Source organism: Enhydra lutris, unplaced genomic scaffold (genome assembly GCF_002288905.1).
Source record: "Enhydra lutris kenyoni isolate GAN:26980312 unplaced genomic scaffold, ASM228890v2 scaffoldscaffold45, whole genome shotgun sequence".
Lineage (NCBI taxonomy): Eukaryota > Metazoa > Chordata > Mammalia > Carnivora > Mustelidae > Enhydra > Enhydra lutris.
In genome coordinates, this window is record NW_019154129.1 from 3,248,565 (window position 1) to 3,309,819 (window position 61,255).

At 44.8% G+C, this 61,255-nt stretch overlaps 1 protein-coding gene across 4 annotated transcripts; it reads left to right on the forward strand.

The window, feature by feature from the left end:
* The first annotated feature begins 24,055 nt into the window (after positions 1 to 24,055).
* LOC111156231 (FGFR1OP N-terminal like) lies at positions 24,056 to 42,507 on the forward strand. Of its 4 annotated transcripts, none has more exons than XM_022516978.1 (5): positions 24,056 to 24,133; positions 27,842 to 28,039; positions 30,711 to 30,795; positions 35,246 to 35,382; positions 40,762 to 42,507. In XM_022516978.1, exons 1-5 carry the CDS (start codon positions 24,106 to 24,108, stop codon positions 40,836 to 40,838), a joined length of 525 nt encoding a protein of 174 aa, XP_022372686.1. In that variant the 5' UTR covers positions 24,056 to 24,105; the 3' UTR covers positions 40,839 to 42,507. The 4 variants fall into 4 exon arrangements, with proteins under 4 accessions (XP_022372686.1, XP_022372689.1, XP_022372687.1 ...); XM_022516979.1 differs by having other exon boundaries at positions 24,081 to 24,133; positions 35,246 to 35,413; positions 40,762 to 40,816; XM_022516981.1 differs by lacking the exon at positions 35,246 to 35,382 and having other exon boundaries at positions 24,072 to 24,133.
* The last annotated feature ends 18,748 nt before the right edge of the window (positions 42,508 to 61,255 follow it).

Genomic DNA, 61,255 nt, shown 5'->3' on the forward strand with positions numbered 1-61,255 from the left:
AGGTATGTTCAAGAGTGTGAAGTAGAAATTAGAGTCTAAAATATGAATATAATAATTGAGAAATGAGACTGCAACTATTTAAAGTTATGATAGGAACGCCAGGGCGGGGGGCGCAGTTGGTTAAGCATCTGCCTTCAGCTCAGGTTACCATCCTTGGTTCCTGGGATCGAGGACCCAGTCTGGGTCCTTGTTCAGTGGAAACCTCCCTCTGCCTGCTTCTCCCCTTGCTGGCGCGTGCTCTCTCTCTCTCTCTCTCTCAAATAAATAAATTATCTCAAAAAAATAAAATAAAATAAACTTATGATAAACAAAGTCTAGATGTTGACTTAAAAATGCTCAAGGGGCACTTAGTACTTAGAAGTTCTTTCAGGAGAAACACCAGGAAAATACTTGAAGATCGCTAAGTAAGACCTCTGTCCATCTACTGAGCAGTACCGTGTCCACCAGGCAAAAAACTCAAAATCAATACTGGCAGGGTCCCTGCTTTCATGGAGCTAACATCTAGTAAGTAACAAATAAAAACAGAGAAGAAAACAACCCAGTCTCAGGAACTGATACTTTGGGAAAGACAAGACAGGTGACCCTTGAAAAAAAACAGGAATTAGGAGTGCCAACCCCTCCCCCACCCCGCAGAGTTCAAAATCGGGGAATGACTTTCGATTCCCCCAAAACGGAACTACTAAGAACCTACTATTTTTCTTTAAAGATTTTATTTATTTACTTGAAAGAGAGAGCGTAAGAGGGGAGAGGGTCAGAGGGAGAAGCAGACACCCTGCTGAGCAGGGAGCCGGATGTGGGACTTGATCCGAGGACTCCAGGATCATGACCTGAGCTGAAGGCAGTCACTTAACCAACTGAGCCACCCAGGCACCCCAAACCTACTATTGACCAGAAGCCTTACCAATAACATGAACAGTCGATTAACATAGATTATGTATGTTATATGTATTATATACTGTATTCTTACAGCAATGTAAGCTAGAGAAAAGAAAATGTTATTAAGAAAATCATAAGGAACAGAAAATACATCTACAGTACTGTAATGCATTTAAAGAAAGAAGTCCACATATAAATGGACCTGCACAGTTCAAACCCCTGTTGTTCAAGGGTCAACTATAAAAGTAACAGAAAGTTCCTTGGGTGGGGGAGAGGTGAGTGTTGAGGGGAGAGGGGGCAGATGGGTTGGTCAAGGTAAGTCTCACGAGGGTAGTGACATTTGAGCTGAGACCTGAATGACAAAGGTGTCAGGAAACAGAAAATCCAGGGAAGAGAGCTTAGGAAACAGCAAGTACAAAGGCCCTGTGGCAGGAACAAGTCCAGTGCATTCCAGGAACAAAAAGAAGATGCCTGTGGCTGGAGTATGGTAACCCAGAGGGAGTATAGAATAGTTAGGCGGGGGACATGTAGACTGTGCACTACAGTCTGAATTTATTCCCCAGACAATAGAAGTCCTTTAGACCAGAGTTTCGCAACCTCCACCCTACCGACATTTGGTCCAGATAAGTCTCTGTTGTGGGGGACTGTCCTGAACATTGCAGAATTTTTGGCAGGATCCCTGTCCATGACTCAACTAAATGCCCATAGCAGCCCACCTCACTCCTCTTTGTGACAACCAAAAATGTCTCCAAACATTGCCAAATATCCTCTGGCGAGGGATCTCTCCTTCTAAAGGGGTCCTACATGGTCACCAGCAATGGTGATGCTCGTCTACGCCTGATCAGCTGATTAGCAGAAAAACACTCATGACCCCAGTGAGTCATGGCCAACTGAACACGTTTTATCTCTGCTCCCTCGTATAACCTCTCTGAAATGACCATCGAGGAATCAGAAAAGTTTAAATTGACGAGGACAAGGAGAGCAGGAGAGGAAACGACATTGGATGAGGAAAGCGGACAAAATTTTGGCAGATGGAAAGCCAGGGATAAGTGAGTTAGCAGAACACGGAGATGGAGGCCAGCAAGAACAAAGCTAATCCCCACCATCGAGGCCAGAGGAGTCAGAGAAACTGGTCACAGGTGGAGGCTGCGTGAGTTGCGATGGAGAGCAGAAGAGCTCTGTGGAAGTCAGTAGAAGGAAAGGCTGGTTTCCTCCCACCCCAGAGAGCAGGTGGCTGCATATTCCTCAGGCACAGCATAAGACAGGAAGCTTTAGTGGGAAGGGGCACAGCGTGGGAAGGAGTGGGTCGTGGAACCGAAGACACAAGGATTAAGGGAGAGTGTAGGAAAGGGGGGACCCCAAGCTCCCATCCCTACTCTGCTCCCAAAATGATGATGGTTAGGCTAAAACCTCTGAAAAGTCAAGATGAACTCAGTCATGCTGGAGTGACCCCAAACACCCGCATCTCAGTAGTTAAAAACCACTAAGGTCTATTCTTTGCTCAAGCTTTGTGTCCTCATGGGCTGTGTTCACTCAGTCTGTTGGAAAAGTCACGATCTCAAAGGTGGATGATGGAAAAGAGAGGTTCAGAGGGTCCCACTTTGGTCATTAAATCCTCCAGCTTGGAGCAACACAGCATTTTTTTAGATGAAATTCACATAGTATAAAATTCACCATTTGAAAATGAATAATTCTTGGGGCACCTGGCTGGCTCAGTCGGAAGAGCGTGTGACTCTTGATCTCAGGGGTGTAAGTTCGAGCCCCACATGGGATGCAGAGATTACTTAAAATTTAAAAAAAATTTTTTTTAAAGATTGTATTTATTTATTTGAAAGAGAGAGAGAGAGGGAACACAAGCAGGGAGAGTGGTAGAAGCAGAAGCAGGCTTTCTGCAGAGCAGGAAACTGGATGCAGGGCTCGGTCCCAGGGCCCTGGGCCAAAGGCAGATGCTTAATGACTGAGCCACCTTGGCACCCCAAAATTTAAAAATTTTTTTTAAAGATTTTATTTATTTATTTGACAGAGAGAGAGAGAGAGAGAGATCACAAGTAAGCAGACAGGCAGGCAGAGAGAGAGGGAGAAGCAGGCTCCTCGCTGAGCAGAGAGCCTGCTGTGGGACTTGATCCCGGGACTCTGGGATCATGACCTGAGCTAAAGGCAGAGGCTCAACCCACTGAGCCACCCAGGCATCCCTAAAAATCTTTTCAATAAATGAACAGTTCTATTTAGTACCTTTACAGTGGTCTATAACCACCACCTCCATTCAGTTTAAACATTATGATCACCCCAGGAAGAAACCTGTGCCCATAAACAATTGCTCCCCAGACCCCTCTCCCCGTGCCTCTAGCAGACATCCGTCTGCCTTATGTCCCTATGGAGTGAACTCGTCCAGATATTTCATGTATGGGAATCCTTACTATTTGAGTAAGGATTTCTGAACTTGCCTACTCTCTAAAATTTACTTGTAATCTCCCAGTTGAGGCTTGTGGCCGCTTTCAGGATTATTCGTGGAAATGCACAGAGTAGCAAAAAATTTGAGCTGCTTAGCCTGTTCCCAGCCAAGGTCAAACAAGGCAACACTCCTCTTGTTTCAACTCTCGGACTCTCAACAAGTATCCTTTTTGCGGTATATTTGGTGCCATGTATTTTGCATTTTTGTTGGTGATTTCACTTTTTTTTTTTTAAGATTTTATTTATTTATTTGACAGAGAGAGAGAGAGAGAGAAAATGAGAGAGGGAACACAAGCAGAAGGAGAAGCAGGCTTCCCTCTGAGCAGGGAGCCTGACGTGGGGCTCAATCCCAGGACCCTGGAATCATGACCTGAGCCGCAGGCAGATGCTTAACATCTGAGCCACCCAGGTGCCTCATGATTTCACTTTTAAAATGGTCCAAAGCATAGTACTTGAGGAATGAGTGCTAGGAAAGCACACGTGTTAGATAAGCTTTGTTTAAGCATGGGTTATAATGAGGTAGGTTGTGAGTTCAATGTTTATATATATGTATATGTGTATATATATATGTAATATAGTATTTTATTATATTATATTAATATATATTCAACATGGTTCTTTAAAAAGAAACACATAAATCAAGGGGTTATGTGTTTTTTTTAAGATTTTTAAATTTATTTGAGAGAGAGAGAGCGTGCATGAGCAGGGGGGAGGGGCCCAGGGAGAGGGAGAACCAGACTCCCCACTGAGCAGAGTTCTGGAAACAGGGCTCCATCCCAGGACCCCGGGATCATGACCTGAGCCAAAGGCAGACGCTTAACCGACTGAACCACCCAGATGCCCTGAGTACCCGTTTTTATTATTTTCGATATCTACCTAGGAGTGGAGTTGCTGGGTCCTATGGTGACTTCACGTTTTAACTTTGTGGGGAAGGAGTGTTTTCTACATGGGTTGCACCATTTTACATTCCCACCAGCAATGTATGAGAGTTCCAATCTCATCAACACTTGCAATTCTCTGTTTGGTTATGTGTTTTCATCATAGCTATCCTCGTGGGTGTATTTCACTTCCCCGATGACTAATGATGCGGAGCATTTTTGTTTTGTACTTGTTGACTATTTGCATATCTGCTTTGGAACAGTGTCTGTTCGAGTCTCTTGTTCATGCTTTCATCAGGTTGTTTGCTTCCTCATTGTTGAGTGGTAAGTGTTCTTCTTGTGTTCTGGATACTAGGCCTTTATCAGATACCTGATTTGCAAAATATTTTCTCCCATTCTATTGGTTGTCTTTTCACTGTCTAGATAATATCTTTTGATGCACAGGCGTTTTTAATTTATTAAAGTCTAATTTGACTATTTTTCTTTTGTTGCTTGTGGTTTTGTTATGCTAAGAACCCATTGGTGGGGTACATGGGTGGCTCAGTCAGTGGAGCATCTGCCTCTTGGATTCAGCTCAGGTCACGATCTTAGGGTCATGAGATCGAGCACAGCATTGGGCACAATGCTCAGCAAGGAATTGCTTGACATTCTCCCTCTCTGCACACATGCTCTTTTTCTCTCTCTTTCTATAATAAATAAACAAGTCTTTTTTTTTTTTTTTAAGAATCCGTTAGCAAATCCAAGATCCTAAGGATTCGCCTCAATGTTTTCTTCTAAGTTTTCTTCTAAGTGTTATAGTTGTAGCTCTTGTATTTAGGTCCCTGATCAATTTCAAATTAATTTTTGTTGGGGCACCTGGGTGGCCTCTGCCTTTGGCTCAGGTCATGATCCTGGGGTCCTGGGATCGAGCCCTCATCGGGCTCTCTGCTCAGCAGGGAGCCTGCTTCCTCCTCTCTCTCTGCCTGCCTCTCTGCCTACTTGTGATCTCTCTGTCAAATAAATAAATAAAAAATTTTTTAAAAATTAATTTTTGTTTATGGTGTGAGGTAAGGGTCCAGCTTCATTCTTTTTCATGTGTACATCTGGTTGTCCCAGAAACATTCATTGAAAAGTCTCTTCTTCTCCCCAGTGAATGATCTTAGCACCCTTGTCAAAATCACTTGGCCATTGGTTCGAACTATCCATATGGTCCAAGCCAACCTCAATGGATCAGGTATAGGTGAAAGGAAGGAGACTAAAAATACTTGGTACGTGAAATCAGTGACTACCACAGCCTTCATAGAGACACTGCAGAATTCTTCTCCAGGAAACTAAATAGCTCAAGAGGAAGATCTAAGATACTAACATTTGGAGCTCTCCAGGATAGGCGGGCGTCCCTCACATCTCCCTACAATGAAGCTTGCTAGGCCAAAAAACTCTCTTCACAGTAGAACTTCCAGAAGCTTTTAGCTCCTCATTCTAAAACATGAACAGGCAGCCAAAGACTCCAGATACCTGAGAAAAGCTTTTATTATGAATGACAAGTCCAAAACAATGAGCAAAAAGGGATTTGGAGAAACAGTGACAATGAGGGTCACAGAGTCCCTCCAAAGCTACTGTAAATACTGTGGAGAGATAATAGATGATATATCATTCCTAAAACAAGAACAAGGCATCTTTTATTTTTGCTTTTATTTATTTATTTTTAAAGATTTTATTTATTTATTTGATAGACAGAGATCACAAGTAGGCAGAGAGGCAGGCAGAGAGAGATGGAGAAGCAGGCTCCATGCTGAGCAGAGAGCCCAATGTGGGACTCGATCCCAGGACTTTGGGATCATGACCTGAGCCGAAGGCAGAGGCTTTAACCCACTGAGCCACCCAGGTGCCCTGCTTTTACTTTTTTAAGTAAGCTTGAACTCACGACCCTGAGATCAAGACCTGAGCCAAGATTAAGAGTCTGACACCTGACTGAGCCACGCTGGTGCCCCCATACTAGAGTATTTAAGGTGAATTCATGACCTCTGTAACTTTTCTTAAAATATTTCAGCAAACCACAACCAGATACCACATTGTACGTTCTAGAATGGCTGTAATAAAAAAAAAAGACAGCAATAAAAACGGATGTGGGTTTTGGTTTGTCTTCCTTCTCCCCAGCTCCATGTTTAGCCCTGTGTCCCCCCAACTGCGGACACTGCTGATGCTACGGCAACTCGAATTCCTCTATCCAATAGAGAGGTAGCCGCTGTCCACTTAATTCTTCACCAACTGCCACAACTGTGTAAGGTTTAATCTCAATAACACATCCCACTCACACTGATTCTACTCTGATTCTACTTCCCTGATCCAACCCTAATCGATGTAAGGTTGGTACTAATCAGCCGAGGAAAGGCGGCCATGTATTCGTTAATGGTACTGCACACCTAGGACATCTCAGAAAGGCCTTACCTACCACTAGAAATCATAGGATGTTTGGAGGGAGGGGCTGAGAGGGCCAGAGATAGATTGCAAGCATTTGTTTGTTTGCTTTTTTTTTTTTTTGTTCCCACATTGGGCATGTATAGATTTTTCAAACACATGTTCATGGTAAAATATAACATGCATAGAGAAGCAGCAGATAATATATAGAGACTGTGTAGTGGCATCCCGTTGTGGTTTTAATTTGCATCTCCCCGATTACAGATGAAGCTGAGGACCTCTTTCTATAGTACTGGCCCTATGGATTTCTTACTATTTGTGGGGTTTTTTTTGTTTACTTGGGTTTTTTTTTTTAAGATTTATTTATTTATTTGACACGAGAGAGAGAGAGAGAGAAAAATCACAAGTAGGCAGAGAGGCAGACAGAGAGAGAGGAAGAAGCAGATTCCCTGCTGAGCAGGGAGCCCAGTGTGGGGCTTGATCCCAGGACCCTGATATCATGACCTGAGCCAAAGGCAGAGGCTTAACCCTCTGAACCACCCAAGTGCCCCATCACATCTTTTTATTAGGTACTCGTTAAGAAGGAGACTTGCTTTTCACTCTTTTGCACTGTCAATTTTTTTTTACCATATGAATATATTTTTCAAAATAAATTATGAAGATTTTAAAATCAGTACGATAGCATCATTGTTTGAAAATCAAAAATCTAAAGAGGAACACAGTAGGAAGTCTTTCTCCCAGTCCTGTGTCCATTTACATACCCCTGACCCTCCAAGGGGTAACTGCTATTATTAGTCTCTTGTCTATCCTTCCAGAATTCTTCATACACATACCCATAAATCTGTATTTCCTCTTGGTGTGGTCCGAATGTTTGTGGTACCCTCCAAATTCATATGTTGAAATTCACACCCAATGTGACCACATTAGTAGGGAGGGCCTTTGGGAAGTCATTAGGTCATGAGAGGGGAACTCCCATAAATGAGATTGATATCCTTACAAAAGTGACCAGCAGAGAGTTCCTTTGTCCCCTTCTACCATGTAGGGACACAGAGAGAAAGCACTGCCTATGGACCATGGAAAGGGCCCTCGCTCAGCCATGCTGGCACCTTGACCTTGGACTTCCCAGGCTCCAGAACTGTGAAAAATAAATTTTTATTGCTTATAAGCCACCCAGTCTGTGGTATTTTGTTATGGCAGCTTGGGTGAACTAAGATACCTCTCTTCTCAAATCAAATGCCATAGATTATGTATCTTTCTGGAAAAATCTTGCAGCCAGGGTAAATATACAGGGGACCAGCGGCTGCGTTCCTTGCATTCAGAAGAAGCTGAGTATGCAAATCCCAAGAAGTTCTGATAAAGGGATCCCTGGAGAGGCGTTCCCCACTGTTACACTCTGTTCTCTGAACAGCCTTCTTAAATTTTTGATCATTTATTAAGTTGCAAAGAGCCAGGTCCTGTGCTCTGCTAAGCACCTTACATACACTACCTATTTTCTCTTCTTCACCAGCGACCAGAGCCCATGTACCCACCTAGTTACAGAAGGCACAGTGCCTAAGACCATGATACTTACTTTTTGGGCCCCATGAAAAATACTTTAATTCTTTTCCAATCAGAATAAAACAACAACCCTGCCTTTATTATATTTGTCTTTATAATAATGCAATCATAAAATATAGTTTTAGATTTTTTTTTATGGAGGAATGCAGCAACGCACCCTACCAGGTGGGTACTACCATTAAACAAATCATCCAAGGGAAATCATCGAAGGGAGGAAATTCAAGTCTTAGAAGTACCTTGGCCAAGATCAGGCAGCTGGAAAGTGTGGCAACAGGGACTTGAACTTAGGCCTGGAAGAACCTGCGTAGCCATCAAGCCAAAAGATCTCCAGGTCAGTCCTTTCCCATCCAGGGAACGTGTCTGGCAGGAGCTGGGGAGGTTTATGCTGGGCGGAAATGAGTTGGTAGAGATTTCTTGTAGTCTCCAAAATCCTAAGGTCTGTCACATGGTAAGAGATAAGCCCTGTTTTGAATTGTTCCTGAGAACTGAGCTAGCACGAGCAGAGTGAGGTTGCCGGAAAGTAGATTTTGATCCAGTGAGATAACGAACTTCCTGGGACTAACAGGATCCCTGGCAGTGATAATTTCTCCTGAAGACCAAAGACCCCAGCCACTGACAAGAAAAGAATTCAAAACCAGACTCTGTTGTAGAGGTTTGTTGCCTTGGGAAAGGGATTTGGATGAGAAAGAGATGAACTTTCATGTCCCTTGAACGAGAAGAGTTTACAGTTGTAAATATGAGCTGTTCATCAGGATAGGGGAAGGGGGACCCTCCCCGGTTGTACCGCAGTCTCACGAATCCTTATTGAGTCCTCTCATATACCATGGCTGGGAGCCTAAAGGGGATAGACTCTTTGGAAGAGCTGTTGACAGTATCTATTAATACTGAGACTGTGCCTTTGATGTAGCAATTCTGTAGGGAGGAATCCGTCCTACTACGATAGCAGCACACAGGTGAGCAAAGACATTCGCCCAAGGGGTCCCCCCATAGTATGCTTACAACTGCTAAAGATTGGCAACAACCTATGTGTCCATCAGGGAACAGATTAATCAGAGGATATAGGATTGATACATTGTGAGTGATGAAGATTCCCCCACCCTTAAGGATATTGCCCTGGGAGGGGGTGTGTTAGACAATTAACAAGCATGTTAAATCATGCAGCCCAGTGGGGGGTGCATTGGGAACTTGGGAACGTGGGGTGAAGGTGGGGTGCAGGGTGCTAGTTTAAGTAGGATGGCTGGGGTGGGACTCACTGAGGTGACACCTGAGAAAGACCTGAAGCTCAGTGGGACACTTGTCCCTTCCTGTCATTCTTTCTAAAAAAAAATTTTTTCAAGTTTTTGTTTTGCAGACTCCTCGCCCAACCTGGGGTTTGAACTCTCAACCCTGTGTGATCAAGGGTCGAAGCTCCAACCCTGAGGGGAAATTTGCTGAGATAACACCTAGGATGGACCCAGCCTTGGGAGTACTATTGTTCATTTTAGTCCTGAAATTAAGAAGAGCTCTTATCTCAGGAAGAGGTCTAAAAGCATTTCAGTTTGCAAACCAAGAGTGGGAGGCCTTGGGCTCTGGTGACTGTCTTATCTGCTTCCCAGAAAGGAATTGAAACATCTCACTGTGGGGGGGGGGGGGGGGGGTCCTGCCTGGGCGTCCTGTTTGCCTGCCTTCCTTTGCAGCAATCGGTCCATTGTGTTTCCATCAGTTTAACTGCTTGGGGAGGCTCCTCAGCTCCCTTTGTCCTTGATAAAGGCCCATAGGGCCTCCTCCATTAGGCAATGATGAAACCACTGGTGTGGTAAAGTCTCTCCCTAGACAGGAGGTCATTAATCAGCAGGTCCTTAAACCACAGGGGTTGGTCCCTATCAATACATTTATTCCGTGTCTTGGCAACAGACAGATGGGAGGTACCAAAGGGATCAATTGCTTGCTTACCCTGACTCCAACCAGGCCTTCTCTAGTTCCTTCTAAAAATGGCTCTGTCCCCTTTAGGGTAACGGGTATCTAACGGAGTCTGCTCTGGTTTATATGTCACCTGAAGTTGAGAAAGGGGCTCCTTCAAGGGGAGAAGAGACAAACAGGATCTTTCCGCAACACCAGAAATAAGTATCCCAGGACTGATCAATGAAGTCCCAGTGCAGGGATGAGGAAAGGCTTCACTGGCACCAACGACACCCCTGGTGGGACCAGAGAAGACACAGTTGGGGTTTTGACCCAAGGAGATGGGGGATGTTGGTATCCTAGGCAGAAGGCATAGTTAAGAAAAACGCATGGCAGCTGCTAACAATGGAGCCTTTTCAAGCTGTTCTAAGTAGTTCCTTTTGTCCAAAGCATAGCGACAAGGAAAAGAATAAATAATAGTAAAAACTAACATTCACTGTGAATTTAGATGTGCCCGGCAGCATTCAAAACACTTTCTACTACGTCTGATCCTCCCAACAATCCTGTAAGAAAGCTTATTAATATCCCAGCTCTCTCAGTGCGGAAGCAGAGGCAAAGATAGATTAATAAATTACCCATTTGTGGCACCACCAATAATAATAACCCCGATGATCAACTGCCACTGATTGATCACCATGTCCCCTGAGTTTTGGATGTATCTCTTCCTTTGATCCGACCCTCAATGTCCAGGTGAGGAAACTGAGGTCTGGGTAGGAGTAAAATTTTTGTCTATTACTGACGCTAAGTTGATATGAATTCTAACCAGCTCATTATAAATTGTTAATTGTAATTCCTGGGGCAACCACTAATATAGTAACTGGAACATATAGAGTACAAGAGATAAGGGAATCAAAAGGGTACACTAGAAAATATCTATCTAACAACAACAAAGTAGGCAGTAATGGGGGAATTAAGGAACAAAAAGATATGACACCGAGAAAACAAATAGCAAAACAGCAGAAGTAAGCCTTTACTTATCAGCAGTCACATTCAGTGTAAATGGATTAAACTCTCCAATTAAAGGGCAGGTTGACAGGATAAGCAAATAATATGTACCAATTATTACACTCACTAGAGATCCAGAGGCAGAAACAGGCTGAAGGACGAAGGATAGAGAAAAGGTATTCCAGGCATAAATAGTGGTCAAGAGAGCTGGAATGGTTGTACTGATAGCAGAAAAAGAAACTTTAAATAAGAAACTGTTACAAGAGACTGGGGCGCCTGGGCTGCTCAGTCAGTTGAGCATCAGACTCTTGGTCTCAGTTCAGGTCATGATTTCAGGGTCCTGGGATCAAGCCCCGAGTCTGGCTCTGTGCTCAGCATGACAGAAACTGCTTCAGGTTCTTGCTCTCCCTCTCCCCTCCCTGCTTAAAAAATACATAAATAAATCTTTAAAAAAGAGGAACTGTTATAGGAGTCAAAAGTCAAAGAAGGACATTACCTAATGACAAAAGGGGAAATCCATTAAGAAGATATAATGATTAATCTATATGAGCCTGAAGCAGAGCCCTATAAAACATGAAATAAGAACTACCAGAGTTGAAGGACAAATAGTTCAACAATAATAGTTGGAGGCTACGACACCCTACTTTCAACAACGGGTAGAACTACTAGATAAAAAAATCAACAAGGAAAGAGGAAACTTGAACACCATAAAGCAATTAGACCCAACAGACTTATATACAACATGCCACTCAAAAATACCACAGGCATAGAATGGAGGGGGAGAAAAACCAAATGAACATCCCAAATGAGGCAGAAAAAAAAATTTGGTAACATCCAACACCATTTCATGATCAAAATATTTCACAACCAGGACTGGAAGGGAAATATATCAACAGGATAAGGGGTATACAGGAAAAGCCCTCCCTATAAGGAGTAATGGAAGACTTAAAGCTTCCCCCTTTAAGATAGGGGATTAGACAACAATGCCTACTTTGGGGGCGCCTGGGTGGCTCAGTGGGTTAGGCCTCTGCCTTCTGCTCAGGTCATGATCTCAGGGTCCTCGGATCGAGCCCCGCATCAGGCTCTCTGCTCAGCAGGGAGCCTGTATCCTCCTCTCTCTCTCTGCCTGCTTCGTTGCCTACTTGTGATCTCTGTCTGTCAAATAAATAAGTAAAGTCTTTTTAAAAATGCCTGCTTTTGCTAATCCTATTCTATACTGTGTTTGAATATTTTACAATATAGGCTTTATAATTATTTGGGTATGGTGAGTCTGACAGATCAGGAGATGACTGCCATTGAAAAGGTATTTTATGAGGGGTGCCTGCATGGTTATGACTCCAACTCTTGGTTTTGGCTCAGGTCATGATCTCAGGGTTGTGGAATTGAGCTCCCTGTCAGGCTCCACACTCACCCGCAGAGTCTGCTTAAGACTTTGTCTGACTCTCCCTCTGCCCTTCCCCACCTCCCAACCCTGGTCTCTTCTCTCTCAAATAAATAAATAATCTTTTTTAAAAAATCCCATTGGCCTTTTTAGCAAATATGAAAAGCCAAATCTAAAATTTGTATTGTATTCTAAGGGACCCTGAAAAGCCCGATGATCTTGGGAAAGAACAAAGTTGGAAGACTCATAGTTTACGCTTTCAAACTTAACTACAAAGCTACAATACCGGAACAGTTTGATACTGGCATAAGACTAGACACAGACACATAAATGAATGGGCTAGAGCTGAGATTCTGGAAATAAGCCCACATATCCATTGTTAATGGACTTTGACAAGAGTGCCAAGACAATTCATTGGGGAAAAGAATAATCTCTTCAACAAATGGTCATGGAATGACTGGATATCCACATGCAAAAGACGGAAGTCAGACCTTGAACTCACATTGTTTAAAATTAGCTCAGTACGCATCAACAACCTATATATAAGAGTTGAAACTGTAAAACACTTAAAAGAAAACCTAGAAGCAAATCTTCATGATCTTGGATATGACAATGGTTTCTTTCTTTCTTTTTTTTTTTTAAGATTTATTTATTTATTTATTTATTTATTTATTTGACAGACAGAGATCACAAGTAGGCAGAGAGGCAGGCAGACAGAGAGAGGAGGAAGCAGGCTCCCCGCGGAGCAGAGAGCCCGATGCGGGGCTCGATCCCAGGACCCTGAGATCATGACCTGAGCCAAAGGCAGAGGCTTAACCCAATGAGCCACCCAGGAGCCCCTATAACAATGGTTTCTTTCTTTTTTTTTTTTTAAAGATTTTATTTATTTATCTGACAGAGAGAGATCACAAGTAGGCAGAGAGGCAGGCAGAGAGAGAGGAAGGGAAGCAGGCCCCCTGCTGAGCAGAGAGCCCGATGCGGGGCTCGATCCCAGGATCCTGAGATCATGACCCGAGCCGAAGGCAGCGGCTCAACCCACTGAGCCACCCAGGCGCCCCCTATAACAATGGTTTCTTAAATGTGACACCAAAAACACAAGCAGCGGCAACAACAAAAGTAGATTAATGATAAAAATAACAAATACTAATTTCCAGTTTATCAAAATTGAAAACATTTGTGCACACTGTCAGGTGAGTAAAAAGGCAACCCCCAGGATAGGAGAAAATATTTGCAAATCATACATTTGATAAGTCTCTGGTATCCAGAATATGCCAAACAAAACAAAACAAAACAAAACCCAAAAACGTTTACAACTCAAGAACAAGAAAAACAAATAACTACATTGTAGAATGGGCCGAGGTTTCAAAAAGACATTTCTTCAAAGAATATACTTAAATGGGGGCGCTTGGGTATCTCAGTCTGTTAATGTCTACCTTCAGCTCAGGTCACAGTCCTGGGGTCCTGGGATCGAGCCCCACATCGGGGGGGCTCCCTGCTCAGCGGGGAGTCTGCTTCTCCCTCTCCCTCTTTCCCTCCCTCCAGCTTGTACTCTCTCTCTCAAATAAATAAATAAAATCTTGAAAAGAAAGAACACACTCAAATGGCCAAAAAGCAGATGACAAAGGCTCAACACCATTAGTTATTGGGAAAATGCACATAAAACCATGATGGGATGTCACTTCACGGACGCTAGGATGACTACAGGGAAAAAAAAAGAAATAACATTTTTGGTGAGGATATGGAGAAACTGGAACGCTTACGCACTGCTGAGAAGAATGTAAAATAGTGCATTCTCTGTGGAAAAGAGTCTGGCAGTTCCTCAAAAAGGTAAACAGACAAAAAAAAAAAAACAAACAAAAAAACCCTGACCCAGCCCTTCCATGCGTAGGCATACGGAATGGAACGGAAAACAAGTATTCAAATATTAACTTGTACACAAACGTTCCCAGCCTCTTTAGTCATAATGGCCCGAAAGGAGAAACTACCTAAGTGTCCATCAACCATTCACTGGATAAATAACGTCTCCTCTAGTCAAACAATGGAATAGTTCTCAGCCAAGAAAGACATCGAGGTACTACTGATACGCATGACATGGTGGGCAAATCTTAAAAACAAGCTAAGTAAAAGAACCCACGCATAAAAGGCCACATATTGGATGCATCTGTTTATATGAAATATCCAGAACAGGTGAATCCAAGAGACTTAAAGTAGTTGAGTGGTTGGCAAGGTCGGGGGCGGGGAAGCAGAGAGGTGGGTGTGACTGCTTCATGGGGATGGAGTGTCCCCTTGGGGTGACATAAATGCTCTGAAGTAGATAGTGGTGGTGATTGCAACAACATGGTCAAGGTGTGAAAAGCCATTGACTTGTATCCCTTAAAATGGTGATTTTTATGCTACGTGAATTTTACCTCAGTCAGTTAAGAAATGAATAGAAATGAGACCCAGCTCAAACGGGATCTGAGGAGAGTTTTGCTAAGTGTTTCCGAGCAATTTCTGGATCTCTGGGAGATCTAGTTGTTTTCTCCTCTGCCCATTCTGGTACTTGAACGGGATCCTTGAAACCATGTGGGTCCCCTCACCAACCCTTTTAAAAAATCGGTGTCCCTCTATGGGGGAGAGTATGAGGGCATCACTGGTGTGCAGTTTTGCACTGTGCCCTGGAAAAATGCTTCCCACCGAGTAGGTAGTTGGAGATGGCAGTTTTCTGGGCTCTTCTTGGGATGTGGTTGAGTCTTCTCAAGTAAGGAGATGTTTTTTTCAAAAAGTTGCCCGGTGCTTATTATGGCCACAATCAGCTGCGGCAGCAGCCTAGAGAAATCCATGAAATTATAAAGAAAGAGGGGCAGGGACCCAGGCACAAGTCAGGTTTTAAACCTGCTAAGAATCTGTACGTCTAGCTGTGTTTAACACTAATTTTTCTTACCAATAAAGATAATTGATTTGCATAAAACAGTCTTTTTTTTTTTCTTAAAGACTTTATTTATTTATTTGACAGACAGAGATCACAAGTAGGCAGAGAGGCAGGCAGAGAGAGAGCAGGAAGCAGGCTCCCTGCTGAGCAGAGAGCCCGCTGTGGGGCTCGATCCCAGGATGCTGAGATCATGACCTGAGCCAAAGGCAGAGGCTTTAACCCACCGAGCCACCCAGGCACCCCTGCATAAAACAGTCTAATCCATTACCCTAAACCAAAATCTTTTGATTCATGTATCTAAATTGTCCAGTGGTAGAGGGCCTGGCTGGTTCAGTTGGATGAGCCTGAGACTCCTGATCTCAAGAGTTGTGAGTTTGAGCCCTACCTTGGTTGTAGAGATTATGAAAATAAACAGGGGCACCTCAGTGGCTCAGTTGGTTAAATGTCTGACTTCTGCTCGGGTCATGATCTCAGGGTCCTGGGATGGAGCCCTGCTTCCCTGCTTGGACTTCTCACTCAGCAGAGAATCTGCTTGTCCCCCTGCCCCTCCCCCTGCTCGTATGGCCCCCACCCCATAAGTAGATAAATAAAATCCTAAAAACAAAATAAAGTGTCCACTGGTAAATTTGGCTTCAACCATGGTCCAGGAGCTCAAGAGTCTCTATTTTTTTTGTTCTACTTTTCTCTTTGTTGGTGACCTTGTCAGCTGAGTTCTACTCACTCATAGAGATGAAATCCAGCCCTTCCAGCTATATTCTTCCCAGTAAGCCCCAAAGAAAGACTTCATTCCTTGTCCAATAGCTCCAGCTAATGTCTTGGGTTTGAATCTCATTGGCCCTGCTGGGGTCACATGTCCATTCCTGAGCCAGTCGCTGAGGTGGGTGTGCGTAGAGTGTCCTAAGTGGCTAGAACTGGGTCTTATGCCCACTCCTATAGCCCCACTGAAAGTAATGGGGAGCAGGGCGTCAACAGTTCTCCCATGGAACTTTAGGGTGCTGTCCTTGGAAGATGGACGATAAGGGGAGACAACAGGTGTTTAGGGGATTTTTTGGGTTTTGTTTTGTTTTAGAGAGAGGGGGGCAGAGGGAGAGAGAGAATCTTAGGCAGGCTCCTTGCCCAGCACGGAGGCCCGTCTCACAACCCTGAGATCATGACCCGAACTGAAATCAAGAGTTGATTGCTTAACCGACTGGGCCACCCAGGTGCCCCAAGAAGCAACAGATGTGTAAAGTACACGACCGACAAAGCTCTATGCAATCGGCCCTTTCAAATTCACTTTGTGCCTCTCTGTCGCCCTGATCCTGTCACTTGACCCTGCTTTCCCTTTCTCAAACGTGCTCATTGTTTGACCTCAGGGACCTTCCATGCGCTGTCCCATGTTCCTGGAATGCTCTTTTTGTCCACTGTGCCTGGCGGACACCTACTTATCCTCTGGCTCTCAGTTCAGACATCACTTCCCTAGGGGAGCCGTGGCTGTTCTATATGTAGAACCGTAGCTCCCATAACACATGCTACTGTTACAAGCTGACTTTGATACTCTGCCCATTGAGATGTGGGTCTGTGTCCCCTTGAATCCAGCTGAGCCTGAAATTCCCATCACGGTGCCACTATGTGACTCAGGGAGGAGTGGCATTGTGTGACTTTCATAAAAGGTGAAAAGCTTCTGCTATCTCTCTTGGGAGGCTCACTCTTGGAACCCAGCCACCATGCCGTACGGAAGCGCAGGTAGCCGTGGCAGGGCTCCCATGGAGAGGAGCTAGGATTCCTGGTCCATATCCCTGGGTGACAGACCACTGATAACCAGCATTGATTTGCCATCCAGCCATGTGAGGCATCATCTTAAAAGTGGTTCCTCCATGGGGCACCTGGGTGGCTCAGTTGTTAAGCATCTGCCTTCGGTTGTGTCATGATTCTAGGGTCCTGGGATTGAGCCCTGCATTGGGCTCCCTGCCCAGTGGGAAGCCTGCTTCTCCCTCTCCCACTCCCCCTGCTTGTGTTCCCTCTCTCTCTTTCTATCAAATAAATAAAATCCTTAAAAAAAAGTGGATCCTCCAGAATCTTGTCGTCAAGTGACAGAAGCCAGACATAAGAGGACACGTAGTATGTTTCTATTTATATGAAATACCCAGAATGTTAATATCTATAGGGACAGAAACTAAAGTGGTGGTTGCCAGGGGCTGGAGAGAGGGAAGCAGGGGGAGTGACTTTTAATGGGTGCAGGATTTCTTTTTAAAAGAATGAAAATATCCCGGAATTAGATCGTGAGGATCATGGCACAACTTTGTGGATCTACTTAAAACTACCGAGTTGTAGAGTTGTACCGTTTAAAATGGGGAATCTGATGGTTTGACAATTACATCTTTAAGAAAGTAGATCAGCCAGGGGCGCCTGGGTGGCTCAGTGGGTTAAGCCGCTGCCTTCAGCTCAGGTCATGATCTCAGGGTCCTGGAATCAAGCCTGCATTGGGCTCTCAGTAGGGAGCCTGCTTCCTCCTCTCTCTGCCTGCCTCTCTGCCTACTTGTGATCTCTGCCTGTCAGATAAATAAATAAAATCTTTAAAAAAAAAAAAAAAGGAAAGTAGATCAGCCAGTCCCAGCCAAGCTGCCCTGTCTCATGCCATGTGGACCACAGACTCACTGTCCAGACCCAATTCTGCCCAAATTGTAGCTTTGTGGACAAAAATAATTGTTGCTGTTTTAAGCCACGAGGTTTGAGGATAGTTTTTTTGTTTTGTTTTAGGATAGTTTTGTTACAGAAGAAATGATGTGGATGTTGATATGCAAGCTTCCCCCAGCCACCTCCTCAGTGTAGAGCATGGTCCCTGCTGCCCCTGTATTTATTAGAACTCCTATTTCAGTGCATAATTAAATATTTGACTAATTGCTATCTTGACCCATCTCGGCTTTGGTTTTAGCGTGTCTGTTCTCATAACAATTGGAAGTCGGAGCAGAAAGAGAAGTCCTACCGGCAACAAAAATTTGGAAAATTGGAGGAGATTTTGGGGAGGGCATCAGTATTATCCTACATTCTTTTCCAGCCAGAGGAAGTCCTTATTATATGGATCTGTGAGTTCACCGAAGGAACCACACGTTACAGTCTTGTCTAGTTCAGGGCGAATATCAAATCATATGTCCACTTGGAGGACAAATGAAATGGAAAACTTTGGAGCTGGCCTCAGACCTTGAAGGTGGCCAAGTCTCCTCCCAGCTGTCTGAACTTGGGCAGGTCACTTTGTCCCCCTGGGCCTTCCGTTCCTCCTCTCACCCTTAAACCAGGATAACAATAGCACCTACCTCCTGGGAATAAATTAAATGGTGCGTGCAGAATGTTTCACACAGTACCGAGGATAGGGATGACTACTTTTTCAAAAACAACAACCACTCCTGTTTTTAGGAGTGTGTTCAGCGCAATGATATTGCAAATAAAGACAAAAGCTATTTCCCCCTTCATAAATGCAAAAAGAATTTGAATTCCCCTGGGATTCCAACCCATCCCTTTGAATCAGCAGTTTGATTTTGGTTGACATAGTCTTAGGGGCTGTGCATGGCCAATGTGGAAGCCTGTCATATTTTCCAAAGTTGCCTTGACTTGTCCGACAAGAGATACTGTTTCTATAACGTAGTTGTCTCCAATTTGTAAAATTCCATCTACGGATTTTTTTTTTTCCTGCGTAATCTCTACAGCCTCTTGCTGCAGGTCTTAAGAAAATCATGCCTACCAGGAGGGAGGTGACTAAATCTTGGTCAGACACTTGACTTGTTTAAACGGAACTCGGTCCAGCTAGTTTCCTCCGATAAAATACATTTCAGCAGAGTTACCTCAAGAATTCCTTAATACCTAATCCTTTTTGTAAACAAGGCATTGAATAAATGTGGTTGCTCACCCCTCTGAAAAAGACCTTTAGTAAGTGGCATTCTCATTTTTCCCTGGCAGATCTGTTTTACTTCTTCCAAAGGGCTGACATTAATAACCACTGCCTTCAACTCCCACCCCCTCCACACAATTCCACATTAAAACCTCCCACATGTCAATGTTCCAATGTGAGAACCGTGTCTATGCCACGGTTCAGAAGCTGGAACCTGTAATCTCCATGGGCTGCATTTTCTCAGTCACTGGAGAGCAAGGCTGGGGTATGATCCCGGCTCTACCACACTGTCTACTTGCTCTGGCTGGTTACTTCTCTGAATGTCAGTTTCATCTGTGAGATGAGCTGCCTTGCGGCCCCTTCATTCATTCGGTCATCCTACAAATATGTGTACCAGAGATGATCACGAGAGGCCAGGTCTCTGTTCTGCAAACGATCAGTGTGGGCACCAGGCAGTGAAACAGAATTGCAGCCCAGCCCATGTGGGCAGCACGGCCATGGCGGTGGGGCCGGGTGGGGGAGTTCTGGAGCCATCTGAGGGTGACTTACACTCAACATTCCTGCAGCCCTCCAGGCACAATGCAGGGAACGCCCTTTGCTTCAGAATGGGTGAATGATGAGTCACCCTTGAGAACCCGGGGAAGTGGAGTAGGCTGGGGACTAAGGGCCACCAGACTCCTTACTGGTCTCTGGGGTCAAGTCACAAGTTCCTTGGGAGGCATTTGTTAGAGAGGGCCATTGGGGAGGGGAGGAGAGAAGTTAGACTGCTATGCAGTCCCCAAAACAGCCTCAACCTACCCCTTCAGGAAGTTCTGAAGTTGAGGAGATCCCAAAGAACTGTCCCCAGCTGGGATGAGGAGGCTGGAGTTTTAGACCCTAACGAGGCTCAGGCACTGGAAGTGGTCTGCTCCCCAGGGAGGGGGAATGACCCTGCGTTTCAGAGGTGGGGACATGGGTTTGGCGCATATCTACTTGGAAGCCTTCTCTTGTCTCCATACCCCTCCCTTCTTCTCTCAGCCCCTCTCACCTTCCCAAATAGATCTGAGAAAAGGAGCCTAATGTGACCAGGGAAGTTTTAGGAAGAGGCAAAGTAGAAACTTGAGACCTGACAAAGGAGCAGAAATCAATTGGGGAGGAAGAGGGAAAAATTTCTGGGCTGAGGGATGGACATGTGCCAGGGCCGAGCAGCAAGAAAGGGAGGGGAAGAAGGGTGGAGGAGGGAGAGGGAGAGGTGTTTCTCACTTCAGGATAACCGAAAATAGGGGTCACTGGACTTGGGGTCCAGTCCTGACTTTGCCAAGGGCTCAGAAGTTACTCAAACTCTCCCAACACCCAAGCTTAAAATATTGAATCTGGCATCCCGTGTGTAGGCAAACAGATACTTAGTATTTTTCCTTTCTCTAAACCATTGGTGACATACCACACACTGTCTACTGGACTGTGCTTTTAAAAATTTCTATCTATGGGACACCTGGGTGGCTCAGTTGGTTAAGCATCTGCTTTCCACTCAGGTCACGATCCCCGGGTCCTGGGATCAAGTCTTGTATCAGGCTCCCTGCTCTGTGGGGAATCTGCTTCTCTCTCTCTCTCTCTCCTGCACACTTGTGCTCTCTCTCTCCCTCACTCTCTCTCCCTAAAATAAATAAAAAATCTTTTATAAAATTTCTCTCTGTGCATATTGCTGATAATTACATATGCATATGTTTAGAACTCACTCTTCTTTTGAATGTTTGTGTCTCTTAGGACTGTATCTTAATTTACTTAACTGGTTTCTCTACTGATATTGGTATTTCTGAGAACTTTGGAAAAGTCAAGTTGATTGAGGTATCCATGCAATAAAGTTCATTCTTCCAAGTGGACAGCTCTATGAATTTTGATCAATGCATGCAATCACGTAGTCAGACCCAAGATGTAGAACAGTTCCACGACTCCAAAAATCTTCTTAGTGCATCCTTATGGACAGTCCCCCTCATTATCCCAGCCCCTGGTAGCCACTGATGAGCTTTCCATGCATTTTCCAAAGAGACTTTGCCTTTTCCAAAATATTACGTAAGTGGAATCCTACATGATGTGGCTTTTTGGGTCTTGTTTCTTTCACCAAGCACAATGCATTTGAGAGTCATCTGTGCTGTTGCCTCTATCAGTGGCTAACTCCTTTTAATTATCCCCTGGTACAGATAAAACACCACAGCTAATTTATATCCATTCACCAGTTGGAAAACATTAGGTCATTTCCAGGTGGGGCAATTATGAATAAATCTGCTCCCATTTCATCCTGGCTTTGGGTAGAGGTAAGTTCTTATTTCTCCTGGGTTAACACCTGGGAGTGGGATTACGGAGTTGTTCGTTGAGTTTTTTTTTTTTTTTTTTTTTAAAGATTTTTTTAATTTATTTATTTGACAGAGAGATCACAAGCAGGCAGAGAGGCAGGCAGAGAGAGGGGAGGAAGCAGGCTCCCCTAGAGAGCAGAGAGCCCGATGCGGGGCTCGATCCCAGGACTCTGAGATCATGACCTGAGCCGAAGGCAGCGGCTTAACCCACTGAGCCACCCAGGCGCCCCTGTTCGTTGAGTTTTTGTTTGGCTTAATCAGCACCAGCCAAACCGATTTCCAAAGTGACTCTACCAATTTGTTCTTCTACCAGCAGTGAATGTATACTCACCAGCTTCTGTTATGGTCACAGTCACTTGTTTTTGTATTTTGTTCATTCTGATGGGCACATGTAGATTTTATCTACTATAAACAGTGTTACAGTGAATATTCTTATGTACATATCCTTGGTGATTAAATGTGAGTGTATCCATAAGATACGTTCTTAGAACTGGAATTGGTGGGTCGTAGCATGTGAAAGGTTGATTAGATATTGCCAAAAACCCTTCCAAGAAGGTGGGGCCAATATACACACATACCAGGAAGGAAGGGTAATGCCTGTTTCCCCACATCCTCACCAACACAGCGTATGAGGTGATTGTTGTGTGAGCTGTTGGTGAGGACTTGAAGTAAAACATTAGAGCAATGCCTGTCATCCACAGAGTGGCAAATAATGTAATTACCAATACGAATCTATCAATCACACTATTATATGCCTCTTTCTCTGAGTTCCTCATTGGTATATCCATGAGTGCTTTTCTCTGAGGAGCTCAAACATTCTACCTATGGAATTTGGTAAATCCTTATAAATCTTTTCAGATGTTGGCCAGCAGTTCAAGCTCTGTGGGGTTTACAGAAAAGGGAAGTGTGACAGAATAGGACCTTTCTAAGTTTACAGAACAGAGCTGTGTTCCACAAGGTCAGAATTAATCTCCTTTGGAATGCAAATGGACTCCTCTAGGTTACAATGGCTTTCAAATTATTTTTTTCCACTGCTACACTTTGAGAAATACACCAAGAATCACGACGCACGGGGCGCCTGGGTGGCTCAGTGGGTTAAGCCGCTGCCTTTGGCTCAGGTCATGATCCCAGGTCCTGGGTTCAAGCCCCGCATCGGGCTTTCTGCTCAGCAGGGAGCCTGCTTCCTCCTCTCTCTCTGCCTGCCTCTCTGCCTGCTTGTGATTTCTCTCTGTCAAATAAATAAATAAAATCTTAAAAAAAAAAAAAAAGAATCACGACGCACATTCATACCCAAAACAAAAGTTTCAAAAATATCCCCAATACTTATTTGTTTTCTATTTGTTCCATTCCATTTCGCTGAAAATAGTTTCACTGGGAGCCACTGATATATAGATATCAAAACCTACTACCGGTTAAGACTAGCAGTTTAAAGGGCATGGTTCTAGGATCTAGGTCATAGATATTGGTCTTCCTGGCAATGGAAGGAATCACAGAACTGGATTCCTAAATGGAAGCACTGAACTTCACACCCCGCTTAGGGTAGATTATTCCCATTTTCTTCTTCATTCCCTTGGGCTGGTAGAGTTTACTCGTTCCTCAATTATTCACAAGTAACTTTTGGACTCCCGAGGTGCTCTACCCATCATTAAGGGCCAGTGATAGAGAACAGGTTTTGAAAGAGCAAGAGGCCTGGATTCAAATCTCACCTGCACCCTTTGCTGGTGATCTTGGTTAAGCCTCATCAGTCATTAAAGACTCCGTTTCCTCTTCTATGAACCGGAGTCAGAGAAATCAGTGAGCCAGCGTGGGTAAAGCTAATCAGCACAGCGTCGGGATCCGAGTAAGTCCCTAATACAGTGGTTCTCAAGGTGTGATCCCCAGACCAGCAGCACCAGCATCCCTGGAGAACTTGTTAGAAAAGCAGCTCTGAAGGGACACCTGGGTGGCTCAGTGGGTTAAGCTGCTGCTTTCAGCTCAGGTCATGATCCCAGATTCCTGGGATCACGTCCCGCCTCGAGCTCCTTGCTTGGCAGGGAGCCTGCTCCTCTCTCTGCCTCTGCCTGCTTGTGCGCTAGCTCTCTCCCTCTCTCTCTGACAAATAAATAAATAAAATCTTTAAAAGAAAAGCAGTTCTGGGATCTCACCCCGGATTGACTAAATCAGAAACCCCAGCGGTGGCGCCCTGCGATCTGTTTTAGCAAGTCTTCCAGGGGATACTGAGACAGCTCAAGTTTGAGAACCACAGGCTTAATACACGGTAACCATTGACAATTAGTTCCTGAGGCTGCAGAGCGAGCACCGGGCAGGAAGGATTAATAAAGTTAAGCACTAAAGTGCCTACAGCACTCACTGAAGAGGGTTCTAACCTGCCTCAATCCGGGTTCCTCCCCACTCCTCCCTGAGCACCTACAGAGCTCGCTGATTGGTCAAATCCCTCCTGACAGTCACCAGCCACCCAACCCGGGAGAGCGAAAACTGAACGGGGCGGGACCGAGTGCTGCAAGGGCGGCGCACCTATTGGCCCCCGGAGCTGCGCGTGCGCACTGATGAGGCGCGACCCTGAGGGCGGTTGAAAGATGGCGACTGTCGCCGAGCTGAAGGCCGGTGAGTGGCAGTGGAAAGCTGGCCGAGTAAGAGGCGTCTGACCTTCCGCCTGTGAAAAGGATGGAACGAGCGGAACACAGAGTCAGCCTCTTTGGGGTCGTTCTGCGGCGTCAGGGCTCGCAGAGAGTCTGGCTGGTGTAGCCGCCGATGCGTCCGGGCCTTGGTTGAGGGAAGCGGTCGCACAGGGGCCGTTCAGTTTTGGAACCAGCTTTGAGCTGGAAGAGGAGCGGCAGGACCCTTAGGTTCCCGAGAGGTCTATAGGCCTGCACTTTGGGCCTCTGGCGCATTTGTCGGACCCCGCTCGAGCCGAGGCTTTGGGCCGCAGCTTTCATTTGGGACTGAGGTTAACAATATCCGTATCCATGATTGGGTTTAGATGCAACTCCTAAGCTATTTGCTTACTTGTCTCACGGAATCCTTATAACAACCTTTGGGGTAGGACCCGATCTCCATTGGGAAAATCGGGAGGTAGAAAGTTTCCTGGCTTGGCTCTTCTCCTCTGTTTTTCACCAAATTCCACAAAGGTGCGAGTCCTCATCAAACGGGTAACGGGTTTGTGCACTGGTGGTTTTGACGCAAATATCCAGGCAAATAATAGTAATTATAGTTCTAAGTGGCTTAGCCTTTAATGTCAGACACGGCCCAGCCCCTCTGCCACCTATTAGTCTCGGGACAACCTTATGCCCGTTTCATAGATGGGGAAATTGAGGTGCATAGAGGTGACACAACTCACCCAAAGTAACTTAGCTAAAAGGAGGAGTGCGCGAGAACCTGGGTAGGCTGCACCGAACTCCAGGTCTCACTCCCTGGGTGATGCTGCTGCCTGTTTATTAAAACCAGTTCCCGTTCTCGGGGACCTTGCACTCCAAACCAGGAATCGTTAAAGATCTGGCAGAGAGGGGCTGGATCTCTTTGAGAATAGGATTCAGTAAGCATTGCTACAAAATGTGTACGTGGGGCACTGGGCTGATGAACAGTCAGGAAAAAAAAAAAAAAAAAAAAAAAACATTCCTTTCTCCACAAGAACAGATTTTTCAGGTGAATTTGAGCACCGTGCCTGCATGAACTACATAACATGTGTAATACTGCGTCAGCTTCAGAGGATTTAATGATACTTCGAGATATGAGGCCAGGTGAAGCACTTTTTTTCTGAAGAAGTGGTTACGGTACAGAGTTTTAAGCATAATCAAAGGAAAGGGCAAAATGGTATGGAACCTGAAAAGAAAATGTAACTGGGCATGAAGAATGTCCTATGTAGGGGTGCTTGGGTGGCTCAGTTGTTGAGCGACTGCCTTCAGCTCAGGTTATGATCCCAGGGTCCTGGGATTGAGCTCCACATCGGGCTCCCTGCTTGGTGGCAAGCCTTCTCCCTCCCTACTTCCCCTGCTTGTGTTTCCTCTCGCTGTCTCTCTCTCTCTGTCAAATAAATAAATTAATTAAAAAAAAAAAAAAAAAGAAGAAGGTCCTACGTAGGGGTGTCTGGGTGGTTCAGTCGCTGGATGTCTGCTTTCAGCTCACATCCTGATCCAGAGTCCTGGGATCATCGGCTCCCTGCTCCATGGGAAGCCTGCTTCTCCCTCTTCCACTCCCTCATTCCTTCTCTCCAGGTGTCTCTCTGTCAAAAAAAAAAAAAAAGAAAAAAGAAAAGAATGTCCTACGCAGGTGTATCCCTTTGTTTTGCATTCCCTGGTTCTGAATATGGTTTGTGTTCAGCAAAACTCAGCGAAAATGTATATCCCACTCAATTATCTTACTACATTGTATGGCCTTTTACTCCCCAGCCCCCTTAGGGGGAATCGGGGAGGGGCGGAGAGGGAAAGACAATCTTGAGTAGGCTCCATGGGCACTCTGGAGCCTAGTGCTTGCTCGATCTCATCACCCTGAGATCGTGTCATGAGCCAAAATCAGGAGTCCGTAACCCACTGAGCCGCCCAGGTATCCCTGGGCTCTTACCTTATTAAAACATTTCACATTTTCCACCTCACTTGGTTTTGCCTCTGAGAGGTAGAACTCATTATGTTGGAGAGGGGAGCTGAGGCATGATGAGCTGGTGATGAGACAGGATAGGCTTCCTAACTCCCACTTCATTAATCGTCATTTCTCTGCGGAGTTTGAGGCTGTGCTGTGTGCAAATTCAGAGTAATTGGGACAGGATCCTGGCCAGCGACAAAAAATCTCTTCCATTTAATTTCCGAAGATAGAGTTAGAGAACCGGGGTTTGGTTATTATCCCAAGAATATGATAAGGCTGAACTTTCCTTTTATGGACCTGTTACAAAGTCTGATTGGTAACTGTACTCGCACACCTGTCAAAAAGGTTGGGGGGATGATTTAAAAACAAGGGGCAAGAAAGGTTAAAAGTTTAGTCTACTAAGTCGTACCTCTGTAATCCTATCACCCAGGTTTTTGTTGTATTGTAAAGCTTAAAGGGATTTTATGTTTATGCCTACTTGGGTAAGCTCCTTGGGCTCCGTGTATGAATTTTTTCTTTATTTTGGTGTACTTATTTGGTGCCTTTGGCAGGGTGCAGTACAATATTAAACTATGTTTATTACATCAGTAGTATACAGCACTATACTCTAATGCTCCCAGGTAGCATTTATGGAGCTCTTACTATGTTCTAGGCACCGTGGGTGAGATGTGTTGATTGGGTTAGTTATTTAGCCGTTAGGGACAATGTGAAAAAAGGAGGTTCCATACCACTGCACGGAATGATGCCAGTTCAGCTCTGTGCCCCTCACTGTCCATACTAGTATTTATAGTTAAATCTCATTATCACAACTGATTCTGTAATATAACCTTTGCTCATCAAGAGGAAGTTAGATTACATTCAGCGTATATATCCCTGATTCTTCAAGATGGCAGTGATAGAGCCACGTGTTAGATTTCTATCTAGGCTTACAGTTTCAAAATCCTACTGGTTTTGTTTTGTTTTTTAGAAAGTTAACTCATAAGTGTCTTTAAAAAATAAACAAAACCCAAAGAAACACCTTTTTGTTCAGAATGGGCCATTCCCCAAAGGTTTTCGGTATCAGAGGTTTTATTAAAAGACAACACATTCCTTCCTTTTATGGAAAGTACTTGTTACCTTTAATCATCTTTCTAGACCGGAAGGTTTTAGTGACACAGACCTGTCTGCAGTGATAAACGCTCTTGAAAATATAGGAGACAGGGTAAATTCAGGTCCCAGTAAGCCAAGTGTAATTCTTTGCTCCCTTTTCCTCCCTTACTGACGATGCCTACCAGACTATAGCTTCCCACAGTGATGATGCTGGAAAGATAAACTTGAATTTGCTTAACTATATTAAAATAGCAAGTCATTGCAACTTGAGAACTTTATTTTTTATCACAAACATGATGCTAATCAGATAACTTGCATTCAGCTCATTGTTTAGATCAAAGCAATGGCTATGAGGCCGTTTACTTTTTTTTTTTTTTACATTTTATTTATTCATTTGACAGAGATCACAGCAGGCAGAGAGGCAGGCAGAGAGAGAGGGGGAGGCAGGCTCCCTACTGAGCAGAGAGCCCAATGCCGGGGCTTGATCCCAGGGTCCTAAGATCATGACCTGAGCCAAAGGCAGAGGCTTAACCCACTGAGTCACCCAGGCACCCCCGACCATTTACCTTTTAAACATATTTCTTCAAAGTATGCCTGAAGGTGACCAAATTTAATCTAATTGAAGCATTAATGTTTTATGTTTAACAGTTTTAAAGGACACGTTGGAGAAGAGGGGGGTATTAGGGCATTTAAAAGCAAGGATCCGAGCTGAAGTTTTCAATGCCCTAGATGATGAAAGCGAACCCCGCCCGTCATTGTCTCATGAAAACCTTCTGATTAATGAACTAATTCGGGAGTATCTGGAATTCAACAAGTATAAGTACACAGCATCTGTCCTCATATCAGGTAAGAGGTTATTATTATTACTTGCCTGAAACAAAGTCTGCTTTTTCCCTTCCCTCACTTCTCAGAAAATATTGAGGCTGAAAATCTAATTCCGTTACCACACAGAGTCATCCAGGTGACTGGAACATAAAAATCTCCTGGTTTCCTTCCATAGTTTGAATACGTTCTCATGGGGCTTATGGTATTGTAAGGGAAAATAAATACCTAAACACTTAAACACTTACTTGGAAAAATCATCTGTATTTTCTGATACTAAGGATAAAAAGTTGTTTTTGTTTGCTGCCAGGTTTTTTCTGTGTAGATGGCTTAAAAATACAGTTTCAGAGGCTCAGTCAGTTAAGCATGTGACTCTTGATCTCTGGTCAGGTCTTGATCTCAGGGCCTTGGGTTTGAGCCCTGAGTTGGGCTCTGCGCCTAGCCTGAATCCTACTTAAAAAGCATTGGGAAGATAAACTCCAGACTCACTGTAATGTTAGGAGTGAGAGAAATGGTGTTGGGGGAGGAGGTGGGCAGTTAAAGAGACATTTATCTCTTATATTTTATTTCTGAAGAGAAAGTAAATAACTTTCTTGATAAGGAATGCACATTAATCAAGATAGACTTTCCTCTGGGCTAGGGGAGAGAAATAGGATTGGAAGGATTACTTTGTTTAAGGTTTCTTTTCTTTCTTTCTTTTTTTTTTTTTTAAATTTGAAGAGTTTATTTGTCAGAGAGAGAGAGAGAGAGAGAGTTGAGAGTGCACACAAGCAGGCAGAGCGGCAGGCAGAGGCAGAGAGAGAAGCAAGGCTCCCTGCTGAACAAGGAGCCTGATGCGGGCCTGGGATCATGACCGGAGCCGAAGGCAGGGGCTTAACCCACGGAGCCACCCAGGCGTCCCAGTTTAAGGTTTCATCTGTACTTTAAGACTATTCATTCCTCATCCAAAGGGGGAAAAAAAAAATAAAGAGACCATGAAGTAGATTTTGGAAGAGAGAATGAATTCTTTGTGATGTTGGACCTTTTCCACTTAATAGATTTTTAAATTAACATTCTATATCTTTTATTTAATATTAAGCACATATCTTAACTGAATGAAGACTGGTAAGTTTTAGTGGTTTAAGGATCATCAGTATCAGCCTCCACTTTCCTCATTTTGTTATAGATGGCTGTATAATACTGTTAACACTTAGAAACGAAGAAAATTTATGAAAATATAATGAATTAGGTCTTGGACCTGGGCTTCCCTAGAATGAAATGTAGTCACATTTGTCAAGTTTCATGTTAAGTGTCTTGGCTTTTTTTTTTTTAATAAGTGAGGTATAATTAACAATACAGGGGCGCCTGGGTGGCTCAGCCATTAAGCATCTGCCTTCGGTTCAGGTCACAGTCCCAGGGTCCTGTGATCACCCCGCGTCAGGCTCCCTGCTCGACGGCGAGAAGGCTGCTTCTCCTGGCTTGTGTTCCTTCTCTCACTGTGTCTCTCTCTCTGTCAAATAAATAAAATCTTTAAAACAAAACAAAAACCCAACAAGACAAAAACCTTTTTCGGTATGCAGTTCTGTGGATTTTACCAAATACGTATAGTTGTGTAACTGCCACCACACAATCGCTATAGAGAATATTTTTACCACCTCAGAACATTCTCTGTGCCCTGTTGTAGTCAACTTCTTCACCTACCCCAACCCCTAGCAACTGCTGATCTGTTTTTTTCTGTACCTATCATTTGCCTTTTCCAGAATGTCATATAAATGAGCCCATTCAGGATGTAGCCTTTTGAGTGCACTTCCTTTCGCTTAGCATAATGCATTTCAGATTCAGCTGTGTTGGGTTTTTTCCCCCTGAATAGCATTCCTTTGTGTGTCTGTGCCGATTTCTCTATTATCAGTCGATGGCCAGTTGTGTGTAGTTTTTTGGCAGTTACCAGTCAAGTGGCCACTAACATTCACCACAAGTTTTTGTGTGCAGGTAAGCTTTCTTGGGTAAAGAGCTAAGAGTGGGATTGCAGGTTATGAAGTACATGCTTACCTTTCTAAGAAGTGACTCAACTGTTTTCCAAAGTGGTTGTACCATTTTGCTCTCCTACTAGCAAAGCAAAGTATAAGTACAGTTGCCCTGTATCCTTGCCAGCGCTTCATGTTTGGGTAATTTTACTTTTAGAATTATTACCGCCAAGTGGTTATTGTTACTGTCCTGTGTTTAATTTGTAGGCTTCACAAAAAGACTTTTGAAGTCTAGTGTGCAGACACATATGTTCCCAACCAAAAATTGGGGGATTTAAAAAACGAATTTATGGGGATGTCTGGGTGGTTCAGTTGGTTGGACGACTGCCTTTGGCTCAGGTCATGATCCTGGAGTCCGGGATTGAGTCCCGCATTGGGCTTCCAGCTCCACGGGGAGTCTGCTTCTCTCTCTGACCTTCTCCTCGCTCATGCTCTCTCTCACTGTCTCTCTCTCAAATAAATAAATAAAAAATCTTTAAAAAAAGAAAAAGAATTTATGTTAAACTCTGTTAAGTTATACATATAACGAAATGACATTTTGAAAATCATAAAGTCAAGTACAGTTGGCTCTGCCTTGGTACGTGCCATCATCGTTCTTCCAAAATTGGAAAAGTCTGTGTAACTGGTAAGTAGTTCTTACCAAAATCGTATGTGCTTTTTAGATGAATAAAGACTCATGATTTTTCCTCTAGAATCTGGTCAACCTGTAGTTCCATTGGACAGACAGTTTCTCATCCGGGAACTAAATGCATTTGAAGAATCAAAGGATAATACAATGTAAGAAGTTTTTTTTAAAATAAAGTTTTTAAAGATAAAAACTTAAAAATAAGTTTTTAGATATTGTTGTATTGGGAGTCATAATCACATAGTAGTGGTTTTGTTTCATTTTAATTGAGCAGGTGTTTATTTGGTTTGAGTGTGTGTCTGACACTGTACCAAATCCAAGGTGTGTAGCAATAAACAGGATAAGGCCTCTGTTCTCTGGAACTAAAATTCCTGTGGTTTCAGGGGACTGAGCATCTGTCTCACTAAGGGTCATTCTTCTTGGCTTATTGATGCATCCCTTTTTTCTTCTGAGGGTTTGCTCTCTCAGTTGTTTCTTCCTCAAGATGAACTCTTCCTCCTCATTGTTTCCTTCGCTTCAGCATAGGAATATACTCAGATCTCAAAAATACCGTTCACCTCGTTTTTACCACTGAACTTGGTGAAAACCAGCCACCTGCTTTCATTTTGTTACTCTCCCCCTTTGCCTTCTCTGCATATTAAATTCTTCCTTCACCATTTATGCTGAAACTATGCTCTTGAAAAGAAGTGTGACCGCTTTCTAGTAGTTTCTTAAATCTGTTCCTACCTCAAAGTTGCTTAAACTTTTTCCAGAGGATCCCTGAATGGCCAAAAAAATTGCACTAGGAGGCTCAAAGCAGCAGCCCCTCCCCCTCCCCCACCCCCAGGCACAAATTTCTTTGAAGTCTTATGTTTCTTTTGTTGTTGTTGTTGTTAACATTTTATTTATTTATTTGACAGACAGAGATCGCAAGTAGGCAGAGAGGCAAGTAGGCAGAGAGGCAGGCAGAGAGAGAGGGGAAAGGAGGCTCCCCGTTGAGCAGAGAGCCGGATGCGGGACTCGATCCCAGGACCCTGAAATCATGACCTGACCCGAAAACAGAGGCTTTAACGCACTGAGCCACCCCACTGAGCCACCCAGGTGCCCCTTATGTTTCCTTTCTAAAAATTTCTTGATTTTTTTTTTTGTTGTTGTTTCTGCTTCATGGTATAATTGTCTGTTTTACCATAAAAATGTTACAAATGACATACCACTTAAATTGAACTCTCCCACAAATCTTTGTGCAATTAATGTTCCAGTATCATATGCCACTTTTATCCTGTATTTTGTCCCAAGTCCCTGGCATCAAGAGTGGGTGTATATCTGCATTTCCAATCTGAGAAGCTCAGTTTTACTTTAGTTTCTGTAGCATTTTGTAATAGTGACTCTTCTCCCTTAAAATACTTTTTGTCATTTGTCTTTTATGAACCTTTACTGTCTAGGTTTTTCTATCCGTAACAGTGTTCTCAGTTTCTTCATTGTTCCTTTAGGGTTCTTTTAAATCCTGAGTACTCTCCAAGTTTTGTCCTTAACAAAATTTTTCTTCCTGTCCCCTTGCCCACTTTCCTAAGTATGCTTGAGTCTTTAATGATGCCTCCATGTTCGTGAGTCTGCTTTAAATCTGACAGATCAAAAAAAAAAAAAAACAAAACCCTGACAGATCCCACAAATTTACAGAGCCCCATTTCTGCTGGCATCTCAAACACAGTGTGTCCAAAAATTAAATGTGTTATTTTCACCTTCTTAAACCCCCTTGTAGGTTCCTCATATAGCCATTCGGGTCTTAAACTCAGAGTCCATGTACTTTTCTGGCTACTTTCCTCTCTCTATCAATCAGTCACTGCGGTTCTGTCACTTCTGCCTGGGCACTGTTCAGAAGCCTTCTGTCTGCTTTCTCTGTCTCTGGTCACTTTCTTTCCCAACTTACCTTCATATTGCCAACAGTTGGTTTTCTAAAAGGCAGTTACTGCTTTGTTTAAAACATTTTCATTGTAGGGCTGCCTGGGCGGGTTAGGCGGTTAAACCTCTGACTCTTAGTGTCAGCGCAGGTCTTGAGTTCAAGGCCACTGTTGGGCTCCACATCCATAAAAACCACAAAACAAACATCTCCATTGTAAAGTTTTCAGATTTTAAAAAAAGTAATACAGATTGTGTATTTGAAATTTGCTAAGAGAGTTCTCATCTATGAAAGTGTCACACACAAAGTAAATGGGTGAGGTGATGGGTGTGTTACTTAACTTGATAAGGGGAATTCCTTCGCTCTGTGTGTGTGTGTGTGTGTGTGTGTATCAAATCATCATGCTGTACGCTTTAAATACCATCCAGTTTTATTTCTCAATTACACCTCAATAAAGCCAGGGGAAAAAGTAATATAACAAGTAAAACAAATACTAGATTTATGTGCCGGTGTGAACATAAAGCGGCTCTCCATAAATACGCTGATATTTTTCAGCAAAACTTAAGAATTTTCACACAAAGTAGGATAAAGTCTAGAATAGCCTTAGTTAGGTCAAGCCATGCCACCAAATGAGTTTGTGCCAAACTTATGACGAAAACTAGTTTTCAGAGTTTTTGTGTTTCACCATTGCAAATAAGGTATGGTAAGGCTAAACTTAAAAAAATAAAAAAATTCTGGGATGCCTGGGTGCTCAGTTGGTTAGCGGCTGCCTTTGGCTCAGGTCATGATCCCAGCGTCCTGGGATTGAGTCCCACATCGGGCCCCTCCTCAGTGGGGTGCCTGCTTCTCCCTCTGCCTCTGCCTGCCACTCTGTCTGCCTGTGCTTGCTCTCTTTCTCTCTGACAAATAAATAAATAAAATCCTTAAGAAAAAAATTCTTTTTGTAAACTTTTATTTAGAAACATCCTAATGTCCATGAATTTGTGGATTAAATATGCTAGCTACATCTTTTCTAATAATATCTAAAAAATCTGTCTTAAATTTTTAAATCTTAAAACTTCATTGATGTTAATTTAAGAACAAAATTGTTTAAACTTAAAAACCTTAAACCAGTCAGCTCTTTGGAAACATGGGTTTTAAAATTAAACAGAAGATGGAGATTACATTCCTGGATATAAGAGGTACAATATAAGATCTATTCCTTTCCTAAGAGTTGAGGCATCTTAAATAGAGAAACTTCCTTTCCTGCTTTCCTGCTTGTCTGCGAAGTTGGCATGCAAGCAGTTAGTTATTGCTGCCTAACCCAGTGCCCCAGAATGTGGTGGCTTGAAACAACAATCATTTATTGTCTGTGGTTGGTCAGGAATCTGTGGGCGGTTCTGGGACTCTCTTTCTCAGGAGATCCCAGTTACTATGTAGCCAGGGAAGTCCTCATCTGAAGGCCAGGCTGGGGCTGCAGGCGCCCCTCCCGTGTGGCTCGCTCGCTAGGCTGCTTGCAGGTGGCCCCCATTCCTTCCCTGTGTACCTTTCCCTGGGACGGCTCGAGTGTCCTCATGACGTGGCAGCTGACTTCCCACAGAGTGAGTGGCCCAGAGAGAAGGCACGAAGGCAGCCACGGTATACAGTGCTTTATGACCTAGTCTTGGAAGTTGCACAGTGCTGTCACTTAATACCTTATTTGGTTCATAGAAGTGTCTTGAGCCCGCACTCCAGGGGAGGGCAGTTAGGCTCCACCTTTTGAAGGGAACGGAATGTCATACTTTAAACTATCACATCAGCTAATAAATAGATAGCTCAAAAAAAAAAAAAATCAGTGAAATTGTATTTTCAGTCGTGAGATTAGAAATGAAAACATTTCTGCTGTACCTCTCCTCATTGTTAGCAAGTAGCTTCCCTTTGTGCCAGGGTACTAGTAGAGATCACCAGGCAGAATATTGTCATGAAAAGAATATAAAGTTTGTTTACTTATGGAGGAATCTCTAGCATATCTTCCCTGAGCTGTGGTGGGATGATCACAAGACAAGGATAACCTGGAGAAAGGTTAGACTGTTTCGTAAACTGTAAAAGCAGCTTTTTTTTTTAAACCTGCCCTCCCTCCCTAAAAATAGCTTATTAAATATTAGTTCTTACTTAACTCCTGAATAGCTAACATTTATATACCATTTAATTTGTGCCAGGCACAGTTTTAAAAAGTTGATATTTATTAACCTATTTACTCCACAGCAACCCTGGGAGGTGAGGGGTACACTTATCTTTATTTATAGGGGAAGAAATACGTATCAGGGCAGGGACATAAAAAATCTTGTTGAGGTCAATTGGTGAAGCCAGGATTTGAACCCAGGCAGTCTGCTTTTTGGGACATCCGACCTTCTTTAGGCAAGGATTTATTCACCCAGTAAGCGTTCACTGACTCCTTGTTGTATATCAGACCGTGCCAGGCACTGGGAAATCTCACGCCAGACTTGAAAGGCAGAATCCCTCTGTGTTGATGGATGATGTTGTATTTCAGTTTAGGTGATGTTTGAGTTGTTAACATAGGTTCTCTGGGTTTTAAGTTGTTTTTCGAGTTCAGTGTACTCTTAAATTTTAAAAAGCATGAATAGTTTGCGATTTGGATAGTAACTGTGTGTCTTGTTTCAAATCTGGAGAATTGCCTGGCCCTTTTGGTGGCAGAGGCTGCCTTAAATCTGCAATTTTAATTGATTTTGGTTTTCTTCCTGCTACAGACCTCTTTTATATGGAATTTTAGCTCATTTCTTGGATGGAACTAAGGATGACCTCCAAAATCCATTTCTGAGAGGGTCTTCACTTCAGCCTTCAAATCCAAATCTTGGCGAACAACCTAGCAGAAGAAAGCACAAGGGTATGAATTTCCTGGGATTCATCATTTAACTGTTAGCAAGTATTTTTTCTCTTTTTTTGTTTTTTAAATTATTTTAAAAGATTTTATTTTAAAGTCCTGTCCATACCCAATGTGGGGCTCAAACTCAAAATCCCTAGATTAAAAAAGTTCCATCCTCCACTGCCAGCCAGCCAGGTGCCCCAAGTGTTTGTTTTTTTTCTTCTTAATATTTTTCTCTTGGGGCGTCTGGGTGGCCTAGTCAGTTAAGCGTCTAACTTTGGCTCAGGTTATGATCCCAGGGGTCTTGGGATCGAGCCCTCTGTGGGGCTCTGCTCAGTGGGGACCCTGCTTCTCTCCCTCTGCCTGCTGCTCTGCCTCCTTGTGTGCTCTCTCTGTCAAATAAATAAATAAAACCTTTAAAAAAATTTTTTTTCCTCTCGCAAATAGTTTTTCCCGAGATTGTGAGTCATAGTTTAATTCTACTTATATCTAATATGGTTGAAGTCTGTGTTACTGATGCTCCAAAAAGCAAAATGGTGTTTGGAAAGGGAATCTTGAGGGGATGGGAGAATAACTGGACAAAATTTTTAGATATTGGGGCGCTTGGGTGGCTCAGTGGGTTAAAGCCTCTGCCTTTAGCTCAGGTCATGATCCCGGGGTCCTGGGATCAAGCCCTGCATCGGGCTGTCTGCTCAGCGGGGAGCCTGCTTCCCTTCCTCTCTCTCTGCCTGCCTCTCTGCCTACTTGTGATCTCTCTCTCTGTCAAATAAATAAATAAAATCTTAAAAAAAAATTTTTTTTTTAGATATTGTTTCAGTGCCAAACCATGGAAAAACCTGATTTTTTTTCACATAGATTTGTATTCTTTGGAACAACTTAGATCATTGGCATACTCAATAAATAGATTTTTCTCAAATCATCACTTTTTTCCCCCCTCCAAGACTGAAGAAAGGCAAGATTGCTGAATATAGATAGGGACGTCACAAGTGTCTATATCCTTTGTATTTTTAGGATACTGTTGGTGGAGGACTGGTATTACCTACAGATAAGATACTTGAATGGCCTCTATTTCTTTCAGAATGTTTACTCTTTATTATTATTTTTTTTTAAGATTTTACTTATTTATTTATTTGACAGACAGAGATCACAAGTAGGCAGAGAGGCAGGCAGAGAGAGAGGAGGAAGCAGGCTCCCCGCGGAGCAGAGAGCCCGATGCGGGGCTCGATCCCAGGACCCTGGGATCATGACCTGAGCCGAAGGCAGAGGCTTTAACCCACTGAGCCACCCAGGCGCCCCAGAATGTTTACTCTTTAAATGTGCTTTCAGTTGTTACCACATCAACAATAGGACCTCACTTTGATCATCTGAACTGAATGGTTTATAGCTCTTTCTTTCCAACCTCAGTAGAGTTGGTCTCTTTCTAAGGGCAGTCAGAGGTGGGCCTCAAGCAGCAGATGAGGAGAACAGATCAAAATCTTGAATGTTGAAATAACCTTCTAAGAAACATCTAAAATACTAGTTATCCTTCATAGTTTATCGTAAGCTGCTGTGAGCAGTATTAATTCCGTTAAATATTTGCTGCGTCTCCTAGGATCTGAACACGAAGTGTTTGTGAAGCAAGGTGACCTCTTTTGTGGGTTATTTCTGATGTCACTAGGAGTTACTCATCTATGTATCTTAGACTGCTGAGCTGATGGACCATTGAAAAAGAAATCACCCCACCTCCTTACTTTACAGTTGAGAAAACCAGGACTGAGAGATTAAGTGAGTCCTGTAAAGCACGCGGCTGATCCGTTCTCGCAGGATCAGGACCTCTGAGTGCCATTCCTGTACACTTCTCCACTTAAAGAATGTAAAGAAGTTTTCCTAGTTCCCTTTGCAAGGCTTGGTAAGGAACTGTCATTAGTGCCTACTATTTGACAAGTACTTAAAAAGCGAAACAAAATGCACAAGGGGACAAGTAAATCTATAAGCATTCAAATAATCTACAAATCAAATTCCCTTGAATCTCTTCCCTTTTGTCTCTCCCTAACTCCCTGATCTCCCTGCCTTCTGTGGAAGGTCCCTATTAGCAGCTTGGGGGCAGAGGTCTCCTTCCAGAGTCATTTCTGTGCCTGTAAATTTGTATGTACCGCTACTTGACATGTTACCCTGAGATTGGGTTTGTTTTCCCTTGTCTTGTCAGTATCTTAACTTTATGTAGTATTGTATAGTATTGCTGATCATCCCTTACTGATGGACTTTTATGTTTTTACGTTTTTGCTATTACTATATTGCAATACAGAATTACTTCTTTGTCTGTGCAAGTATTTCTCTTGTGTGGACGCCTAGAAGTACAGTTGTGGTTCCAAGTGTACACATATTAAAAAAACATAGTAGAAGTTGTCTAATCCCCCTCCAAAAAGGCTTTACCTACCAAGGATATATGATAATACTAGTTTCTGTGTTTAATTGCCACCAGGGGATATTGTACACGTGAACGCTGGCTAAGACAGCAAACCCGTGACATGGATACTTTCAGTCCCATAAGGAAAAATAACCTCTTGAGCAATCACTTTTCTGGCTTGTAAACTTTTTATTTTTTTATTTTTTTAAAGATTTTATTTATTTATTTGACAGAGCTCACAAGTAGGCAGAGGGGCAGGCAGAGAGAGATGGGGAAGCAGGCTCCCTGCTGAGCGGAGAGCCTGATGCGGGGCTTAATCCCAGGACTCTGGGATCCTGCCTGAGCTGAAGGCAGAGGCTTAACCCACTGAGCCACCCAGGAGCCCCTAAACTTTTTATTTTTACTTCTTGATTTATTTTCAGGTGTACAATACAGTAATTCCACGCTTTTATACAACACCCCTGTGCTCATCACCGCGAGTGTCTTCCTTAATCCCTGTTGCGTGGGAACCATCAGTGTATTCTCTAGAGTTAAGAGTGTCTTTTTTTTTTTTTTTAAGATTTTATTTATTTATTTGACAGAGATCACAAGCAGGCAGAGAGAGAGGGGGAAGCAGGCTCCCCGCCGAGCAGAGAGCCCGATGCAGGGCTCGATCCCAGGACCCCAAGATCACGACCTGAGCCGAAGGCAGAGGCTCAACCCACAGAGTCACCCAAGCACCTCAAGAGTGTCTTTTTGGGTGGTCTTTTTTCTTCCTTTGCTCATTTGTTTTGTTTCTTAAATTCCACATATGAGTGACGTCATTGGTGTTTATCTTTCTCTGACTGACTTCGCTTGGCATGATACTCTAGCTGCATCCATGTCACTGCGTGGCTTGTAAGCTTGTCATAATCCATCTCAGTGATGACGAATGACTAAGAAGAAAGGCACACGTCACGGAGTATTTCTTAACCCGGTTCTGTTCTTTTGAGACGTGGGTCACGATAGCTGGTGGTAGCTTTATACCACGGAGATGGGGGCTGGAGAGCGTTGGGGGAGGGCAGAGGCACACTAGCTGCTTTGGGGCCCTCAGAGCCCTCAGAGAGGTCCAAGTCAGTTGAGCTTGGGGCTCGTGTTCTGTGGAAAGCTCTGTGGCAGGCTCGGAGGTGAGGACGGCTGAACTAATAGGAGAACAGGGATCTTGCAAATTATTTTTCTTGACCATCAGAAATTTTCTTGATAAAGGTGAACTCTTTGTGCAATGATTTGTGAAGAATTAGCAGCCACGAATGGCATTTTTGTCCCAGTAACACATGTCAGCATTTACTTTCAGCGTCTCCTTTTTCAATTCTAGCTTACTGTTTGATAGAAACATGTTTTATTTGACAACATGGGAAGGTTATGAAAATTTAAAAATATTATTACTCAGATTATAATACCTGATCCCTACAGAAGCTCATCTGACGTAGAACACACTCGATGAAATTGTCCGTGTGTGAACACAAGTCTAAAAGCAGGCCAACATGAGAGCTCTCATGTCACAGCTCCCAAAGAGCTGGAAGAAAGGAACAGGGTTTTTTTTAAATTTTTTTTTTAAAGATTTTTATTTATTTGACAGAGAGGGAGATCACAAGTAGGCAGAGAGGCAGGCAGAGAGAGAGGGGGAAGCAGGCTCCCTGCTGAGTGGAGAGCCCTAGGTGGGGGCTCAATCCCAGAACCCTGGGATCATGACCCGAGCCAAAGGCAGAGGCTTAACCCACTGAGGCACCCAGGCGCCCTATTAACAGGGTTTGTGTAGACACACTCGCCTCTGGGATGGTGACCAGTTCATCAGGGCTGCTGATGTCTGTGCTTGAACACTGGAGGCGGAGCAGGTTCTTAATATAAGTGAAAGACCAGAAATCTAACAGAGAAAATCATTAGCATCGCAACTTTACCGCACGTCTGTGAAGTGCATGCATCACATACTTCTTAGTAATGCTTTTCTAGAAAACCTGAAACGTCTGTGGCCTCAGGATATTGTTAACTTTGTTTTGTCCAGCAAAGCTGCCTGAAAATGAGGGAGACAGTCCTCCATGATCCAGACCTACAGTCTCCAGTCCTTGTGAGGATGATCAGCCGCTGGGGACTAGCAGGCCTGGGTGTAGAATCAGGTTGTCTTCAGAATTAGAAAATCCAGGTTGCGTTTTTGGTGCTAAAATCCATGTTTCTAACAACTGTCTCAATTTGTATTCTTTTTCTCCTGTCATCAAAATCATAAAAATGGGTTTTTCCCGTGTAAAAGTATCTAAGGAATATTTTCAGTTTTTCACAGCTTTTTAGAATTTAGTCTTTGCCTTGCATTTTTGTTGCATTTGGATGTTAAGTCTCTTCAGGTTCTTTAAATCCAGGGCACTTCTGCCCTCTACCCCTTCTCCCCATGACAAAAATTGAGCAGAAGTGACTAGGACCCCTTTGATTGCCAGAGCACAGGGGATGGTCACAGGGCCTCTGGTCGCTTCTGAATTCTCATGGAGCTTTATTCTCGTGTCTTTGGCTGCAGAAGATTTCTACAATTTCTTGGATATTTTCTGATGTGGGTAGGAAAATGTAAACTCTGCTAGTTTTTTTCTTGCCACAAGAGGGTGCTGCTGAGAAGCACTGCTATTTGAAGGTGGGTTTTTTTGTACTTTGTTTTTTTCTTTTTAGTTGAAGAAGTTTGGCATCCCTCAAAATGTTAATAGAACACCCTGTCCTTTCAGATTCCATTCCTTACATATCATGTAAGAGAAGTTTGTAACTGCTCCTTACACACGGGTTTACGCCGCAGTGCTCTCTATTCCCTTAAAAACACTTGATAGTGAATCTTCAGTACTAAATGTTTCTGATTTCTTTAACAATGCTTTTAAAATGGTGAGTTTATTTTGTTGTCCTAAGCCACCTAAAGAACGCATACAATAGTAAAAACATAACATCTGAAAATACATGCAGCTACGTCTGCACACTGCCTACTTTGACTTGGGGTAAGTATTGACATTGTTTTCTGTTCATTTCAGGTGACCACCTAAGAACGGAGAAGGGGAGTAGTCCTAACATCAAAGATCATCTTGTTTCTCAAGCAGTGAAGAGATGACATTTCCATTCGGGGCATCTTTTGTCTTAAAATTGTGTGTATCAAGTAACATATTTACTCTCCCAACATTACCAAAATACACCACTAATATTTGTCCTTTGTAGAAATTTGAGTTTCTGCAAAAACATTTAGCCCTTCCTGTTTTACTACATTTGTGAATAAAAGCTAACTCCGTCATCTAGCTTCCTAGATTTGACTCAAAGAAAATACGTTGTTTTTAGAAGGTATTTTGAAGGTTTTTTAAATTTGTGAGAACTGGAAGAAATTTTTAGTACCCCGTATATTCTTAAAAAAAAAAAAAATTCAGGTCTTTATAGCCATTTGTTCTGCTCTTTAACAAGGTTACATGAAATTTCCTTCAGGCTGGAATTACGTGGATTTGTAGAAAAATCCATTTGTGTTTTTAAAAAAAACATTTTAAAAAACATTGAAGCCTGATAAAATGAATTCCTATGAAGTTCAGTTTTTTGTTTACAATTAGCAGTTTTTCAGATAACCATTTATAATTTGGTTTAAATATCTGAATTACTATCCAAATCTCAACTTTTAAACTAGGTAACAATGTGCTTTTTCTTTCCTTAGACCATTTTGGCTTCTACTGGAAGATTTAATTAAAAGGTAGAGGGGGAAATAATTCTTTTAATTTTGCTGTAAGTCAAACAAAGAGTTTATTTTATTATATAAAGAATGTGGAATAAGCATGAAGAGACAGGCTTTAGGAGAAATACCAGAAAGCACCTTTTAAAAGATGGCATTGTTTAACCTCCATGCAGCCCTCAGTTGTGCAATCACAAGATGAGCTCCGAAAAAGCCAGTCCCTGGTTACCTGGACTCACTGCATGTCAGTTTTTTATTCTTGGGTTAGAAAAATGGTAAGAGCTCTTCCTGTGCTATGTCTAAAATGCTATTTTGATATTTACGAAGACGTTTTTATAACGTGGAGGCTGCAGACTGATGTCACTGAGGACAGCTGTGATGATTGGCAGAAGTCATAAAGTATAATCCAACAGAACAGCACAGACGCCCACATACCAATGACATTGAGCTTGAATGTTTTCCACAGGACAAGGGCGAAGGGCTGTAGATGGCAAAATTGGCCTTCTCTTCAGGGTGTTTACTCGGTGCTGTCTTTTCAAAGTTTTGAGTTTCTCTTTGGTGTTGGTAAGTGTTCAGTCCTTACAGATGAACAAAGAATTTTTATCTGAATGCAGAAAATTATTAAAGAAATCCCCTTAAGCCATACTTTGCAAGTGAGAGGATTCTGAGAGGCCCTGTTGATGAGCTAGGATTACAGAAGAGATATACTCTTGGGGCTCATTTCCATTTTTCAAATCAAATCTGTAGTATCTGGTAACAATTAGGAATCCCGTTGTATTGTATGTGGGAATATAAATGTCTGAATTCTTTTCAGAGGACTTGGTTTACATCCAAGGATGTTGGCTGTGGACACTAAGTTTACCTCAGGAATTACAATCATGCAGGACTAGATTAAGAAAAAATGCTGGAGTTTATAATTTTGGTTACTGATAGAAAATCGTCACAATATAAACTAAACAGAATTGTCCCATATAGTTCATAGTGTGTTTGTATGCATTGTTGTGTAACTTGTTTGAACCTAGGCAACTTTTATACTTTCAATGTATTACTTAATAAAAAAACAATTAAGCAACTCTTTTTTGTGCAAAGGATGTTCCTATGACTTCTTTCATTAAGAGCTGGGCACCAGGACGGGAAGAAGATTGGGAGTGGCTCCCAAGGCCTTCCTTCAGGATCTCCTGCGGCCTAGTAGTTGGAGGATGTAGAGTGAGATGGAGGGAGGAGAACTTCCCCTGGTGTATTCCGGGCATTAGCCACATCACCCTGCAACACTTTTCATCCAGGAGCCTCATGATGTCAGTCTCGGGGGGGAACGGTATTATAACCTGGGGGGCCATGTAGGTGTTCAAAAAAGCATATTTAGTAGTATGTTTTTATATTTGCAAAAAGGAAAACGACCTATTTTCAACACACTCAGATTTTTGAGATTTCCACAAAAGACCTTAGGTTGAAAAATCTGCTCTAGAAATTTTTATATTCAGGATTTTTGAACGGTGTCAATTCATTTATAAGCCAGTCATTGAAAAAGGTACACTGGCTGAGACATTAAAGAAAAAAACAACTGAGTTGGAGAAACTGAGGGAAAGACAAGACAAATATAACTATTCTCCTACCTCATAAACTGAATCAGTGCATCATTGCTGGTGCTTTTCATGGGGTTGTTGGGAGAAATTCTCCTCCAGAAATAGGGAGAAGTTTTAGGAGATTTGGATATACAGAAAAATAGGATGGGAATTGAGGCTGAAGAGAGGTTTAGGAAAAGTGGAAATACAAAACTTGGGCAGTCCAAAAACCCAGCAGGAGCAGAGGTGGTGTTTGAAGATGATAAATTTAGCTTAGCATATATGTTTGCACAGAGTAAACTGATAGCTTTATAATTATGTGCAAGAACGCAGTTGTATGACTCACATGCCTGTATGATTATATAAGACTTGATGTGTTCTTTTAACCTAAAGCCAAGTGTACATGAAGGATTAACATTGTGAGAATATGCCTTTAAAGGCATTTGAGACAATGCTTCCCAGCCACTTGGTATTTGACTTTCGTTAACCATTCTGCAAGGATCGTGTGGTCTTTGTTCACTTTTTTTTTTTTTTAAATGAAAGGTGAAACTACCTTTTTTTAAAAAAAAAACTTTTTTTTTTTTTTTTAAGATTTTGAGAGAGAGAGAAAGCGAGCAAGGAAGAGGCAGAGGGAGAAGCAGACTCCCTGCTGAGCAGGGACCCCTACTCTAGGCTCAATCCAGGACCTTGGGATCATGATCTGATATGAAGGCAGACGCTTGACTGACTGAGCCACCCAGGCATCCCCCCAAAATAGACTTTACTTTCGAGAGCAAGCTCAGGTTCATAGCAAAGTTGAGTATAATTATATATTATAATATTATAATATTATAGAGTTTCTATATACCTCATATCCACCCCCCTCACTCATGTCACCCCTGCCCCCACAACCCCTACCCCCGCAGGGAGTGTCAACATTTGTTCCAATGGGTGGACCTGTGCGGACACATTATCACAGTCCATAGTTCACATCGGCGTTCATTTTTGGTGCTGTTCGTTCTGTGCATCTGAACAAATGTGTGATGATAGCTATCCACCATTCTAGTACCACGCAGTATTTTCACTGCCCTATAATCCCTGAGTTCTCTCCGTTCATCCCTCCAGCCCCCCAACCCCTGGCAACCACAGATCTTGTAACTGCCTTTCCCAGAATGTTATATAGTTGGAGTCCTACAGGATGTGGTCTCTTCAGACTGGCTTCTTTCCCTTGGTAATATGCACCTAAGATCCCTCCACGTCTTTTCATGGCTCGAGAGCTCGTTTGTTTCAACACCAAAAAATATTCCATCACGTTAGTGTACCAGATTGTCCTTTCACTGCTGAATAGCTGCTTGGTTGCTCCCAAGCTTTGACAATTACGATAAAGCTGCTTTAAACATCCCAAGTGCAGGCTTCAGCATGGACTCAAGCTTTTAACTCATTTGGGTAAATCCTAAGGAGTATGATTTGCTGGTTCATATGTGAAGAACATATTTTGTTTTGTAAAACACTGTAGAACTACTTTGAGAATTTTAGGACCCTTCCTTTTTTTAATATATATATATATATATATATATATATATATATATATATATTTAATTTATTTATTTGACAGACAGAGATCACAAGTAGGCAGAGAGATAGGCAGAGAGGGAGGGGGGAAGCAGGCTCCCCCTGAGCAGAGAGCCTGATGCAGGTAGATCCCAGGACCCTGAACTGAGATCATGACCCAAGCCAAAGGCAGAGGCTTAACCCGCTGAACCACCCAGGCGCCCTTTAGGACCTTCCTAATGGAGGGTAGAGAATCTGGAGTTACCAAGACACCAGAATCGGAAAGGGATGAAGGAGAGAGCATTGCAGGTCTGTCTGCCATGCAGTCTTGTCCTAGAGAAGTGTGGAGCCAACACGAGTGAAACAGAAGGGGCTTTGTGCAAGAGATAGAGGCGAGCTGGGCTTGTGGCCAGGAATGATGTCCATTCACAAGAAGGCACAGTGCTGTGTAACTCTTGGGCTGGAGGACTTGAGTGCTGGTACACTATTAAATAATGAGATTGTGAAGTACATGCAGGAGTAAATCATCTTTGGATCCAATCAGTGATATTATTAAAAACTGGAGGGAATCACATTTTGGAGCTTTTTGAAACCAATAGCAAATACAAATCTATTTGATAAAGAGGGAAAGACTCCAAGCGAGAAATTTCCCCTCTGCCATCTTGTTTCATGAGTTCATGGAAACTCCCAGTACACAGCACCCCACAAAGAAGACAAGCCCAGGAAATTTACTGGACAGCTCTTGAAGTAACACTTTTTTTAAAGTATGCTTTTCCCCCTTGATCTTAAAATAACTGGCTTTTTGAGCCATGAGAAATAAAACAGGCATTTGACTTCATTATTGTAACAATGCGCTTTTGAAGATTCAAACATCTGAGCTTCCGCGTTGGACAGATATTTAATGAATGACTGTTATGTACACATACTGTCCCTGAACATGCGTAGACTGTACCAGAAAGGTATGAAATACCTTATATAAGGCCTTCACATGCTTCGTCATATTTAACAACCCAGTAAGGTAGTTGAGGTAAAGATTCTGTCCATCTGCGTTCCTCCTCGAGAAGACGGAGTCTCAGTTCACCGACTGTCCTGTGACTTCTGGCCTGTTGCCTCAAAGATCAAGCGTAACCTCCCATCTACTTAACATGGACTCGATCAGACATGGGGAGTTGGAATTCCTGCTCCAGCACTAATTAGCTATTCTAGTTACTTAATTCACCAGCCTGTTACTTAATTGGCTTGTCACTTAATTCACCAGCCTGGTTTGTCAACAGCAAAATGGGAAAAAAAAATTTTTTTTAAGTACTTGCTTCCTAGGGTTGTTACATGGAAGAGGAGAGAGAATGCAGAAAAATTCAGTGTTGTTGTTTTTTAAATAAGCCCTCCGTTTATTAATAATTGCTTATAGGGATTCTCTTTTAAAATTTACCAACAAATTCTTTAAGGAATCAAATGCAAAACCCCTTTGAAGTACCAGTGTTAAGGTCTCCAGTAAAGATGCCAGCTCTCACTTTGAGGCCAGCAAGTTCGATTGTGACAGGCTGCTCTGGGTTCGTTCCAGGACAGGAAGGTGGTGGTCAACTTCACTCTTCCCTTTCCATCACACCCTCCGCTCCGCACCCTGTCCATACCAGCCAACGCAGGCGCAATTTCCACTCCTTTTACAGTGTAGACAGTAAAAGGCACGTGGAGAAGCAGCTTATCCATCATTTTCTGAAGATCTTTACCCCAGGCTGTGCAGTCAGCTGAACCCTGGCAGATCTGATTTAGGGCACTTGCGTGTTTTCAGGGGTGAGAAAGCAGGAGAGCCTGACGTTGGAAGCATGAGGAAGTGACCAAGAGGGTCTGAGACGCTGAGCCCTGCGGTGGGCACCCTGCAGGAGGGATAGGCTCTCACTTGCCGTCACACACCCAAGGCCTGTGCCAACCTACTTGGTTTCAAGTTTGTTGAGAATAATAACAACTACCAGGAAACAGGACCATATGTTCATTTTACATGGATCATCTTAAGGACTGCTTACAAACATCCAGGTAGGGAAACTGAGTCACAGAGCCTTTAAAGGACTGGCCCATGGTGGGACAGCTAGAAAGCTGCACTTGCCACCAGCCTCAGAGAATTCAGCCCGAGAAGGCATTTCCCTTTAAAATCTCTTTGGAAGTAAATCCTGGCAATGATGGGCTCCAGTCCCAGCGAGAGCCTGGGCAAATCTCTGCACACCTCTAGGACCTCAGTTTTCTCACCTGCAAAGTGTTTTTTTTTTTTTTTTTAAAGATGTTATTTATTTATTTGACAGATCACAAGTAGGCAGAGAGGCGGGCAGAGAGAGAGGAGGAAGCAGGCTCCCTGCTGAGCAGAGAGCCCGATGTAGGGCTCGATCCCAGGACTCTGGGATCATGACCTCAGCCGAAGGCAGAGGCTTTAACCCACTGAGCCACCCAGGCGCCCCAAAATGGGGGTATTAATACAGGCCCACGCCCCCCCCCCCCCAATCTGATCTGGTTACCAGGGGAGGGGTTGTGGACCAAGGGTACAGAGCCTGGCAGGGGTCTTCCCACCGCCTCTGACCCTCTCCCCAAATCCTCTGGCCACCGGGAGTAGCTGGAGCCCGCGTGGGCCTGGGGGGCTGTCCCCGCGCGGCGCTGTCGCGGCCATGGGAGGCAGGGCCCCCTCCTCCGCGCCCGCCGCGCCGGGAGGCCGCTCGGCACCATATTTAGTCAGGGGGAGCGGGCAGCCCCGGGCTGGTATGCGGCGCTGGGAATTCCTGCAGGAAGGAGCCCGCGCCTGCCCTTTTTGGGTTGTCGCCCGCCCTGCGCCCCCCGCCGCGCCCCGGGAGGGAGGACCGGCCCGGGAAGCCGGAGCCCGTGCGGGGCGGGGAGCGGGGCGCGCGGGTCCCCGGCCTGGCGCGGGGCCAGCCCACCGCCTGGGCTTCCTTTTATGGCCTGTGTGCGTGCGGGCAGCAGAGACCAGGGAGAAGACGGAGAGCCAGGGAGAGCGCCAGCCGGAGGTCTGGAGCCAGCGGCAAGGGCCGGAGACAGAGGGAGACGTGCGGGAGAGACACAGGTGCCAGAGACAGAGGGACACTTACGACAAAGGGAGAGACAGAGAGAGACAGTGATGGTCACAGTGACATACAGAGTGGCCGCAAGACAGAAAGCATGATGGATCTGTGTCAGACATACGGGAGAGATAGAGACAGACAAATGCCGGGGGAGGAGGGGAGAGAGGAGACCTAAGCTTTAAGTGAAGTTTTGAGCAGCTTCTTCATTTGCAAGAATTTTGTGGGCGGGGGAGGAAAGTTTGGGAACTTGCAAGGGCGGGGTCCCACCCATTTTCTTTGGATCCTGACACGCACCTTGCAAATTACACAAATGTACTCTCCCCAACACACGCACCCATTTTTTGGAGCTGCGGACACTAAGGCTCAGAGCAAGGAAATGACTTGCCCGAGGTCAGGCACTCAGCGAAAGGCACATGGAGGCCTGAAGTCACAGCAGCGGGTTTTTTTTTTTTTTTTTTTCTTTTTCTTTTCATCTTTTGCTTGTGGGTGGAGGTGGGGATGGCAAATTGGGAAAAATAAAAAGTTCCCTTTCCCGAACAATTCCCAGCATTCGGGGGCTCCTGCCTCGCACTTTGCAAAGTTCAAAAAATCCCCTTTCTTTACCCTTCACGCAGCACGGCCAACCCCGTATCCAGCCAGTGAGAGGCAAATAAAATCAGGAGCCGGGCGGGGTGGTGCCAATTCACAACCCCCCTCCCCCCACCCCCTCCGTGGGGAGGAAGCGGTTAAAATCCGTGCAGTGCTCTTGACCGGGCCAAGCCATTCTCAAGCATCCCCTGTAGACGCTGGCCGCTCGCCCCCTTTCTCTGGGAATCAGAGTCTCGGTGACTGTCTCAGAGCAGGGAAGGCGGGTGAGACACCTGCCCTGAAGCCTTCTACCGCGAGCTCCGCAGCACCCTGCGCTCCGCCTCCGCGTGCGCCCCTCTCCCCGCGCAGTCGCAGGTGCGCCCTAGGGCCCGCACTGAAGCCGCGCTTCCCCGGCCCTGCAGGGGGCGCTGCGGAGGGAGCAGCTTGGGACCCTCCCTCCCACTCCCCCCGGGGCCGCCTCCCCTCTCCCTCCCGCAGGCAGCTCCGGGTCTATAAAGAGAGGCGTCCCGGGCCAACCGGGAGATTTGGACTCCCCTGCCTGGGAGGTGTGCCAGATCTGAGCTCTCCACCCAGTTTCTTCTCCGCTGTCCCCCCATTTGGGAGATCTGTAAGTAGGGTGGTCCTGGGGTGGGGGTGGGTCAATGGGGTAGGGGGTTTGAGGGTCCCACGGGGCATCCTACAAGGGCTGGGGAGCCGTGAGGTGTTTTGGTTGTCGTCCTCTCAAGGACTATGGGGAGGAAGTAGGGATTCCCAGTTTTCATTTCTCTGCCCCAGTCAGCCTAGGTTTTCCTCAAACCAGCATCTCCCAAGGTTGTCAATGATAAATACCTCCTTGGGGGTCCTTTCTAAAGACAAATGCCCAGGCCCACCTCCAGTTACACTTGAATCTCCAGAAACAAAAACAAAAACAAAAAACTTAAAAGAAAAAAAAAAGAGGCGTTCTATACTGTTCTTATAAGGCAAATCTAGGAGATGTGACCCCTTACAGTCTCAAAGGACCAACTTCCTAAGCTTCTAACTTTGATTTTAGGCACAGATAAAACGCAAAGGAACTTCGCTGAAAAGCCGCTTCCAGGCACAGAGGCGGGCAAAGTAATGCTCCAGGTGTATTCGGAAGCAAGGCTAGTTCTGTTGAGAATGTGTTAAATGAGTCAAAAACACATGGGCAGATGCTCTGCAGAAAGAGGAGTGTTTTTCACCATGTAAAGGATGTGCTTGTTGATATCCCTGGAGAGGTAGGGCTGGTTATGATCCAATGTATTTCTTACAAGCCCAGTTTTCTTCCAGACCCCCTCACTCCAGAGTAAAAAAAAAAAAAAAAAAAACTTATCCAGGCTAATCCCAGGGGCTTCAAATACCCAGACAGATGCCAGAGCCTCAATTTGCATCCATGACCCGCAGGTGGATTAGGTAAGAAGGTTCTGGGATTGTCTGCAGAGCAGCTGATACAAATGCTGCTCTTAACATTGCACAAAGTGGGCGCACCTGTTGCAGTTTCCTCCCTGTGCAGAGAGCTGGTGGGGATTTTGCTGTTTGAGGAAAGGCACCATTCAAAGCCATGCTGGTCAAGAAGTCAGAGAAAGTGTTTAGAAACCCAAGACAGAGAGTGTTTAGTTCCAGTATTAAGAACCAATCGATAAAATTGCAAAGTGGCCAGGGTTTGGCAAAGGGAAAGTGGGCAGACTGTGAGTCAGCCTACGTACATAGTTGTGTTTTCTTTGGTCTTTCTGGATGGGTTTTGTTTTCTTAAAGATGCTGGACTGAAAGGCATTGGATGGATGGCAGTGTGTGACAGAGGATGTTGAATCTCTGTGGAAGGAAGTCTTTCTTCCGAGCGTTTCCAGGGAGATAGCCACCCAGCCTGGTGGGATATGTATGTACCAGGCACTGTAGCCATGTTTGATGTAATTTAGCAACTTGAATCACCGCAACAATCTTTTAAGGGAGGCTCATGATGCCCATTTCGTAAAAAGGCAGCTGGGGCTCAGAGAGGTTCAGTAACTTGTCCGGCGTCACACAGCTTGTAATCGGTGGAGCCCGTTCCTGGGTATGTCTGATGCCAAGGCCATAGCCTTGAACCCACCATCTTTTGTCTTTACGAAAACTCTTTTTGGAGTTAGGTTTCTGGGGGCGACCAGCTGCTTCCAGGAAGGCAAGGTTTTATCATCTTCTCTTTGAAGAAAACAAATGGACCTTTTGTAAATTTAAAATAAAATGTGTTGTTTGTTCCCCCCCAGGGGTGGGGGTGGTGGGCTGTCTGGGCTGCCATCCCAAGGGTCCAACCCATGAACCAGCTGGGCTTCCCACAAGAAGCTTCTAGGGCTCGCCTGGTACACACCGTGTTTTTTTATTTTCGCATCTGAAATAGACGTGTTATTCCGTACAAGGTATTTGTTATGGGTTTGTTATCATTACTTTTCTGTCCAGGGGCCGAGATTGAGGCAAACATGCCCATGTATGGTAGCGTTTTCCATGAGGCCATCCCCAGCTCGCTTGCAAATTAGCGTTCTATGGCCGCTTTGTTGGTCGAGACTCTGGGGATTTCTTGGCCCTTGTTCTTCCCATTTGGGAACAAGTGGGGGAGCCTGGAGAAGGAGGCCTTGGGGAGAGAAGGGGGAAGACTTTTGCCTGCTCCTCTCTTATTTACAGGTTTTATTTATTTAAGGAACTTTTTTTTTTTTTTGACCACTCACATTTCTTAAGCTACTGCTTTCCAAGGTGGGAATAGAAAACAGAATTTCTGGTTCTGTAAAAAATTAATTACCTTTGTGAGACCCTATTGCATGGGGGGTTAATAACTCCAAGGCTTCACAAAGTCTACAAGGAGTCCTTCCCAGTCCGTTGATGAATTTCTCTAACACTCCACAGTCAGGTCCCTTCATTCACACGCAGGTCCCCTACTGTCCCCTTCTCCCCGTCTACCTCTGGCACTGTCTCATCTGCCCTTCCCTCTTCCCGGAGCTCTGGCTCTGGAAGGTTCGGCCAAACCAGCTCATCAGAATCCTGCCTGTTCATCAATTGCCGATGACCTGAGTCCCCTTCTCGGCATTTGGCTCTTGTCATTGACCAAATCACTTAGCCAGATGAGGACCTGTCATCTTAAGGAAGGGAAGAGGACCAGGTCTGGAGGCTGTGACGTCCAATGTCAAGGCGCTGGCCGATTCCATTCTTGGTTTGAAGAAGGGTGCCTTCTTGCTGTGTGTTCACATGGCCTTTCCTGAAAGTTTTATTTTTTCCGGGGCGGGGGGTGTCTCTTCTTTCTGCAGAACATTGGATCCAAACAGGTGGGTTTTCTGTTGTAGGCACAACCATGTAATTCTGAAATCAGATAGGCATCAGATTTTTCTGGAAAACCAAGTCCAGTATTAAATCCCCTGGAATCCTAGAATGTCACGAGCAAATTTAGAAATCACCCGCCTTGGACTTGGCAAACCTCAGTTTTCCCATCTGAAAAATGGGGTGGGGAAGAGCTAATGAGCACTTTTGCCAGCCGACCTGCTAAGCTCTTCACTGGCATCATTTTACTGGTTTTACAACAACCCTTTGGAGGAGATATTATTATTGGCCCCTTTTTACTTTCATGCTCTGAGTAACTTGCTCAAGATAGCTTGCCTGACTGATGAGAAGGAATGGATTCTGCAGATCTAGGCCTTTCTAAATCTAGAGCCCAAGGGATTACCCTGTTGGGAGGATTAAGTGGGATAATGCCAATAAAGGCTTTAACATACTGCCTGGTCCCTGGTCAACTTCAGTGGACAGTTACTTATAACGCACCTGACCAGAGACCTTAAGGGTTTTGCTTAATGTGGGAGAACTGGTACTTGGCGGAACCAGAATGCCTGTCTCTGCTGTGGCCTTTCTGTAAAGGAGAAACTTTTCCCTGATTTTCCTTTTGGATCATGTCTCCATAAATCCTATTTGACCTAAAGGTGGTTGCTAGAATCTTCTGCTTCAATATGGCCACACTTCCTCAACTGTGCCAAGAACACCGCACATTCCAGTGCTCTTGGCCTATTTGTGATTTTTTTAAAAAGATTATTTATTTATTTATCTATTCAACAGACATCACAAGTAGGCAGAGAGGCAGGCAGAGAGAGAGAGGAGGAAGCAGGCTCCCTGCTGAGCAGAGAACCCGATGCGGGACTCGATTCCAGGACCCTGGGATCATGACCTGAGCCGAAGGCAGAGGCTTTAACCCACTGAGCCACCCAGGTGCCCCCATTTGTGATTTGTGTAGGGTCGAGATGGCATCCTTGAGGCACTCCCCATGAGCCGAAACCTGTCTGACTTTTATAGGGGCTCTTTTGCTCCCTGGGGTCTCTGCTCTCCACCCCTGACCTATAAAGAATTTAACCATGGCCACACATCAGAGGAAAGGCTGAGTCTGAAGAAGACCGTGCAGGGATCCAAAGGAAATTTTGTAAGAGTGCCCGTTGTTCTAGCCGTGGGGAGTCCCATACCTTGGATTTGAATCAGTTAAGCAGCTTGGAAGGAAACGCCCTCATGAAAAGTCCCCAAGAAAGGGCGGCAGGACTCTCCCCTTGCTCACTCATGCAGCCTTGAACTTGCCATTTCCCATTCCTTCCTTATGCGGACCAGCAAAGTATGCAGCAGATGATACAGAACCTCAAAAGGGCCAACCTTTGAGACCCCTGGGGTCGTGATTGCCATTCCCCAGGCTCCAGGTAGAACGCCCTTCTCCCTGGTCCCCTTCCTCCTCGTCCCCCGAAGTGATCAAGGTTAGTGTATTCTCATAGATCTTTCGAAAACCTTTCTACCTCAAATTTCCTTTTGTTACACAAATATTGGCATTCTGGAAATTTGACCTTTTTTTTTTTTTTTTTTCAGTTAGTCCTAGATCTCCTGCATCTTTCTATAGTAGCATGTTTTGGCACTTTGAAAAATCAGCTGCGTAATACTCTATTGTTTGAAAGTCTAGCTTCTTACAGAAACAACCCCTTATGGAAACATTACCAGCTGCTTACCATCACTTCTCTGAAGAGTGCTTCAGGGACCATCCTTGTATCTATTTTTGTCTAATTACATGAGTTTATCAGATAAATTCCCAGCAATTCAATGGCTAAGTCAAAGGGTATGCACATTTATTTTTATTTTTTGTTTTTGACAGAGAGAGTGAGTGTGGTGGGAGAGGGGCAGCGGGAGAGAGGAGAGAGCAGGGGAGGGGGTGATGGAAAGGAAGAGAGAATCTTAAGTAGGCTCTATGCCCAGCACTGAGCCCAACACAGGGCTCGATCTCACGACCCTGAGATCATGACCTGAAGCCGAAATCAAGAGCCGGATGCTTCCGTGACCAAGCCATCCAGGCGCCCCGGCAGGCACATTTAAAATAGATAGATATTGAGAAATGTCTGTCCCATCTGAGACTGTCCATTTATTGTAAGCTGTGTTACGCCAGGATTGTAAGCTACAGGGTACAATGGGGCTGTTAGGGCCAGAAGTGACCAGTTCTCTCTATCCCAAAACTGTTCTGCATAGGAGCTACGATGTCTCCTGCTCACCCAGTTTCTCTTGCTAGGGGAGAAAAATGAGTTTGCTCTCTGAACTAAAACACTTCTTCCGGAGTTACTCTAAACACAGTATCTAAATGAGTTAGATGTTGAAAGCAACACAGAGCTGATAGTTTCATTGCCCATCTTTTATGTGTTACAGTGAGGAGGGGTTTCCTCAGGACCCTCTGGAGGTGGGGGGGTGTGGCATGGGGGCCAGGCCGCGCGGGCCAGGCCATGCGCAAGGAAGAGCTTTTCTGCTAAGAGTAGATTGGGTGTCATGCAGATCCGGATTTAAATCCTGGCTCCAGCTTTTACCAGTGAAGACCTTTAATGTAGTTTACTTTCCAGGATCTCTGTAATATTAAAGGAATAATAAATGATGCTCACCTTGCCGGACACTTAGGACACACAATGAGCTGGTATATTTAATAAAGGCCCCACCCCAGGGCACCTGGGTGGCTCACTTGGTGAAGCGGCTGCCTTTGGGGGGATGGAGCCCCATGTAGAGCTCCCTGCTCAGTGGGGAGTCTGCTTCTCCCTCTCCTGTTCCCTCCGCTGGGCGCGCTCTCTCTCTCTCTCTGTCAAATAAAAATTTTTTTAAAACTTCTTAAAAAATTAACAATAATAATAATAGATGGCCCAACCCCATACCCCATGAATAGAAGGGGCCCAGTAATGATGGTGGCTATTATTAGTAACAGAGGTAGAGTCCAGTGGCCTTGTGGGGACAGCTTGGGGCTGGGAGCACTGGTGTGTTGAGGGAGCCTGGTCCCACTTCTACTTCCTTCTGCTCCTACTTGAGAGCTCCTCCCACACCTGGGCTAGGCCTTGACCTCGTTTCTCTGATGCAGAAGTCCTTCCAGCAGGTGGCTTATGCCCTAGATCGGGCTCAGAGGACATTCAGCTTTGTTTGTGTGAAAGGGGCAGGGTTTGTTTTAATTTGAGGGGGTGGCGCTCTCGTACCTAAACACAGACTTGTGGGTCTGTTGGCCCTCTGGCCGTGCAGGGCGCACATTCTCACCGGGTGACCCCACCTGGAGTGAAGGAGCTGCGGCCATCTTTAGGCAGAGTGGGAGGTCCCCCAGCCACCTGGAGCCTGGGTCACTCACATTGCCCCTCTGACCCCGGGGACATTTAGGTTTGTGTCTCTGGTCCCAGCTCCCGAGCCAGCAGCTGGGCAATGAAATCTTCAGGGAAGCTGTCAAGCAGACGTGGTGATGTGCAAATCCTATACGATTTGGGCCCTGGGGTATTTTACTCATTTTTCATTGGTGCGGAAACAGAAAGGGCAAGATCTTTTACCCCTGCATTCCCCTGGGGAAAATAAAGCCGACGTGAAAACACACGAGAGCCCCTGGACAGTCTTAATGGGTCCAATTTCAACCCTTTGGTATCCACGGATATCATAAAATGTGAGTGTCAGGCCAGCCCCTTCTTCCCCCTTCCCCCACAGGAAAAAGGCAAGGCTCAGAGAGGCAGGGGGACTTGCCCAGAGTCACCCAGCAAATGCGTGGCAGAACTGGGACTCGTAACCTTGTGGTGTCGCAGAGGCTAGCCGACAGCTTGTTGGAGCTCAGAGAACGAAACTGTGTGAGGTTGGCAAGGAAGTTGGGGCTGTGTCCACGTTGGACACACTCAGCGGTGTTGGATGCTGCTGACGCCGAGCACGAGAGTCCTTCGTTCTTATCAAAAGGCTTGAGAGCAGCCCTTGACGAATGAACTGTACTGAGTGTCCATCAGTCCTCTGCAGCACTACCCTGGGTGACCTTTCTGACCCTGAAGCTAATGCAGGGCGTGGGAGGAGGGGACGGTGGGGGACGGAGGAATCTCTTGGAGGCCCAGCTCTCTGGGAGTCTGTCTCTTGTCTGACTCATGTCTTCATTTCACCTGTGTGACCTTCTGCACTTGGCCTTCCGAGCTGGTGGGGATGACGTAGCGACTGTCTTCCGCTTTCCTTGTCTTCCTAAGAGAACCCCTGTGTTTGCTCTTAAGCGGTGATTCGCACTGGCGACAGTTTCGAGCATCTGGCGATGTCTAGAGGCCTTTTGGCTGCCACAGCGGGTAGGAGGAGTGGCTGCTGGTCAGTAGCAGGTAGAGAATAAGGATGCTGAGAACATCCTCTAATGCACAAGGCAGCCCCATCCCCCACCAAAGAATGATCAGTGCCCAATGTCCCCAGCACCGAGGTTGAAAACCCCTGCTTGAAATGAAGGGCCGCAGCAGGAGAGACCAGCTTTTGTTTCCATGTAGCAGGAGGAGAACCCTCTCACTGGGATCCTGCTCCCTGACAGCTCCTCCGATTTTGCCAGCTGCTTTTTTTTTTTTTTAAAGATTTTATTTATTTGATAGAGATCATAAGTAGGCAGAAGCAGGCAGAGAGAGAGGGGGAAGTAGGCTCCCTGCTGAGCAGAGAGCCCAATGCATTGCTCGATGCAGGGCTGGATCCCAGGACCCTGAGATCATGACCTGAGCCGAAGGCAGAGGCTTAACCCACTGAGCCACCCAGGCGCCCTGCCAGCTGCTTTTTATTCCTCCCTGTGTCTCCTCCCCTAATGCCTGACGTGAGACTTTGTGCTGAGGAGTCAGGATCCCAAGTTTTGAAGACACAAGGCTCTGGGTACATGCTGGGGCATATCCTTTTAACGATGAAGCCGACTTACCCGGAGCCTTCGACACTGATGGGGGACCTTTCTCAGGCACGCCTGTATTTCCCAGAGCCCTCAAGTGCTCTGCCTGTTTCAGAGAAGGCGAACAGAGCAGAAGAGGTCATCTTGGAAATACACCTTTATTCAGTGTCCACTGTAGCTGGCCGTGCCACGATGGGCAAGTAACAACCTCTCTGTGCCCATTTCCTCGTCTGTAAGCCAGAGTTAATGGTGTACCTTGGTGTTGTATGAGGGGATTAAATGAGATGATACCAGGTACCCAATAAAGATTTAGCAGCTGTGAGTACTAATAGTATTATCAATTTGTTAGGCTCACTGAATTTTCTTAAGGGCAGATCTGTAGGATTTCATCCATGTTTGGTGGGAAAAGAGGTCTGTGGCCAAATGTTTTGGGGATCCCTGGGTCCAAAGGCATAAAATCGTTTTTGGGAGTCAGGACCTGTTAACCTCTTGGATGTCCTGATACATGGTCTCTCTATGGCAGAGGTTGGGGGGGGCGGTGGGAGCTTGGGGGAGTGGGATGAGGGAGGCGGGGAGTAGCACTTTTCAAGTGACTTTAACCACAGAATTTTTTTTTTTTTTTTTTTTTGGAAGAGTATCTCAACTTCCCTGAATCCCACCCAACCCCCACCTCTACTATTTCAAGGGATTAGGGTTCCAAGGAACACACTCTGGGAAATGCCATTCCAGGGTGAAGCCAGGCTTCTCTTTGCTTCGACCAAAGCAGATGTCACACTTCATAACTGCTGGAAGCATCAAAGCCCTGAGAAGTGAGCCGCTTCTCTCCTTTTTTGGCTAGAGACAGACTCTCTGCACTTGATCTTGTTTGGGTTTCTGAGTCCTGGACGAGACAGGGTTCCTGGTGATGGGGATTCCTATGTCCTTTCGTTTTTCTGTTGTATTATGTTTGCTGTTTTTCTGACTTGTAAGGCGGTTGACCTACATCGCCATCGGAAAGAGCCCATTTAGTTGTCACTTGAACTGTGCCCTTGATAGGTGAAGGTGGTCAATTTTATGTGTATTTCCTCGTGAAGATGAAAAAAAAAAAAAAGGAAACCACAATTTTTCATGGAAGTGTGTACTTTGTATCAGAAAAGTACTCATAATTTGGGTATGTAGCGGAATGAGTGGTCACAAAATGATCACGTCCCTGTTCCCGGCACACAGATTAAGAAGGTCCTATGTAGCGGAATAAATGGTCACAAAATGATCACGACCCTGTTCCCGGCACACAGATTAAGAAGGTCCTGCTCTTCCAGCTACGATGTCTGATGTCTATCACCGTAGGATATAGCTTTGCCTGGTTTTGAACCTCCTATAAACAGAATCCCACAGTACATCCTTTTGGTGTCTCCCTTCTTCATTCACATGTGTGCGTGAGATTTTTTTCTTACTGCGGTGTAGAGCCGAAGTTCCCTCCATCTCACTGGGGTCCCATTTTGAATGTTGATAATGTGCCAGGAACTGTGTCAGGTCCTTTCAAGGGTCAGATCTTTTACTGCACATTCTCTGTTGAGCTCCAGACAAGCCCATCCGGCTCTTGTGGGAGGCAGAGGGGCACAGGCTCTGGAATCAGACGTGGGCTCAGGACCTGGTTCTGCTGTGTGACCTCAGGCAGATCGCTTCATCTCTCTGAGCCTCTGTTTCCGTATCTGTAAGATGGAGCTGAGTGTAACAGCCAGTCCTAAGGCTGTGCTGTTGTTCCCTGGTGGTCCTGCATGTGAGCCACTCAGCCCAGCCCCTGGACGGGGAATGTGAGTGTTAACACTCCCTGCGGGTGTACAGAGAACTTGACCCTGGGGATGACATACAGGCCAAACGGGAAATGGTGTGGGATACTGACACTGCTTACACATAGATGAGAACTGTACAAATTTTATGTAGTACTGTTTTCATTTTAAAGAAAAATGTCAAACAGAACAGCGTAGCCCATCTGTAGGCATCCAGCCCTCAACCCCTTGCTTGTCAAGCAGCTACAGCTACTTCCGACTATCTCAGAAAGGAAGGGCCTCTAAATAGTTTTTTGAAGTTCATTCACTTAAAGTCCTGTCCATACCCCATGTGTGGCTCAAACTCATGACCCCCCGAGATCAAGAGTCATGTGCTCCTCCCACCGAGCCAGCCAGGCGCCCCAGGAAAGTACCCTAAATAGATGAAATCATGGTACCATTGTTGCTCTGAAAAGTTGAACAAATTCCCTAATATAAAGGATATTAAACTGATGTTCAGATTTTCTTGATCGTCTCCTACGTTTTTGGGATGGGTTGTCGGAATTTCGTTTTTTTCTCACAATTGCCTTCGATTTTGCAAAGCTTCCCATGAAAGGTGTGGCTTTTCAGAAATGCGAAATGTGCCCTTATTTCTGATTTGCCCTGGTATGTGTGTGTTAGGGGGAAGAGGGGTTCTTTTCCCCCCTCTCTCCCTCCCTCCCTCCATGTTTGTCTCTTATTTTCTCTGTTGGACTTTTTCATTGTGAAAATATTCCTATGTGTGCACAAGTATATAGACCGCTAGGCCCCCCCCCCCCGCCCCCCCAGGCACCTGCCATTCCCCTTTGGTACTGATCAAACCGGAGGCCCTTCTTCTTTTGTCTTCATCCCTCAGTTTTCCTCTGGGTCTCAAAACCCCTTCTAGTTTATACCATCCTCTCCTTTTTCTGTACTTGGTTAAAGGAATGGAATCATTTGTCTGATGCCTTCCCACCTGTGGACTTTGTTGCAACCTCCCACCGTCCCCCATGTTTAGTGCATTCCCTGTGCCTTGCATTTCCTGGGTGTTAGACCTTCACCTAATGAGGGTGAAGCTTTGGTTCCGCATCCCCCCCACCTTCTTTCTGGAGGAATATTTCCTTGATGCTAGTGGCACTTTTTATGGTTCCCCATCTGGCGTCTGATCAACTCTTTATTGTGATATTAAGGTTAATGGCCACACTTAGGTGACACCCTCCTGATGTACACATGATAACCTCTCCAGCCACTTCTCCTCTAACTTCGTGGGTCTAAATTGCAGATCCCAGACCTACATCCTCAGCATTACCCAGGAACTTCTTAGAAATGAACGTCCTGGGGCTCACCCCAGCCCTGCTGATTCAGGAGCTCTGGGGGTGGGCCCAACCATCTGTGATTTCACAGTCCCACCCCCAGGGCAGGGTGGGGGTGCTTGTGCACAGGGATTTGCGTGAGCCACTGGTCTCATGGTTTTAGCAACTACCGATAGTCATTGTCAGGGCCCACTGTTTTATTAGGGCTTCCAAAATTGCTACGTTCTAGTTTCGTTGTTCCTTCTACATTTGTTCATTGAAATTCTTCCAAGCAGAAGGAGTGTTCTTTCACAACAATTAAAAGTGAGGTTGCGGGAGGGATGCCCCTGGAATAATGTTCCACAAGAAACCCAGAAGAGTTTAAAACTGCAGGATTTGTGATCGTTAAACTCAAGGTCATGTGCAGTTCCTTATTGAACTTCTTTGAGTGAGGAAGTGATTATTCAGAGTTAGGGAATAATTTGCTCATTTCTCTACCTTCTTAAAAATGCACTATTAGGGGTGCCTGGGTGGCTCAGTGGGTTGAGCCTCTGCCTTTGTCTCAGGTCATGATCTCCAGGTCCTGGGATCGAGCCCCGCGTTGGGCTCTCTGCTCAGTGGGGAGCCTGCTTCCACATCTCTCTCTCTGCCTGCCTCTCTGCCTACTTGTGATCTCTGTCAAATAAATAAATAAAATCTTTAAAAACAAATGCACTATTAGAGGGGCACCTGGGCGGCTCAGTCGTTTTCGTGGCCAACTCTTGATTTCATCTCAGGTTGGGGTCTATCGGGCCCTGAGTTGGGCTCCACACTCAGCAGGGAGTTGGAACCTGGTCGAGATTCTCTCCCTCCCCTTCTGCCCTTCCCCCTGCTTGTGTGCTCTTACTCTCTCTCTCAAATAAATGAATATTTTTAAAGAATGAGCTACTAGATCAGGACTGCTGTTGTTTTCATCCGTGAAAGGGACAAACGTCTGTATTTTGCCTTGCAAAGTCTGCATGTCCGGAGTTGTCTGCCCGTTCACGGGACATGGGGCTGCTCCATCTCCCTGGGATGTGGGTTCCAAGCGTGGGCGTTACGGTGGTGAATTCAAAGGAGTCATGAATTCTTCTCTGCCAAAGTAGGGGGAGCGACCACACAGTATGTCCTGGTGGCCGTCCATCCTAACTCAGCCTGCGCCTCAGTTCCTGGGGGGCACAGCAGCAGTGGGTGGGGGAGGAGTCCTGGGGCAGGTGGCAGGAGCCAGCTGGCCAATACAGAGCCTGGTGTGTCAGCACCTGGGTCACGGACACATCGAGACATAGGATGAAGACTGTTTCAGAAGGGCTCCTCAGCTGAGAGGACGTTTAATGACTTGAAATTTTACATAAAGACTTTTCTCTGCCAATTATTTAGTGACCTTGAGGAACGATTTGCATCAGGAAGGCAGAATCAATGTTTTGCTTCTCCTCCGCTTGTTGTTACCAGTTTTCAAAATAAGGTCCTGGTTGCCCAGCATCCTACTTGGGTGACCTTTGAAACTTACGTTAATTACCATGCCTCATGGGTTTAACAGACTGCTCTTTCCATTCTTTTTTTTTTTTTTTTAAGTTTTTTTTTTTTTTTTTTAATTTGACTGAGAGAGGATGAGAGAGAGAGCACAAGAGGAGGGAAGGTCAGAGGGAGAAGGAGGCTCCCCGCTGAGCAGGGAGCCTGATGCAGGGCTCGATCCCGGGACCCCGAGATCATGACCTCAGCTGAAGACAGATGCTTAACCAACTGAGCCACCCAGGCCCCGCTTATAGTTATTTTTCTTACCAATGTTCAAACTCACCTATATGGGACCAGACAGAACCATAGTTTAATATTTTAGCATATAGCGTTCTATACTTTTTTTTTTTTTTTTT

What these genes read in the sequence shown, in the direction of transcription:
- LOC111156231 (XM_022516978.1), top strand. Translation starts at nt 24,106, where the DNA reads ATGGCGACTGTCGCCGAGCTGAAGGCCG. An exon ending in TGTCGCCGAGCTGAAGGCCG is followed by an intron (nt 24,134 to 27,841) that starts GTGAGTGGCAGT and finishes TATGTTTAACAG; the next exon opens with TTTTAAAGGACACGTTGGAG. An exon ending in GAATCAAAGGATAATACAAT is followed by an intron (nt 30,796 to 35,245) that starts GTAAGAAGTTTT and finishes TTCCTGCTACAG; the next exon opens with ACCTCTTTTATATGGAATTT.